The sequence below is a fragment of the Zingiber officinale genome, chromosome 5B (genome assembly GCF_018446385.1).
Source record: "Zingiber officinale cultivar Zhangliang chromosome 5B, Zo_v1.1, whole genome shotgun sequence".
NCBI lineage: Eukaryota > Viridiplantae > Streptophyta > Magnoliopsida > Zingiberales > Zingiberaceae > Zingiber > Zingiber officinale.
This window is the reverse complement of record NC_055995.1, coordinates 19,694,934-19,767,022: the sequence shown is the minus strand read 5'-3', so window position 1 is coordinate 19,767,022 and position 72,089 is coordinate 19,694,934. Positions and strand designations below refer to the sequence as shown.

The 72,089-nt window shown below is 40.0% G+C and overlaps 1 protein-coding gene and 1 long non-coding RNA gene across 4 annotated transcripts; one reads left to right on the top strand and one right to left on the bottom strand.

The window, feature by feature from the left end:
• The first annotated feature begins 18,909 nt into the window (after window positions 1-18,909).
• On the top strand, window positions 18,910-38,967 carry LOC121984209. Of its 3 annotated transcripts, none has more exons than XR_006112820.1 (5): window positions 18,910-19,118; window positions 19,507-19,634; window positions 19,699-19,825; window positions 20,396-20,456; window positions 38,685-38,967. It is a non-coding gene; the product is annotated as an uncharacterized LOC121984209 (long non-coding RNA). The 3 variants fall into 3 exon arrangements; XR_006112822.1 differs by having other exon boundaries at window positions 38,664-38,967; XR_006112821.1 differs by lacking the exon at window positions 38,685-38,967 and adding an exon at window positions 21,610-21,862.
• A 352-nt stretch (window positions 38,968-39,319) lies between these two features.
• On the bottom strand, window positions 39,320-40,218 carry LOC121984208 (NDR1/HIN1-like protein 10). Its single transcript, XM_042537033.1, has one exon. It carries the CDS (start codon window positions 40,101-40,103, stop codon window positions 39,540-39,542), a length of 564 nt encoding a protein of 187 aa, XP_042392967.1. The 5' UTR covers window positions 40,104-40,218; the 3' UTR covers window positions 39,320-39,539.
• Window positions 40,219-72,089: the final 31,871 nt, after the last annotated feature.

The window sequence follows — 72,089 nt, the reverse complement described above, 5'->3', positions numbered from 1 at the left end:
CTAGTCTTAATTTCCTAGCACATTCCCGAGCTTTTGAAAAATGTAATAGGCTTCTCCGCCTACATAAAGGAGATCTTTTAGCGCTTTCCTTTGCCTTAGATTAACAACCAATTATGTTGTAACCAAGTAATTCCTTTGTGTATTTCTTCATTTATTAGTTGCTTAACTTCATTTAAAGATTAAGGAAGAATTTTATTTTTCTATTTCAGGCAATTCACCTCCCTCTTGTCGGCCCCGCTACGCCAACAAGTGGTATCAGAGCCCAATCGCCTCAGAAGGACTAACCGCCGACTGAAGCATCAAGATCAAGACGATGGCCGGGCCAACGATCTATCCACCAAAATTCGAAGGAGAATTTTCCTCATGGAAGAAACGCATGGAGATATTCTTAAAAACTGGCTTCAAAATTCTACTAATAATTAAATATGATTTTGTAGCTCCAAAAACCCCCCAAGGAGAAAAAAAGAAGAATATCAGTGGACCAAGAAGGAGTAAGCAGACTTCGTAGCAAACAGATGAGCCGAGTTCCACCTGCTCAGCGTACTTCCATCCCAAGAAGTAAATTGAATCGGAGATTACAACTTAGCAAATGAACTTTGGGAGAAGTTCCTAGAATTGCGCGAAGGAATTTCCAAAACAAAGATTGCGAAATGAGACGTGCTCTGGAATCAACTGACAAACCTCTGGATGGAAGAAGGAGAGCAGTAGCATAACTACACAGAAGACTTAAGGAGCTAATCATCAGATTATCAAACCTCGGAGAAACGGTAATGAATCAGGACACACAAAGGTATGCATTAAATGCATTCCCAAGAACACCTGAATGGACATCTATAGTAGACTCCTACTATATATCTAAGGATCTCGAGGTAAGTACTTTAGAAAGTCTTTTCTCTACTTTCGAATTACATGAATCTCAGTGTGTAGGACAAAGAAAAGGACCGAGTCAGAACATTGCCTTGAAGGCAAGAACAAATGATTCAGACTCCGAAGAATCAATTGATGAAAATAAAGCAACCCTAATGGTAAGGAAGTTCAATAAATTTATTCGATCTAATAAATTTAAATCACAGACAAAGAGGGATTACTAAAACAAAAGGAATGTCTGATGCTATAACTGCAACGAAGAAGGGCACATCAAGGATGACTTCCCAAAATTGAAGAAGAGGAACAAGGAGAAAGATAAGTTCAAAGGATCAACATCTTCTAAACATAAGAATCTGAAGGCCACATGGGATGAATCATCATCCTTCAATTCCGAGGTCGAAGCTTTCTCCGGACTAGCTTTACTGGCCAATCACCAAGTAGAAGTTGAAACCAGCTCAGAGATGAGCATCGATAAAGGAGGAGGATCAGAAGAAGAAAGCTGCGATGAAGGGGTAACATCAGAATATGAGGTAAGTGAGGTACGTGCTCTATCTCCCAAGCAGTTCTTTCAGTTTATTAAGATTCTTTCTAAAGTTTTAGTCAAATTAGAAAAAAAAATACTGAGTTAAAATTAAATTTAGCAAAGATATGTCCTTTAGACTTGTTTAACAATTTAAAATTAGAAAATGACAAATTGAAAAGTCAAATTGAAAGTTTAAAAGAACATGCATGTTTGAAATTAACCAACTTTCAAAAATCAAAATTTAGAAATTATGATAAAATCAATTGGTACATTAGGAAATAGTAAGGACAAATTAGGAAAATTCTAAAAATTTATGTACCCCTCAAATTTTTGATTAACTTAATAGGAAGGAACCTGTATTGGGTTCCAAAATCATGTTTGAACTGAATTTTTCTTTGGGCTTTCAGAAATGGAAATTAAATGTTTAATTCTTTAAGAAGCTTTGTCTAGAAAGTGGTTGATGATCCAATAATCAAAAAAGCCTAGTGCCTCGCCACAGCCTGGAAGTTAATTACTGAATTGAATATTTAATTGACAAACTGATAAGCATGTCATATTTATGCTTTCAATATTTGTCAATTGTTTGAACATTTCAAGTAATTTATCAAAATTATAAATTTTTAACTCTTTTGTAAACTCAAACTTATTGTTGACCTTACTAAAACTCTTTAAGTACCTTAGTTTTTTTGATGTGATCAAAGGGGGAGGAATAAGTACAAGTTAGTACAAGTTTAGGGGGAGTTAGGATTTTTAAAACTTTTATCAAATTTTGAATTTTGCTAACTCTATTTTATCAGTCTGAATTTGATAAATCAATTTGAATTATATTTAATGTTGCAATTTCTTTTATTGTAACTTTATGCTTAAAATGTTGTTTTGCAATTTCTTTTATGGCAACTTTATGCTTAAAATGTTTGTTTTGCGATTTCTTTTATTGCAACTTGTTTGTTATTATCCTAACTTGAACTTGGGTTGATGCACATCAAAAAGGGGGAGATTGTTGGACCCCATGGTTATTTTGGTGTGATCAACGAAGTTCTGTTTTGTTTTGATCCCTGTGTCTAAGTGTGCAGGAGCTTAGAAGCACAGGAAGTCGAGTGGAAGACGCAGCTAGCGAGAAAGATGGGACGGGAAGGGAGCCGACGGGCTCGGTGCATTCGAGGGACGTGCATTCGAGAGACGAGGTGCTGTGGAAGAGTACACCGGTGGACGAGAAGAACGCACGCGACGTTCAAGGGACAAGAAGTTGGAGCGGAAACCTGCTCGAGGGGAAGACTAGAAATTAGGTTCGGGTGAGCCCTATTTCGATTGGTCACAATCACCTAGACGACTGAAGCAGCAGAAGAGAGAAAGAAGCTGATGAAGACTGCTAAAGGTGCCCTCAACAAGGGTTGAAGGCGCCTCCGAGGCGCGCTAGTGCCTCTGCCACATTCAGGTGGAAGGCGCCCTCCATAAGCATGAAGGACCCCCTCCATAAGCATAGAAGGCGCCCTCCATGAGTTTGGAAGGCGCCTTTGGCCAGTCAACGTAGTTGTTTGTAGTGGATAAAGCTTTATCCACTGCACCTCGCTGGAGGCGCCCTCCAAGCCCTTTGGAGGCCCTCAAGCTACGGATAAGATTTTTCATGGGCTATAAAAAGGCCCCAAGACCTAGGAAATATGTATCAACTCTAGTCTTAATTTCCTAGCACATTCCCGAGCTTTTGAAAAATGTAATAGGTTTCTCCGCCTACACAAAGGAGATCTTTTAGCACTTTCCTTTACCTTAGATTAACAACTAATTAGGTTGTAACCAAGTAATTCCTTTGTGTCTTTCTTCATTTATTAGTTGCTTAACTTCATTTATATAAGTGTGCTACTAATCTGAGTTGAAGATCGAGGAAGAGTTTTATTTTTCTATTTAGGCAATTCACCCCTCTCTTGCCGGCCCCGCTGCGCCAACACATCTCACTCGCTGCATTGCTTGACACTCGCGTCTCACTCGTTGCTCGGCTCAAGGGCTCTGCTCCCGTTCGCCTTCGATTTCATAGGCTTTATGCTTGCTCCGCTCACGGGATCTACCTTTGCTCACAGGATCCGCTTCTGTTCACCATCGACCTCTTGGCTCGACTAGCTCGGCATTCTTCCCATTGCCCGGTCGTCATTTTTCGATCACCCGATCTTGGTTATTGTCGCTCTGTCAATACTTTCTCGGTCGCGCGCTTGACACGGCTTGTCCATTGTCTTTCGACCCGCTCGACATTCTCCCTATTGCCCGGTCGGCATTTTTGGGTCGCTTGGTCACATTCTTCGATCACTCGGTCGACATTTTTCGGTCACCTGGTCGCAGTTTATTGTCGCTTGGTCAACATTTTCTCGGTCATGTGGTCCATACCATGCACCCATCGTCTTTCCACCTACTTGGCATTACCTCAGTCACCCGCTCGACATTCTTTCGGTCACTCGGTCAGCATCTTCAAAGCCACCCGATCAGTATCATCCGGCTGTCCGCTCGGTTACTCGCTTGCATCTCTCTACCCTGCATTCACTGCTCGGTCGACACCTGTTTTACCTCTTGCTTGGCATTTGCATAATCACTCGATTGCTCTTCTCAGCAATGCCTAATCGTCTTCTTGATATCGTTTGACCTCCCTTGGCATTCGACTTATCTCTTACTTGGCATACTCTTAGCACTATTCCTTACATCACTCAGCTTGATACTCCTTACATTGCTCAGCTTGGCACCCCTTTATTCGATCGATCGCCACTTAAGCATTCTCTCGGTCGCTTGCTTGGTTTTTCATTCCCTGTTCAGCTCGGCATAGCTACTTGTTCGATGTTATACGACAAGCCTAGCAATCTGAGTTTGCATTCAGGAGGGATTTGCTTTACGATAAGCTTGGTCTAGTCAGTCAGACTTACGTCTCTTTTGACTAGACTTGAAGGGGAGGCTTGTGATACGGAGCCTAAAGGCAATTAGGGGAAGGAGAGGGGTATTTTGGGAAAATTACTATTTAGGGCTGGAGGAAAAAGGGGGTGAACTGTTCATGCGGGAGGGGGTCCGTGTTTTCTCCCCGCCACCAGGGGACTTCACGAAGGACACTCTATCACACTCTACTCGTCGCCGGTGCCGGTGGTCGCTCCTCTCCTTTCCTTCTCCTCGACGTCATCCCCCCTCTCCTCCTGGTTTTCTTTGTCGCCTCACACAAGGAGCTTTACTCCGCTGCTACAGTGGGGAGGATGCCGCCTCGATCTTCACCTTCTTCCTCTTCATCGGCGAGCCACCGCCCCTCCCTCTCCTCTCTCCTTCTCCTCTTGCCAGCAGACACATCCAGCCGCCACCACGAATCGAGGAGGGGGGAGAGCTTCCTCTTCGTCTCCCGCCGCCACTGGGATGAGAGGGAGATGCACAACCGTTGCCATTTTTTCTCTCGTCACCGGCGAGCTACCTCCTTCCTCTCTCCTTCTCCCTTTGCCGGCAACGACCGCCTTCGAACTGCCTTCTTCGTTCTCTTTCGTCGCCACCACGAGGAAAGCGTGCCTCAATCGCCTCGCCGCCTCCCCTCTCGTCGGCAGCACATGTACCTGCCCATCTCCACTGCCGGACATGCCTTTGACCGTCGGCATCACTCCCAGCGAGCCATCTCGCTGCCTTCGCCATGGACACTGCCACCTCCTCACCTCTGTTGTTGGCGTTCCTGACTGTCGACGCCATCCTCCAGCGGGTGCTACCGGTTAATCTCGACTCTATCCAGTGCTAGGGGTGCTGCCTTTGCACTCTAGGTGGTCGACTTCTTGCTATAGCAGGTTGCCGTCATCCTACGGCATCCAGCAGCCAATCTGGCTCCCTACAGTTTATTATGTTTCGGCCTACGAGCCGTGGTTGTATTCTAGACCGTGTGCTTTGTGTCTAGCTTTCATGTTGTTGTTATATCCCGGTCTGCGTGTCGAAGTCATATCTTGGCCTACGCACCGATGTCCTATCCCGGCCTGCGTGCCAGTGCCTATCTCGGCCTGCGTGCTGATGTCATATCCCGACCTACGTGTCGAGGTCGCATCCAGTTTCGTGCCACCGTGTCCGGTTCCATGTTGTCAGATCTAGCTCTACATCCTGTTCAGAGTCATCTACTCTTCCGGATCACGAAACTTGAGCAGCGTCCCGACCAGCTCACCGATTCACCCGAGGGCACCCCCTAGAGCAGGGTATGTTCTCCATTCTTATCCTCTATACGTTTCATTATTTTATGTCTTAGTCTGTTACTTATATATTCGTTGGATCTGCCTCGAGCATCGGGGTACCAGGGACCGGGATAACTCGGTCGCTCGCTGCATGTAGCATTGACCAGAGGACTTTTGACGACTTGATCAACATAGAAGTCATCTCAGCGTACCCCTCCTTCGGGACATCACGATTCGGTCAACATTCCATCAATCTTATCCGACGATCTGTTTAACTCAAATTCCGAATATTATGGCAAAAGGCGAATACGCTCGCCCCCAGAGCCCCTGACAATCTGTCCCAGGACCAACACGAAGGAGGTAAATCACGGGTGGCTACTAGCCTTTGAAATAGTGACTAGCACATAAGGGAGGTATTTACCTCAGCTTTGCCGAGATTCGAACCCCAGACCTCATTATGACAACACCTTATACGCTAACCATTAGATCCATCCGAGGGGAGAACTCATATTCCGAACATGATCAATAAACAAATGTAGCTTGTAATTATTTGAAGTTAATGATTAGTAATAGTCCAACGATCGATGCTAGGATTAATGGTTGTAACAGATGAACGACTTCCTAAAAGTCATGGCCACGAGCTCCATTGATAAATCCTGACCTCATATTCCTTTTGGGCACAATAGTTAGTTTTTCCTTTATATTTTTTCCTCAACTCCATGGGTATTAAGAAGTTGAGGGATCGAGACAGATCTTTAGCTGGCTGGCACGACTCCTCTATCAGGTATGTTATGGGCTCTGCTCCCTTTTTATAGTTACAGGATCTGCTATATCTCCCTGATAAGAGAGTAAGATCTTAGTTCCTGGATAAAAAACTAGGACCCTAGATCTTTGATCATATATTAGGGGCTAGCTCCCCGATCAGACACTAGGGACACAACTTTTCAATCAGTGACTCATAGTACAGCTTCCTGATCAAGATCTAGGGACCTCACTCTTTGATTACAGGCTAGGGGTCTTACTCTCCGATCAGGAACTAGGGGCCTAGCTCCCCGATCAGATATGTTATAGGATCTGCACCCTTCACCATGGGGCTCTGCATCCTCTTATAGGCACTGTATTTTGTTACTATTATTTGCTCTGCATCCTCCACTTGTTTTGAATCCTCTTATGTCTACAGGCTCTGCTCCCTTCACCCATAGTGCTCTGCTTCCTTCTATTACTATAGACTCTACTCTCTTATATTGCCATAAGCTTCACTCCCTTGAACAGTCATGACTCAGATTATTATCTTCTCCCCTCGCTCCACGGGTATTCAGGAGTTGAGGGACCGAGACAGATCCTCAGTCGGTCGACATCACTCCGCGATCTGGTATGATAAAGGCTCTCCCCCCTCATACTTCTACGGGCTCCACTTCCATGGATTTCAAGGCTTCACCTCCCCTATTCGAGGTTGAACTATTGTCACTGGTCTCAGACCAGAGTATTTCCACCGTCTCAGACTGGACTGTCGTCATTGGTCTCGAACCAGAGTATCGCCACCGATCTCGGATCAGAGTATCGATAACGACCTCTCGGTTGGGTCCCAGACTGTCGCCCTAGTGCGAGTTATAAGTGATCATGCTCTCATGACCAATGATCTCTTGGTCGGGATTCCGGACTCTCATCCTACCTCGAGTTATAAGTGAGCATACTCTCACGCCTCCAGACTCTCGCTCCAGTGCAAGTTATAAGCGATCATACTCTCACGACCAACGACCTCCCGGTCGGCGTTCCAGACTCCCGCCCCAAGTGAGTTATAGGAGTGCACTGCCAGCGCACATCGACTAGCAGACCATATTTCCTCCCTGGTCGGGTACTCGTCTCATTCGCTGCTCTGCCCGACACTTATCAAACTCACTTTACTTGTCGCTCTGCCCGACACTCACCATTCGCATTTCGGTCATCGTTGTTGCTTGGTCGACACTCACTACTCTGCCCTGCACTTATCACACTCGCTTCACTCGTCGCTCTGCCCGACACTCACCATTCGCGTTTTGCTCATTGTTGTTGCTCGGTCGGCACTCACTACTCTACTCAGCACTTATCACACTCGCTTCACTCGTCGCTCTGTCTGACACTCACCATTCGTATTTTGCTCATCGTTGTTGCTCGGTCGACACTCACCGCTCACTCGCTGCTCTGCCCGACACTCATCTCACTCGCCGCATTGCTTGACACTTGCATCTCACTCGCTGATTGGCTCAAGGGCTCTGCTCCCGTTCGCCTTCGATTTCATAGGCTTTACGCTCGCTCCGCTCACGGGATCCGCTTCCGCTCATGGGATCCTCTTCTGTTCGCCATCTACCCCTTGGCTCGACTCGCTCGACATTCTCCTTATTACCCGGTTGACATTTTTCGATCGCCCGATTCAAGTTACTATCGCTCGATCGATATTTTCTTGGTCGCGCGCTTGACACCAGTCGCTCATCGTCTTTCTACCCACTCAACATTCTCCCTATTTCCCGGTTCGCATTTTTGGGTCGCTTAGTCGCATTCTTCGATCACCCGGTCGATATTTTTTTATCGTCCAATCGCGGTTATTGTTACTCAGTCGATATTTTCTCGGTCATGCGGTCTATACCATGTGTCCATCGTCTTTCCACCCGCTCGGCATTACCTCAGTCGCCCGCTCGACATTCTTTCGGTCACTCGGCCAACATCTTCAGAGCTGTCCGATAAGTATCATCTGGTCGTCCGCTCGGTTACTCGCTTGCATCGCTCTACCCCACATTCGCTGCTCGGTCAACACTTATTTTATCTCTTGCTTGGCATTTGCATAATCGCCCGATTGCTCTGCTCAACAACGCCTGACCGTCTTCTCGATATCATTTGGCCTCCCTCTGCATTCGACTTATCGCTTACTTGGCATACGCTTGGCACTATTCCTTACATCGCTTAGCTCGACACTCCTTACGTCGCTCAGCTTGGCACCCCTTTATTCGATCAATCGCCACTTAAGCATTCGCTCAGTCGCCTGCTCGATTTTCCATTCCTTGTTGAGCTCGGCATAGCTACTTGTTCAATGTTATAGACAAGCCTAGCAATTTGAGTTTACATTCAGGAGGGATTTACTTTATGATAGGCTTGGTCTAGTCAGTCGGACTTGCATCTCCTTCGACTAGACTTGAAGGGGAGTCTTGTGATACGGAGATGTCTTAGAGGCCCTAAAGGGAATTAGGGGAAGGAGAGGGGTATTTTGGAAAAATCACTATTTAGGGCTAGAGGAAAAAGGGGATGCACTATTCATGCGGGAGGGGGGGTCCGTGTTTTCTCCCCGCCGCCAGGGACTTCACGAAGGACACTCCATCACATTATGCTCCTCTCCTTTCCTTCTCCTCGACGACATCTCCCCCTCTCCTCTTGGTTTTGTTCGTCGCCTCACACAAGGAGCTTTGGTTCGCCACTACAGTGGGGAGGACGTCGCCTCAGTCTTCACCTGCTCCCTCTTCAACAAGGAGCCACCACCCCTCCCTCTCCTCTCTCTTTCTCCACTTGCCGGCAGACACATCCCGCCACCACCACGAATCGAGGAGAGGGGGGGGGAGGGGGGGGAGAGCTTCCTCTTCGTCTCTCGTTGGCACCGGGATGAGAGGGAGATGCACAGTCGTCGCCACTTTTTCTCTCGTCACCGGTGAGCCATCTCCTTCCTCTCTCCTTCTCCCCTCACCGACGACGACCGCCTCCAAACCGCCTTCTTCATTCTCTTTCACTGCCGCCGTGAGGAAAGCATGCCTCAACCGCCTCGCCACCTCCCCTCTCATCGGCAACACAAGTACCTGCCGGTCTCCACTGCCGGACAAGCCTTTACCGCCTACGTCACTCCCAGCGAGCCATCCCGCTGCCTCCACCATGGACACTGTCACCACCTCACCTTTGTTGTTGGCTCTCCTGACTGCCAATGCCGTCCTCCAGTGAGTTCTATCGGTCAATCTCGACTCTATCCAGCGCCAGAGGTGCTACCTTTGCACTCTGGGTCGTCGACTTCTTGCCACAGTCGGTTGTCGTCATCCTACGATATCCAGCCGTCGATCTAGCTCCCTGCAATTTATTATGTTTCGGCCTGCGAATTGCGGTTGTATTCTGGACTGTGTGCTTTGTGTCTAGCCTTCATGTTGTTGTTATAGTCGGGTCTGCGTACCAAAGTCATATCCCGGCCTACGCGCCGATGTCCTATCCCGACTTATGTGCCGATGGCATATCTCGGCCTGCGTGCCGATGTCATATCCCGGTCCGCGTGTCAATATCATATCCTGACCCGCGTGCCGAGGTCGCATCCGATTTCGTGCCACCGTGTCCGGCTCCACGTCATCAGATCCAGCTCTACATCCTGTTCAGAGTCATCTACTCTTTCGGGTTAGGAAACTCGAGCAGCGTCCCGACCAGCTCACAGATCCACTCGAGGGCGCCCCCTGGGTCAGGGTACGTTCTTCATTCTTATCCTATATGTATTTCATTATTTTATATATTATTCTATTACTTATATATTCATTGAATCTACCTTGAGCATCAGGATATCAGGACCGAGGCAACCCGGTTGCTGGCTGTAGGTAGTGTTGACTTGAAGACTTCTGACGACTTGGTTAATATAGAAGTCATCTCAACATATCCCCTCCGGGACATCACGATTCGATCAACATTTTATCTATCTCATCTGACGATCCATCTGACTCAAATTTCGGACAGGATCAACAAACAAATATGGCAGCTCATAATTATTTGAAGTTAATGATTAGTAATAGTCCAACAACTGATGCTAGGATTAATGGTTGTAACAGATGAACGGCTTCCTAAAAGTCATGGCCACGAGCTCCATTGATAACTCCTGACTTCATATTCCTTTTGATGGCTCTCTCTCACTTTCACTTTCATATTCTTCGCTCACTTCACTTACTGTCTTGAGCATTAGAGGAATTTTGTCGAACAACTTTGACAAGGACAGATCTGGGAAAAAGAAATGGATTGAGCTTAAAGGAATAGGCTAAGTAAAAGTTTTACTAAAACGAATACAAATCTTTGGGCTGGCCTAGAACCTAAGACGTCCCTTAAGAAGATCTGTCTTTGCTTCAGTATCCTTCGAATTTTACTCTAGCTTGTGTATTTAAAGTTAGGTTGTGCAATTGGACTACCCTTTCACCTCTGTAGCCACATCATTAGTAAAACTTTGCATCACTGCGAGCTCAGCATCCAGCTCGGTGGTAGATTTTCACATCCTGAGATTAGTAGCAGAGCTAAGAATTATAGGCTAAACAATTTTTTTTAAAAAAAAACCCAATAATTTGATTTGAAATTTGATTAGTAGATGATGAGGTGAATAGTTGAAAAATTAAAATAGTCTCCAGTTGGGCCCTGATAAAATCTACGGATCATTATGTATCAATCATCTTGTGTTGAAAGAACTCGTTCTTGAGTTTAGAGTAATTTCATATAGTAGCCGAGAAGAATTATCTGGTACTGAATCTACAAAATCCACTAGCAGTACTAGATATAATCTAACATGTTTGACTACTAAGAAATGCGCAGCAACTGCTCCTGTTATTTTTGCCGAGGTATTAGAATGATAATCTTCAATTACTTAAGCGATCAAAATTATTGTCTCAAAAGAGTCCTCAAAGGATTGAGGTTGATCCTTGCTTTCTTCATATTCTGATTCAGTCTTCTAATCCATGACGTATCTATTCATTAAAATAATAGATAGAAGAGTCTTTGATGTTGCGCCCACAATATGATCATTCAATACCACTTGAGCTAGCTTTTGGTCCAAAGATACTTTAGATTGAGATCTATAGAAATGACATGCTCTTTCCTCTATGCTGAAGGGTGCTTCACAGTCTTCAAAAGGTTGAGTTTTGTTGCTAGAAATATCTAATTCAGTTGCAGAATGCTCAGAATTGGAGACAACTACATTATTTATTGCACTTCTGTTCTCTGAAGCACATTAAAAAAAGTGTTTGATCTTGGTGATGCTAGGGGGCTCAGGTTCATCTTGTTGCTCTCTATGTGCGACTTTGGCATGACTTGATAAGGTATCTTCTTCATTTTCTCTTCAAAACCTTCTATATTTCGTGGTAAATTGGCATTTCAATAGTAAATGCTAGAGAAACATCAGTCAGCACTTTAGATTCAGCTTCATTGGCATTTATATCAACTTCAACATCCACATTAGATGCCTTGCTAGAAATAAAATTAGGCAATCCTTTCCCTGCATGCACAACTTTTGTCTTGGATTTCTTTTCAGAATTTTTCTTCACTTCCCGCGTTTCTACAACTTTGTTATGGACAGCTTGATCATTTTGGTCACTGAGATCTAACGAAGAAAGATTGATATCAGTCACAGGAGGTACAAAATCTGTAGATAATTGACTGTCCTCCGAACCAAGGGGTGCAATGGTTTGAGCCTGAGAAACTTGTGGTACCTCTTGTTCTTTCTCTGTCTCAAACTCTGAGTTATATTTTGGGATTCGAAACCCGATTTCTCTGACTACCCTCGAGAGTATAAGAGAAATTCAAATCGTCCACCATCTCTTGCTTTGTCTTGGTATTAGCAAGAGTAGCAGCACTATCCATCACAAATTGAGTATCTGATCAGTTTGAAGTAATTCCTTGGTCGAGGATCTGAGTGGAATGGGAATAGACAGAGGTCCAGGAGTTAATGAACTAACATCCAGGGAACTTTGTAAGTTATGTTATTATTGGGATAATACGATGCTCGTCCATTGCCTTCCTTCAACTTCACCAGGCTTCACAGTCAAATAAATCTCCGCTTGCCCTTCGTACCCATGTCTTCACTCTTCGAGATTTGAAGTCATCACATTGTGTGCCCTGCTCACATGGTCAAGATCAATTAGGGCAGAAGCCATCTCAGGCAACTCCGCATGAAGATCGATTCTCGCTGCATCCCTCTCGCTGGTGAAGAACCACTCCATTATGTGATTCAATCAACAATATTCTTTGTGATGTATTATGAAATTCGGATAGATCAACTTAAAATTTGATATCTCTATGTCAATCCTCTCGACCACATACCTTCTTATGGCGACCATGATTATGATGATCCTCCGTTAGATTTGACGCTCGACTTCTTTAATCAAATACTCTCAACTCATATTTTATAAAGAAAAAAAATAAAATAAAAAAAATATTAATAGACTCATAATCCTAAAAATTCTGAAAGAATTCAAAATTTAAAATGATAAAAATTATCAAAAAAAATACCTTAAATACTTAAAATATCAAAATTACCAATAATAATAATAGTAATATCTGGATTATTTTGCATTAACGTTGCTTAGTCATCATGATTTACCTCCCTTCCAAATACTTTGGGCAAGAGGAGTGTCTAGGGTGAACACATCACCTTTTACCAAAAAAAGTCTTTTGTTTGCCCACCCCTTGAAACGACTTAGTGGTAATGCCCCAATTGATCACCCATGTATTCAAGGTATGAGTCTCAGGATTGGAAGGAATTCACCATCGTAGTTGAAAACTAAATATGTGGGCTACTTGGCAATCAACTTACTCGTGCTTCCAAATTTACTCGATAGACAAATCAGGAAAAGGTCGGCCATAGACCTGACCACAGTTTGGAATCGACGGTTCGACGGTTCAGAACCGCCGATTCGATGGTTTCAGACAGATTAACCCTTAACCTTAACCACTCAAGATGATTACGGTTCACGGTTCGGAACCGCCGGTTCACGGTTCGTCACGGTTCAAGATTATTATGTTAAAAAATTAAAAATTAAAAATTACAAATTAGAAATTAAAATTTATTGGAAAAAGGGTTTGCATGCACTTATTTAAATTGCCTATGTATCCCTTTAGGGAAATTAAAGCCCACGTAGTTCTTTTACATTTTTATCCTTTTACATTTTCACTCACTTCCATTTCTTGTTCTTGTTGTATTTGTTCCTTTAGTATCAAAATCTTCAACTTCGTCATCTGAAAGTTACATTCCTTGGATTCTTTTCTCCGCTCTAGTCCAATCGTCCAGTAATGCTTGGGCTTCCAATGAGTTGAGAGATAAAGTTGATCGTCGTTCATCTAATATGTTGCCGCCAACACTGAACGCCTGCTCCACAGCAACAGTTGACACTGGACAAGCTAATATTTCTTTGGCGATCACGGAGAGAACGAGAAAGCTTTGAGCCTTCTGTGACCACCACTTTAAGATATCAAAATTTTCGCTATCTGTTTCATTAAAATCAAAAGAAGTCGTAAAATAATTCTCACGTTCCTGTGTGGAACTTGAGGATCCTCATGGGCGTTTTGTCCATTCTTTTAATAAGAGTTGTGCTTTTGTAAGTTTTAAATTACTACTAGTAGTTTGTTGTATTTCAGAAATATTAGTTTGTGTTCATATTTTGCATAATATCGATTATAAATATTATATAAATAAATTCTAACATTATATATAATATTAACTGAATCGGGAAGAAGAATCTTTAATTGGAATTAAAGCGTCATAATATAAAGTTAACATTTCTTGTAAAACTTCTAATTTAAATCTAGGACTTAAAGCGAATGCAATTAAATAAATTTCAAGAATTAAATAAACATATTTTTCCCATTTAGTTTTCATAGCTAAGATGCAAGGAGAGAAAGATTTATTATTAATATGTTCATTTAAAACTAATATTATATTAGAAAAATTTTCTAAAACTAATTGAGCAGTGGGGTTATAAACACCGGAAAGTCGTTCGGTTGCATCATTAAATACTTTTAAAATTTCACAAATATTACTACAAATATTCCATTGTTATGAAAATAAATATATATTAGTATTAGTATTTTGTGCAAAAAATAAACATAATAATTCTTTATATTGAAATGAATCTTATAATAATTAGTATGTTGAATTCCAACGTGTTGGTACATCGCGTGGAAATTTTTTATGTCTCATTCATTAATTTTACAAAACCTACCCCATTGTTTCATTATAGATGGATGAGACCATAAATAAGAAATTGCAATTCTAATTGGTTTAACATAACTTTCTAAAATTTTTAAATCATCTTGAACAGATAATTAAATTTAAAACATGGCATACACAACGAATATGAAAAAATAAACCACCAATAATAGGTTGACAAACAAATTTTAGATCATCTATACAAGTGGTATTGGAACTAGCATTATATAATGATATTGAAAATATTTTATGAGTTAAGCCATATTCTTTTAAAATTAAACATAATAATTGTGTGATGTTATGAGCATTATGATTCATCAAAAACTCTATAAGCTAACAATCTTTTTTGGAGGTTCCAAGAGTTATCGATTCAATGGCAAGTCACACCCATATACGAATATGTTTGCCAATGATCACTCCAAATATCGGAATATAAAGAAACTTTATTATCTAATTTACTAAATCCATCAATTAAATTCTTTTTTCCTTGTTTTACTAATTTTTTAATTGTACGAGTAAGTGTAGTCCTAGGAACACGTTTAGCACATGGATTAAAAGATTCTTTACAAAAATCTTCAAATGTGCATTTAGATCCAAAACTAAAAGAAAAATGTTCTACGAAAACAAATTTAGCTAATGATTCTCTTAATTTATTATCCGAATATAAAAATAAACCGGAATCGGTACTACCGCTAGTTGAAGAAAATATTGATAATTGTGTTTGAGAACGATCGAGCCCATATTCCGTCGGGTGCTTCGTTTCTACATGTCGTTTCAACGACCCATAGCCACCGCCGACTTGGAATTTGTAGGAAGCATTGCAGTGCTTATATTTTGCACGCATTTCTCCAGACGGAAGAGTGACATTCTCAAAATGTTTAGTGAAAATAGAAGACTTTAGAGGAGGAAGTTCCCGAACCTTAGAAGTAATTGCATCGATACTTCCTTGTGTTTCGGATGCTCGATCTCATCATCGGTGGATTGAATGTTGGGGTCCTTCTCCCGCGGATTCATTATTTGTTTTCCCTTCCGAGCTCGAGATGATGCACCTCCGTGGCCTCCTTCCATTGTAATTGAAAATTGAAAACGAAAGCATGTAGAGAATACGAAATTGAGATTAAGAGTAAGAGTAGAGAAGATGTGTGTGAAAATGATGAAATGAGCTATCTATTTATAGAGTTTTAATAGTAACGGACACTAAATCATAGCCATTGATCAAAAAACGGTCAAATAATTCTAACCGTTGAAAAAAATACTCAAAAAAACATCCCCAACGGCTATGAACTGCCAGTTAACCCGCGGTTCAAGCCGTTACAAAAAAAAAAAATTGCGGCTGAACTGGCGGGTCGAACCGCCGGTTACTCGCCGGTTCGTCGGTTTTACAGTAAATGAACCGGAACCGGCCCGGCAACTTGCCGGGCCGGTTCCGGTTTGACCCGGCCAACTGGGTCAATGGGCAGCTAACCCGTTGACCTAGTTACGGGCCCGGGCCGGGTTCAAGCCAAACCCGGCCCGAGGTCGGGTCTAGTCGGCCCTCCACAAGACTTAGTTATGTATGTTATAACGTGTGGATACTTGCGTTATTAAAAAAAAAGTCTTTTGTTTGGGTAAAAAATTAAAAGGACGCTTAAAATTATACAATACATTGATTTAAAAAAAATTACAAAGAGGTACCACTAGACTTTTTTTATTCTTAGAATATCTTTATTTTCAATGCTGGTGTAGCAACTAGAATTGACTACTACAACTTCAGCATTATTTCTTACTACTAGTGCTATCATAACAATTACGATTATCTATTATAATGTGTAACTATTGCTGTACAACTATTATTATATATTGTAATAGCTACTAAATAATTTTTATAATTTTATAATATCTGCTTACTATCTTTTACAATTGGATAATAGCTTTTTAGGTAGTTGCTATAAATATTTTAAAGTGACTTAGCTTTGGTCAACTTAAAATATTTTTTAATAAAATTTAAATAATTTTAATTAAGTTGGTAAAAATTATTTTATATAATAATTTTTATTTGATTAACTTGAAATAACTTTATAAAATTTAAATAATTTTTACTTAAAGAAATTTTATATATAGTAATTTTGATTAAAATATAATAATAAATTTTTTATAATAACACTATTGGAATAGTAGTTTGAGTATAAACGTAATTATTTAAATTATCTTTTCGACGATATACATGTTTTTAAATTTTACCAATTTATGATGCTAAAGACAACTTAGCGGTCAAAAAGTCACATGCGTTTTATGCATAGCCAATAAAACACTATGTCATCCACCTCTTCTTCATTGTGATCGGAATAGGATGATGATTTAATCGTAATTAATTAAAATATTTTTATAAATTTATTGTCCCTATTAAATTATAATTTAAGTCGAAATGAGTGATTAGAGATCACTTGAAGGTTACTCTCTGTTTAGCATTTGGTAACCTGGTCATTTGTCTATTTTCGACGACTTTCGATTGTCTGTTTTGATCCAAACTATAATATGTGAGAGACACTGAATCCAGGGAGAGATCATAACTAATTATGATTGAATCGTAGCCATGATCCGATCATAATTGTGAGTTGTCCATTCTCTGATCTATTTTTTTGGACTAGGAAATCTGGTCTCATGTTGGACCATAACTGGATTGGCACGGCCCATGACAGTTATTCTAATAGATTTTAAAATTAATAAATATAAAATATCTTACTAGATATTTAGCCTTATAATATTAATGACTATTTTGTAGGATAAAAAATATTTTTATAAGTTATCTATCTATATATTTAATAAGGGCATCGGCGATATTAAGTGATTTTGATCGAGTCTCTTGATTATATCATGTCCTCCAATATTAATTTGACACAATTTATTCTTTTTAAATACCAATAGATTTAAAAAATCTGCTTATTAAAAAAACATAACCAATTGCTATACACTATAGCAATCGATTCAAGAGAATGAACCGTATCTGAATCGATTAGTACAATGTAGTAATCGATTAAAATGCTCGATTTAAATTTAAAAAAATTATTCCTCTCAATATATTGTATCAAATTAATATTTGATGGTGATCCTGTCCGAACGCTGAATCGATGAACGCTGGGCACGTAACACTCTCCCAACCGATGACGTGGCTCTATGACTGACCGTATGGAGCTCCGGCGAACCTACAAAGAAGTCGAGCCGGGAAGGGGTTCTCGACGACGACCCTCCGACGCTCAAGTCAGGTAAGGGGAAAACAAGAAGGTAGCTCCCAGGTTCTAAGATTATATCGTGTGTACCTCCGGCGAAGTATGAGGACCCTTATATAGAGCTGTGAGGAGACTTGTGCACACATATCGAGGTGGACACGTGTTCTGTCCCTACCTCAGTATGGGTTTGTCAGAAGAACATGCCTAACACCATACTGCTACAGTCTGAGCACCTCCTTGATGGGACAGAAGAGTCTTCCATTGTACGATTCTGCGTATGGCCTGGTTGTTGAACATGCCTGTTGTCAGAGAATGTTCCTTTGTCCTTTTGTCTCTTCTTTCCCCACGCCAAGCGTCCAACCGCTCGGCAGTCCCCTCACGTCCGACCGGACGCAGTTACTAGTCCGCTCGGGATATTCCCGGTCGTGTGCTCGGTTGAGACTATTCCTTCACATTGCTGCTTTATGTCTCGGCCGAGCGGGCCACCTGCTCGGCCTAGCGACCTTATTCACCATGAGCGTCGGAACCCCGACTATGGTCGGGTTGTCTTCTGTCCGGCCTGGGAAGCTCCTGGCCGAATGTCAGGTCACCCCGCATGCTTCCGCTCGGCGAGGCATGCTTTCGTCGGTCCGGCATCCTTCCGTTCGGCCAGGCCTCCTTCGTTCGACGCGAACTTGGGGTTGACCTCCACGTGTCTTAACCTCCACATGTCTTTGACCCTCAACCCATGAGGACCCCCTGGCCTTATCTACGGATCAGATGGTATAAATATAATCAGAGAAGTTAGATGAACACATTGGACCTGGTTCTATATCATTCCGAGCTCTTTAGGTCCATTAGCCAGTTTTGATCGATTTCGGCCAAAACCGGCTGATGGACCTAGAGAATTGAGAATGATATCGAATCAAATCCTATGTATTCGTCTAATTCTCTTAATTACATTCAGGTCCTTAAACATCAGTTTGATACACTGTAAAATATCGAAAAGGACGAATAACCATAAGGAAATTTTCAAAAATTTTTAGGAATTTTCTGGGAATTTTTCGGAGCTCGTATGACGTATTTTAAGGGGATCAATTATTGGGCTATAAGATAACCTATTTGAAATTCTCAAAAATGGGAGTTGATTGAGGAATAAACTTAGGTTTTGATTTACCTAAACCTAAGTTCGTATTATAAAAACCTAATTCTCCCAATTCTTTCCTCATCTACTCACCCACGCCAACCTCCTCTCCTCCCGATCCCCATTCCTCTTCCCTTCTCCCGATTCCTCTTCCTCCGTCACTCTCCTCTACCGACACAAACAACTCACGGAGCATCCCAACGCCGCCGACCACGTCGACCACACCACGATAGCGATTCATCATCGCCGACATCCGAGTGCCACCCGAGCGCCACATGAGTGCCACCTTCAGGTACTCTTCTCCCGATCAAATTGTTGACTGTGAGAGAGATTGCTGCCGCCGCGGTTCGCCATCATCCGATCACCGCTCCTCATCCCTATTGTTGTTTTCCTCCACCGATTGGCCGAGACCATTCGGCCACCGTCCTTCCCGAGTTGTTCCTCGACGGAGGTTGATTTTCGACCAAGAGGGGAACCTATGCCTACCATCGATCCCTTGACGCTGCTCTTGGGTGCCTGTGGCTTCGACCATAGGAACCCCTTGTTCCAGCCAACGGGTGCCCTAGACCAGACCCTCGCACCCTAGATTTCCCCGATGCGCTGTGCCCTAGTTTCCTAATGCCACCATCTACCTCGGAAGCTTTCACTTCTGCCTGATCTATCCATCGTCGTCATTGCAGGTGAAGGTAATTGGGCTGTCCTCATGCACTGTCATGCTAAGAGAAAGAAGTCAGAGGTCTCCTTTGTGCATCACCCCTCTCCAGCCATCATAACCCGCTGTTAGAGAAGGAGAGCAAGCGGTTTTGGGGTAAGGATACTTAGTATCAGATTGGTAGTGATCTTTGTAGCAAGCTGATTTCCATTTTGTTTAGGGGTTGTGATTTGTTATTTGCCGATCTTTGTATCTTCGGCCAGCATTGTTCATCGACGATCCATGTCTCTGGTCATCGTGTTCCAGCAGTGAACCCTTCGATTGTGAGCTGATAACTTTGGATTTGGGTAAGTTGTAGAGTTGATTTCATTTCCTATTGAATTTGATCAGTGTGATAATTAGTGGAGATTGATTAATGAGTTAGATTAGTTATCAGATTGATAGTTAGCAATTGATCATGTGGATGAACTATGTATGTTGGGTTCATGATGCTTAATAGTTGATGTGTTGAAGTATTCTGTTGTGATATGTTGATTTAGGTAGATCTTAGATTGATTAGTGGGTTAATTGATTCATGATGATTATTTGATGATTTGGTTGATGTAGATGGTTACATGATCATTTATAGGATTATTGGATTGATATTATGATTTGTTATGATGGATTGTTCATTAAATTGATGTTGTGATTTAATTGGGTGGATTTTCATATATGGATCAGTTGATGAAAGGGTGATTAATAGAAGAGTTTATAATCGATATCAAGGATCTTTGGATTGATTATAAGATGTGGAGAGTTTTGGAAAGATTAAAGGATTCATGGATGATTCGATTAGGGTTTTCTCTAATTAGTTTGGGTTGAGATTTAGTTAGTTGTTGCATATGTAATTAGCTAAATTGTAATCATGTGATTTGTAGGACATTGATTCGAGACGAGCGTCTTGACGTGGGATCTATCTGATACGACCTTCTTTTTGAGGTGAATACCTTTGACTTATCTTTTTTGATATTGTCATTTTGATATGCGTAATAGGTTATATTTACTAGTAATGATTATGTTTATATATGCCTTGGTATGCCACTACTTGATACCCGTGTTATGCCCTTATTGCTGTCTGTTCTGCATTATTGCTTATGTTCTCTTGATTCTTGTATTGTGTACTTACGTAGTGACATACAATGCATTACCGGATACAGGTCTAGTTAGTAGATATACTTAACATGTGTACTTAGGTTTATTACCTGGCATGTGTATCTAGGTTTATTATCTAACATGTGTATATAGGTTTATTACTTAGCATGTGTACCTAGTTTTATTACTTGGCATGTGTACCTAGGTTTACTATCTGGCATGTGTACCTAGATCATTATTATGGACTCGATTTTCCTTATGGTATACATTATGAGGAGGCTGATATTTTCAGGAGTTACATGCTTTAATGTCATGCACCATTTTGCATGATTGCATGCTGAGCGATTGTCGGCTCCATTGTTGTTGAGCACATCTCCAGTTCCATGATCTACACACACAACCACTCACGGGTTAGTGGTATATCAGGTAGGGTGTGTGCAGTTTACTCTGTCAGGGCTCCGCTGGTCCGCCCATGAGTAGTGTGACTGCAGTGTCGTAGCGGGCAGGGATCCCTCCTCTTGACTATGACACAGGGAGATGAGAGCTTAGGCTCCTCTACTATGTTTGGGGTAGGAGGATAGATGTACTCCGACAACATCCTGTCCACTTGGTCACTCAGGAGTAGTGATGTCAAAGCGCATAGTTATCATAGCCTTACCCACTCAGTTTCACCATCGCATGTGAGATGGTTGATTGACGTTAGAGGTGACCATGTCATTTGCATTATATGCATGGATTGCATTTATTGCTTATGATTGCTGCATTTTTGTATGCTGTATTTTAGTGGTTGCATATGATTGACATACATATAGGAGATATGATGTATTTGGTCTGACGATCGTACACCTGTTGGTATGGTTTATACCCTTATGTTTGGATAGGAGGTCCTGGTGAGTACATGATTATTACTGATAGTTATATTTTACTATACATGTCTGCTCGATACCCACTGAGTATGTTATACACACTACCCCCTATTTCTTTTCTTGTTGTTTTCAAGTTAGCACATAGATATGTCGTGTCACTTGGAGTATCCTGTTTGCTGGTTCCACGTCACATTTGAAGACTGTTTTTAGTGTTAGCTCTCCTTTACTTGTCTTACATTTTTGTTGGACTTGGTGTTGTATAAATTTGACTATGTTCTTTTGAGTTTGCTATGCGGAGTTGTATTTGTTTTGTTGTGGTTGTGTAAGCCTAGTCGACTAGCAGTGTTTGTTGTTTTGGTTTGTATGAGCTTTCTTTCATTTTGTTTTTCCACTGTGTGTTTTTAGTACAACTGAGTGGGTTGTTTAATATATATATAACTACGTGGTTGTGATATTTTGTTCCAGCCGAGTAGGCTGAGTATATAATTGCGTGGTTGTGTATATTCCAACCGTGTGGGCTGATGTATTCTTGTGGATGTATGTATGATTTAGATTGTAATCGGTACAGGGGAGATGCTGCCGGATTTTTGTCCGGCAGGGACTCCTCTGGGGCGTGACATACACTATAGTGAGAGTAGTGATTTTTTTAAACAAGAATTAGATTTTTTAGATACATTCGTATTAAAAAAAATCACTACTCTCAATATAGTGTATCAAATATAATATGTCAAATTAATTTTTAAGGGTATAAATATAATCAGGAGAACTAGATGAATATATAAAACTAGGTTTTAAATCATTTCGAGCTCTTTAGATCCATCAGTCGATTTTGACAAGTTTTAACCAAAATCAGCTGATGGACCTAGAGAGCTCAAAATGATATAGAACCAGTTCTTATATGTTCGTCCAGTTCTCCTGATTATATCCATGCCCTCAAATATAAATTTGACACAATATATTGTGAGTAATAATTTTTAAATATGAATTAGATTTTTCGAACACATTCATATTAAAAAAATCACTGCTTTCAATATAGTGTACCAAATTGATGTTTGAAAGTATGGATATAATTAGGAGAACTAGACGAATGCATAAAATCTGGTTTCATGCCATTTCGAACTCTCTAGGTCCATTAGCCTATTTTGATTGGTTTCAGGAAAAATCGATAGATGGACTTAGAGAGTTCTGAATGACATGAAATTAGGTTCTATGTATTCATCTAGTTCTTCTGATTATATCCATGTCCTCAAATATCAATTTGACACACTATATTAAGAACAATGATTTTTTAACACAAGTGTGTTTGAAAAATCTAATTCGTGTTAAAAAATAACTACTTTCAATATAGTGTGCTAAATTGATGTTTGACAGCATTGATATAATCATAATAACTAAATGAATATATAGAATCTGATTTCATGTTATTCTGAGGTCTCCAAGTCCATCAATCGATTTTGATCGATTTTGTTCAAAACCGACTGATATGCCTAGAGATCTTGAAATGATAAAAAAAAACCATGTCCTATGTGTTTGTTTAGTTCTCTTGAATATATTTATGCCCTCAAATATCAATTTATCATAATATATTGAGAATAATAATTTTTAAATATGAAGAGGTCTTAAAAAGACTATATATTACTTCTAATAGATTGGAATAAAAAGGAGCGGTAAAAGGGTTATCAGGTGATGTAGCTCGAAGTTGGGTTCAACGTCAAGAAAGTCGACTGATGTGGCGATCAAGGTCAAGAAATGGTCAATTCTCGGGTCGTATTGATGCCTTGCCGAAATAAGTCTAGTGTCACCTCAATTTGATCAAAAGGCTAATTGGACACACTAGGCACATCGCTCAACTGGACCGAACTCTATTTTCAAGTATAATGACAGAGTGCAAGATGAACCCTCGACATAAAGTATGATCGGACATATTGTCCAAGTGGATGTCGAATCCCCAACATAAACCTGGTCGACTCAAAGGTTAGTCGAACCTTAGGGGCTTAGCTCCCCACTTCTCCAAATGCAAGGTTCTCAACTAACATTTGTCTGGCCCCAACGCCGGTCAAACTTACAGGGCCCCGCTCCTAATTTCTCATGAGCATAACTCTCATCTTACATCCATCTGACCCTAGTGTAGGTCGGACATTCGGGGCCTAGTTCCCCATATGAGCATGGCTCCTGGTCTACAGCTGATCGGCCCAGGGCCGGTTGGAGTCTCTCTAGGAGATAACATTGTTAGATAATCATAACAATATGTCAGGGAATATGTCATTACTCTGACATATGCATGCAATGAAGTCTTCCTCCTCCTATAGGAAGACTGTCGTACATATTCCACCACTTGATATACTCTGATACCAGACATTCTCTGCCGCCTCATTAATGTGGAGGTATGAGAGATGATATAAATGTTGAAACCAATAGATGAAGAAAAGAAATAGGATAAAGAATAATTCTTTGATTGATATTTACTAAAGCCAATATACATATTTATACAAGTTGTCTAAACAATAATGGAAAGATTAAATATGACATACAATTTATAAGCATAGCAATAAATATAATAGATTTGAAAGTATTATTATTTTTTTACTATCTGATTCATATCAATCTTGATTGTGATGCTGATCTTGATTGTAATGCCAAATATAATAAATCTCATTTGATTGAATTCAATTTGAGAGATTATTCTTCATTATCGTTATTACCCCCCAACAAACTCAACAGGAGTGCCTGAACATTGAGTTTGAGTGCTAACTTGGTGAAATGTTGTCTGGATAATGGTTTGGTAAATATATCAACAATTTGATCTTCATTAGAAATGTAAGAAACTAAAAGTTGTTGAGTCACCACACACTCATGAGCAAAATGAAAATCAATCTCTACATGCTTAGTACGAGCATGAAAAATAGTATTTGTCGCAAGATAAGTTACTCCAATATTATTATCACACTAGATTTTAGGAGTAGTAGTTGGGGAAAAGTGTAATTCAGAAAGAAGAGATTGTAGCCAAATAATTTCTGATGTCGCGTTAGTTATAGCTTTATATTCAACTTTAGTACTTGAGCGAGAGACTATATGTTGCTTCTTTGAAAGCCAGGAGATAAGCTTTTGCCCAAGAAATATGGCATATCCACTAGTAGAACGTTTATCTTCGAGAGTTCCAGCCTAATCTGCATCACTATAGACAATCAACTCTCGTGAGTACTGATGATATAAAAGAAGACCATGTAGAATAGTGCTTTTGAGATATCGAAGAATTCTCTTGACACCTTCCCAATGATGCTCAGTTGGAGTATGCATAAATTGACAAGCACGATTCACAACGAAAGTAATATCAGCTCGTGTAATGGTGACATGTTGCAGGGCATCAACAAATACTTCGGTAGATCTAAGGGTCAGAAATTGAAGAGGATGATGAAGGTGCAGTGAAACCACCTTCAATAATTGGTGTGGAGATAGGACGTGCACTATTCATTTTAACTCGTTGTAGAAGTCCAGTAATATATTTGCTTTGAGAAAGAAGACAACCTTCAGAATGTGAGAGATGTTGGTTAGTCCTAGGAAAACATACCGGTTCCACTGTACAAAATTTTTTGTACAAGTGTCGAACCTTTCCTTAAATAATCTATTGTGTTCTTTAGAAGTTAAATTAGGAATCGTATACGGAACTTAACATTATTGATTCCAAATTTAACTTATCTGTTCTTAATGGTTTAGATTTGAATCGCAAGCGGAACTACTAATGATTCTAAGTTATTAATTCCAAGTAGATGAGTCAACCTTCATGATGATGTGGCAAGACATCAAGGCAAACTTGATATTTCAGCAAAGCCTTTTAAGGAAAGCTAATATTTAATTTCCTTAAATAACTCTAGGTTAACCAAAAAGAACAATCGAATCACAAATTCAAAAAAGAAGAAAACACAAACTCGAAAAATAAATTCGAAAAACTAGATCTAATTGTCTCTTGTATTTAGAATTCTTACAAAGAAAATAACTAGTATGATGCGGAAGAAAACTACTAGTTATATCTTCTCTTTGTAAGCTAATGACCTCGAGATCTTCTGCCGTATTCCTCGCCTCGCCTTGGACGTCGTGTGGGCGACGATCCTCCAAGATGAACACCACCCAAAAGCTTCCTCTTCTTCTAAAATCCGGCCACCAACACCACCAAGGAGAAGAGAGCAAAAGGGAAAAGAGAGAAGAGAGGGAGGGTCGGCCACTTGATGATCTCCAAGCAAGAGAATAAGAATTGTCTCATGAAGCCCCCCTCACCCCTTCTTTTATATTACTTGCCCAAGGTAAATAAGGAAAAACTTTTTACAAAAAATAAAATCATCCAAGAGTTTTTCCTTTTTCCTTTTAATTTTTCCTTTTCTTTCCTCTTGATTGAATCAATCGTCAAAATTAATTTTTGTGATGATTTTATATTTTTAATTATGGCCGGCCACTTGCTTGGGCACCAAGCAAGGTGGCCGGCCACCTCATCAAGAGAAATAAGGAAATATATTTTTTATAAAATTTTACAAGAAAAACTCTTATAAAATTTTACAAGCTCTTTTTCCTAAAGTAGGAGTTAAAAAAGGAAAGTTTTAAAATTAAAATCATGTTTTAAAATTTAAACTTCTCTTATAAAATTTTATTTTTTAACATGATGATAGAAAATTTTAATTTTAAAACTTATCTTCCTTTTTTTTTTCTTAAACCATGAGGATGGTTAAAAAAGGAAAGTTTTAAAACTCTCTATTAAAACATGTTGCCAAATTCAAATAAGGAAATTTTTTAAAATTAAAATCTCTCTTTTAAAACTTATAGTTTTATACAAAGAGAAGATTTTAAAAATTCAAAAACAACCCTCCTTGTTTGAATATTGTTGCTGACCCCTACATGCTTGGTCACCAAGCAAAGGGCCGACCCCTATAGAAGAGGATGTGGTCGGCCCTTGCTTGATCACGAAGCAATGGACCGTCCCACTTCTTGGACACCAAGAAGAGCCTTACATTTGGATGGACTTAGGCTATAATGAGGCTACGACAAGGACCTAGAGGAGAAATTGGTTTTGACCTTCCGATGAGCTTGAGTATCTCGTGCTCGCCCCGAACACACAACTCAAGTTCATCGATAATAACTCATTCCACTAGAGAGTTATTATCGCACTACCGTACTAATCCCAAATTACATTATGAGCTCCTTCTTATCATGAGTTTGTTAGTCTCCCTGTGTTTAAGATTACGAATGTCCACTAATTAAGTTACTAACAACTCACTTAATTAATATCTAGCTCCAAGAGTAGTACCACTCAACTTCATTGTCATGTCGGACTAAGTCCACTTACAGGGTTTAACATGACAATCCTTATGAGCTCCTCTTGGGGACATTCTCAACCTAGATAACTAGGACACAGATTTCTTCTATAATCAACAACACACACTATAGGTAATATCATTTCCCAACTTATCGGGCATATTGATTTATCGAGCTAAACCTCACCCTTTGATAAGTCAAAGAAATAAATATTAAATATATGTGCTTGTTATTATTTTAGGATTAAGAGCACACACTTCCATAATAACTAAGGTCTAGTTCTTTTTCTAAGTCAGTACAAAAAGAACTTACCTAAATGGTCCTACTCAATACACTTAAAGTGTATCAGTGTAATTTATTAGTCAAGATAAACTAATACTTAATTATACTACGACTATTCTGATGGTTTATTCCTTTCCATCGTAGTCGTGAGCAACTGTTTATAATTTATAGAGAACCGACAACATGATCTTCTGAGTGTGACACCACACTTCATGTTATCTACTATATAAATTAATTGAACAATTACATTTAACAAATAAATGCAGATATTGACCAATGTGATTCTTTTATTTCAAAAATAAATGTTTACAAAAGCTAGACTTTTAGTATACACTCCAACAATCTTCCACTTATACTAAAAGACTAAGCTACCATATCTGTTGATATACATCTGATTCTCATCCCCTCCACATACCGATCAAAAGCTTTCGCCGGAAGGGCCTTTGTGAAAGGATCTGTCAGGTTATCTGCTGATGCAATCTTAGCGACAACAACTTCTCCTCGCTTGACGATGTCTCGTATCAGGTGGTACTTGCACTCTATATGTTTACTTGCTTTATGGGCTCGTGGTTCCTTCGAGTTTGCAACTGCACCGCTATTATCACAATAAATTGTGATGATCTTGGGCAAACTAGGAATCACATCTAAGTCCATTAGAAAGTTCCTGAGCCATACAGCTTCTTTGGATGCCTCAGAGGCTGCCACATACCCAGCTTCCATGGTTGAGTTCGAGACGCATTTCTGCTTAACACTCCTCCATGCAATAGCTCCACCTCCTAGAGTAAACACATAGCCTTACGTAGACTTACTGTTGTCCCTATCTGATTGGAAGTCCGAATTCGTGTAACCCACAAGGAGCAAATCGTCTGCTTGGTAAACTAGCATATAATCTCTAGTCCTTCTCAGGTACTTCAATATATGCTTTACGACAGTCCAATGTCCTTGTCTAGGGTTACTCTGATATCTGCTAACCATGCCCACGGTAAAATAGATATCAGATCTCGTACACAACATTGCATACATAAGACTTCCTACAGCCGAAGCATAAGGAACTGCCTTCATGTCCTCTATCTCCTTTGATGTCTTCGGAGGCATCTCTTTAGATAAGGCTACTCCATTTCTAAAAGGTAAAAAACCTTTCTTAGAGTTCTACATGCTAAAACGAGCAAGGACGGTATATATATATGAAGCTTGAGATAGGCACAACATTCTTTTCTTACGATCCCTTATAACTTTGAACCCAAAAATGTGTGCACATTCTCCTAAGTCCTTCATATTAAATTGTTTGGGCAACCATACCCTTACGTCCGATAATACCTTGACATTGTTGCCAATTAACAAAATATCATCTACGTATAGTACAAGAAATACCACCACGTTTTCGTTACACTTCTTATATACACAAGACTCATCCGGACACTGAATAAATCCATATGATTGGATTACTTCATTAAACCGAATGTTCCAAGATCTTGAAGCTTGCTTCAGTCCATAAATGGATCGATTGAGCTTACACACTAGATGCTCTTTGCCTTTTTCAAGAAATTCCTCTGGTTGCTTCATATGGATGTTTTCTTCAAGACTTCCATTAAGGAAAGTTGTCTTGACATCCATTTGCCAAATTTCATAATCCATATGAGCAGCAATGGACAAGAGTATCCGGATAGACTTAAGCATGGCTACCGACGAAAAAGTCTCCTCATAGTCGATTCCCTCTTTCTGAGTATACCCTTTTGCAACAAGCCTTGCTTTGAAGGTTTCTACCTTCCCATCTATCCCTCTTTTAGTATGATAGCCAGTGGGTTGAAAGTCATCCATATTTTAATTTGTGGGAGAAATTGGATTTAAAGTATATAAATTGCCAACTAATGCACCAGAATAGATAATCACCTTATTTCTCTTTATAACCACATTGTTACTAAAAGAAACTGAATATCCATCCAAATATAGTTTATAAACTGAAATTAAATTTTTTCTAAATCTAGGTACATAAAGATAATTTCTTAAAACCAAATTTCTATTCCTATCAAAAGATAAGTAAACGTCTCCCACTACAACAACCGCCACTTTAGTAGCATTGTCCATGTAGACAGTAATCTCTCCTTCAGATAGTCGTCGGGTTTCCTGGAACCCCTGCAAGGAATTGCAGACATGATCAGTGGCTCCGGTACCGGTAGATAACACACTAAACATGTTTCAACAACTAGATCATGAGATATACCTTTATTGTTCGATTCCTACGAGGACAGTCCGCCTCCAATGTCCTTACAGATGAAGCACTTGCCTTTCGGCTTCTTCATTCCAAATTTTTGTCCTCGAGGTTTATTCACTCTCTTATTTGCTTCTTTCTTCTTCTTCTTGCCTTCGGCTTAGAAGTACAACATAGTGAATCGAGAACTTTGCGAAATATACCTTCTGCTGGTTCTATCAAGTTCCGCCAACGATACTCTCTTTGTTCATGTTATAGTTCAAGCGGAACTGCTCACTTTGGGTAGCGTTTGGAGAATTATATCGACCGGGTTTCCCATCGATTTCTCCTCCAAGAACTCAGGTTTCGTTCGGATAGGCCATCATTTGAGAATATGATCCCTTACGGATGTTCCCCGGACATGGTGGCCGTCATTAACTTTCTCATTGCCTCTTGCCTAGCATCCCGGTGCTGAAAGAGTTCTTTGAGATTGTTCATTATATCATGTCGTTGGTAAATCTTGATGTTGATGTTGCAATACATTCGACATTGATGCTAAAATATAACACCGCGCCATCTCATCTGACTTTTACCCATTTCTTATGATACTCGATCTCCTCCGTAGAGTCACCGTGCATCAGGCAAGCCTCACCAAGACAAACTTATATCTTTCAAAGAAGAAACAATGTCCAGTTTCCTTTTCCAATCTATATAGTTGGGTCCAGTAAGTTTGTTCTCTTTCAGTATAATGGCTAGTGGGTTGAAAGTCATCCTAAGAATCACAAAAATAACTTTGGTTATGACTCTAAATTTAGAATAATATTGATTCCTCAAACAATACTATTTTAAATTAACCAACATCTCAAAACATCGTGAATTTTGTATGCTACGATAGTGTGGACGTATACAAATTCAACATTTGTAAAAGGAGAGTGTAACCCATTAATTTTATTATCTTGTCAACCTAACTTTTTGACAAATAAAATTAATAGTTGGTTTCCTTTGGTCACACAAATAATAGCAGTGACTCCGATGGGGAGGATACTATTAGACGTGCCTAAGTGTATACCATTACTTGACACTAAATCCATTAATAAGATTGTGCCCCTTCCGATGGGGAAGATCACACGCTCTTGATTTATTTCCTATAGTCATCCAAAATGGAAGTTTGATCTAGTGATCCGCAAACAAACTCATCCGATATGGAGGAAGACACTCAGAGCCAACACGCAAGTTTGCTTGCATCACTTACAAACCAGTAATGGAGACCGTGAAATTTATTAAAATAAATCTCTCTCCCACTTAGTTATTTAAAAATGAGGATTTTAACCTATGCTAGCATACATCACATGCACATAGACATCACAGTAAATAAAAGCAATAAATTTGGAAATTAATTTTCCAACTATTATGGCCTTTTCCTTTCACTGTCTTCAGTATGCTCCAACCCTAGTTGCTGCCATCTTTAGCCACCGCCATCGGGTCGAATCATCGCATCCATCTTGCTTCTTATTCCGCTGCACCTCTGGTGCTCCATAAGTACCACGCCTCGCAAGAATCCGATCCGCGACAAAAATAGAATTTTACATATATCGATCCTATATTCCACGAGGGAATGTACATGTAATCTAGATTGAAAATAAAATTCTAAAATCCTAGGGCTAATACAGCTCTTACTGTATTAGTTACATACAATCATGCACACACAAAATATTGCCCTTGACATGCCCAAGGGTCCACACACACAACATCAATAAGCCATAATAGTTGGAGCCTGCAACCAAAGAGTTAGCACATCCTACTATTATCCTGCCTAAATTATGTATGACATGTGCATAACCTATTTGAATTCTAAACACACAGAGGTAAACCCTAGCTCTGGTACCAATTGTTGGTTAGTCCTAGGAAAACGTACCGGTTCCACTGTACAAAAATTTTTATACAAGTGTCGAACCTTTCCTTAAATAACCTATTGTGTTCTTTAGAAGTTAAATTAGGAATCGCAGACGGAACTTAACATCATTGATTCCAAATTTAACTTATCTGTTCTTAATGATTTAGATCTGAATCGCAAGCGGAACTTAACACTATTGATTCAAATCCACCTATGTTATTAATTCCATTAAATATTAATTTTCAAAATTGGCTTCCAGGACTGCATGGTGAGGCACATGACCTTCTTGGATATGGGAGCAACCAACACCGCTTGGTCAAAGCTTTTTAAGGAAAGCTAATATTTAATTTCCTTAAATAACTCTAGGTTAACCAAAAAGAACAATCGAATCACAAATTTGAAAAAGAAGAAACACAAACTCGAAAAACTTATTCGAAAAACTAGATTCAATTGCCTCTTGTATTTAGAATTCGTACAAAGAAAATAACTAGTATGATGCAGAAGAAAATTACTAGTTATACCTTCTCTTTGTAAGCTAATGACCTCGAGATCTTCTATCGTATTTCTCGCCTCGCCTTGGACGTCGTGTGGGCAACGATCCTCTAAGATGAACACCACCCAAAAGCTTCCTCCTCTTTTTCTAAAATCTGACCACCACCACCACCAAGGAGAAGAGAGCAAAGGGAAAGGGAGAAGAGAGAGGGGCCAGCCACCAAGAGATCACCAAGCAAAAGAATAAGAGTTGTGTCTCATGAAGCCCCCTCACCCCTTCTTTTATATTACTTGCTCAAGGCAAATAAGGAAAAACTTTTTACAAAAAATAAAATCATCCAAGAGTTTTTCCTTTTCTCTTTTAATTTTTCCTTTTCTTTCCTCTTGATTGAATCAATCATCAATTTTAATTTTGTGATGATTTTAATTAATTTATAATGGTCGGCCACTTTCTTGGGCACCAAGCAAGGTGGCCGACCACCTCATCAAGAGGAATAAGGAAATATATTTTTTTTAAAAAAAAAATTTACAAGAAGTAATCCTCTTATAAAATTTACAAGCTCTCTTTCCTAAAGTAGGAGTTAAAAAAGGAAAGTTCTAAAAATTAAAACCATGTTTTAAAATTTAAAACTTCTCTTATAAAATTTCCTTTTTTAACATGATGAAGAACTCTCTCATGTCCAAACATCAACATGCAACTCAACTAGGTCAACCTTGACCTAAAGTTGCATCAAGAATCTTCCCAAGTCAAACATCAAAATACAACTCGAGTCAAGTCAACTCGAGTCGGGTCAACCAGGTCAACCTTGACCTAAGGTTGCACCAACAATCTCCCCCTTTTTGATGTTTGACAAAATCATAATCAAGTTAGGTTAACCCGATAACCTAACTTAGGTTTTCCAACCATCTTCCAATGTCCAATGTTCTTTCCTTGAACATTCTCTGGACATTCTCCCCTTAGGTTAACCCGATAACCTAACTTGGGTTCTCCAATAGTTCTCCCCCTTTTTGACACACATCAAAAAGTATTCCAATGTTCTTCCTCGAACATTCCTTGACATTCTTCCCCTAGCTTAGGTTAACCCGATAACCTAGCTTGGATTCTTCAATAATTCTCCAATGAACACTCTCTCCTTTTTGACACACATCAAAAAAATATCAGGTAGATTCTGAAGTCTTACCTTAGTCATTTAAAAAATCAATTTCAATTTTCTGATTTTTATTAAAAAAAATCGACTGACGCGTTGAGCCTGTGCATAGATACCGACCGTGATAGGGTTCTTCTTCGGAGTGGCACAGATGGTGATCTACGTGATTTACAAGAGGATGGGCTGCGGGCCGAGAGAGGCGGCGGCCGCGGCAGCTGAAGACGGAAGCGGAGAGACCTCCGCAGCTCGAGACTCAGAATTTGCAGACGCAGTGAAAGAGGACGATGCTGCCAGCGAGACCATCAGCTTCATCGTGCCGGTGGCGTCGATCCCCTTCTTGACTTCGGAGGTACGGCTACACCAGGATCGCATGCACCGATGGCGATCGATCGATCTTCTCGATCGGTTTCTGACGCGGCTTGAGTTGATTCCCCCAGATGCTCATCCTAATAAAGAAAATTCCAAAGATCGTAAAATTTTGAGGATACACTCCTCATATCATATACTATCACGGAAAAATAATTTTCTATGAAAATAACTTCCATTTTTCAATCTTGATACAAAGTTCAAAAACTTTGAAATAGTTCAAGTTTTAACTCAACTTTGTATCACAATGTTCAATGATGAATGCTATCACTAGGAAAGCTTCATCAAGGTTTTTCAAAACAATTTTGAAATGATTTCAAACCCTTTAATTTGGGACCACAATCTTAGGGCTATATGTACATGACTTGTACACAAGCTTTCCCTATGATCCCCCATATCTTGAATTAGGCTCATCTAGGTACAAGAACTATACACCTTGATCCTAACTCATGATCCTAATATCTCACACACATCTAAGGTGTATCAAACCACATTCAAGTCAATTTGATGTGAGATATGAGTTAAGGTCAACTTAGGCTAAGTTCTCATGCATTTTCTAAACTACACTTTGATCTCAATATCAAAATGTGTTTTTATCCTTAAATCAATTTCATTGATTATTAATGCAAGAGATGATGACATGACATAAATGATATCATAAGTAAAAACATGTGCCAATGTCATGATGTCATGGCATAAAGCTTGAAAACTTAAATAAAGCATGACATATAATAACCTAAGCATTATCATGACATTTCAAATGATCATAAATTAAATATGGTGTCATGACATGGCAAATGGCAAACAACCATGGTAAGTTAACACAAATAAAATACCTAGATTACCTATCTAAGCATCCTTAATCACTTAGCTAACTTAAATTCTAATCCTAGATTGCCCAAAGTGCTCCAAGAAAATGTCAAACCCCAAGTTGGCATTTCTTGATCTCTTGTTTGATTTATACCATTTAAAAATTCTACAAGAGTAGCACTTCTAAGTTAAGGCCCGGATTGCCTTGATTACCTAAGAGAATATCAAAATCCCAATTTGATATTTCTCTAGGTTTTTCAAAATTGTGTCAATTTAAAGTAAGATTAATATATTCTCACTTTGGCACAACTTACTCTTCCAAGGAGTGAATGACAAAGATTATTCCATTTCATTTTCAAAGGTTCCCAAACACCTTGAAAATGCTCCTTGAGTGTCAATTTCCTCAAAGTTGGGTTAACTACCCTTCTTATTGGAGTTGACACTCTCTAACCCATCTATGGGGTAGAGAAGATGCTCCTAGGAACCCAATACCTATTAGAGCTCATTGGGTTCACTAAATATTCACTAGGGATAACTTCCCTAGCAACCCTCCTAATGACCCTCTTAGGCTTTAAAGCCTTGGTCATTTGGGTCTCATCAAGGTCAACTATAGGGGTGACTTCCCTTGTGACCTTGGTAGTGATCTTCCTAGCCCTAGGTTTTGTTCCATAATCGAATGGAACATTATGATAGGTGGGCTTGACCACTTGGGACTTAAGTTTGTGACCCAAACCCTTTTTGTCCTTGGACATTGGTTTTTGACCCTTAAACCCTAGAGATGACTTCTCCAAGTTCTTAAGAGCATTTTCCAAAGTATCAAGTCTTGACCTCAAGACTTGATTCTCCTTCTCTAGTACCTCAATTTTTGATTTGTCATTTTTCTTTGAGGCATTCCTAGGCATGTGTCTAGTTGATTTGGGATTCCTACCTAGGTTCTCCTTAACCTTAGATGAGGTAATTCTAGGGTTGACTTTCCTAGTGTTATCCTTATCTAGGCTCACATGTTTGGCACCTAAGCATGTGTATCGATTTCTAATGTTATCATGCTTATCATTATTGACTAGTGCAATAAAATTTCTAGCATGCATCTTACTAGTATTGCACGAATGAGACTTAAATGATACCTTAGGGTTTGCCTTAGCTCCCCCTATAGAAGTGCTCGGTCTCTTGCCCTTGTGAGGTTGCCTCCCCCTCGGATAATGTCCCCTTCGCTTGCATTGGAAGCACACCACGTGCTCCTTGCCTTTGCGTATCGGAACTCCGGCTTCCTTGACCTTTGGCGCCGGTGGAGTCTTTCTTACCCTCTTTGGACACTTACTCTTGTAATGTCCATGTTCCCTACACTCAAAGCACATAATGTGTAATTTAATTGAACTTAAATTGCTTGAGTTACCTAGGGTTGAGGGTGGATGCGAGCTCTCTTCTTCATCCCTTTCGGAAGTAGAAGCTTCTTCTTCTTGCTCCGAACTTGAAGAAGAACTCTCCTCCTCTTTGTCCTTAGATGTTGAGTAACCCTCAACTTCTAATTCGCTCCCTCCATGATGTGAGCTACTTGGCTCACTAGGCTCCTCTTCATGGCTTGAAGTGGAGCTCTCCTCATGGTACTTGGCCAAGTTATCCCACAACTCCTTGGCATTGTTGTATTTATCTATCTTACACAAAATATTAGTAGGTAATGAAAATTCAATTGTTTTAGTTACCTCATTGTTGATCGTGGATTGGTGGACTTGTTCCTTCGTCCACTTGTTCTTCTCTAGAGGCTCTCCTTCTTTATCCATTGGAGGAGTAAACCCTTCTTGTACACAAAACCAGTTCCACATATTAGTCCTAAGAAAATACATCATCCTTACCTTCCAATATGTGAATTTGTCGTTGTAGAAGGGTGGAATCGTGATGTCTTCTCCGAATTGATCCATCTCTAGCTTTGCTCCCATGGGTGTTGATCCGATGAAGAGCAACCTTGCTCTGATACCACTTGTTGGGATCCTTCGTACGGCTAGAGAGGGGGTGTGAATAGCCGACCCCAAATCTCTCGCGTTTCTTCCTACAATTCGTTAGCGCAGCGGAAAATACAAAGAAACGAAAGAGAAGAAAACCAAACCTTAACACGAGGATGTAACGAGGTTCGGAGATTAGGGCTCCTACTCCTCGGCGTGTCCGTAAGGTGGACGAGTCCAGTCAATCCGTCGCCGGAGAACCGGCTAATACAATATACTCCTTGTGGGTGGAGAAACCTCGCCACAAACGTTTGCAACAGCAAAGCAAACAAAGAGTACAAGAACAAAGAGTAAGCAAGAAATACAATAAGAATACACAAGCACTCTACCAATCTTGCTTTCTCGTCGACTGGAGTCCGGATGAAGCAGCAGCTTCAAAAACTCTAACAGCAGCAGCTGTTCCAGTCGGGGAAGCTCACGCGAAGCTTTGGACGAGCTCAACAAAACTCAAGCACAACAGCACTTAGCAGCAACAGCAAGGAGGAAGAAGAGTTATTTCCAAGCCCTCGGCCCTTTATACCGCCAAGAAGAAAGAGAACTGGCGTCGTTAGAACTCGATCGATCAGACCGATCGGCCCCAGGCGCAAGAGCCCTGACACCGATCGGTCCCGGACCGATCGTGTCGCGATCATCTCGATCGGGTGCGGACCGATCGTCATTCCGATCGGTCCCCGACCGATCCCTCTCCGCTCTCATGAGAATCGCACTTGTCTCCGATCGGTCGTGCGGGCCGATCAGTATACACCGATCGGTCCTCGGACCGATCAGAGCTTTTCTTCGCTCGATCGCACGATCGATCCGTGGACCGATCGAACTCCACGATGCTCGGTGGAATCGATCGGTCACCGCACCGATCAGAAACATCGAGACACCGGATCGGCGGAGACCGATCCGAGCTGGTTTTTGCCCAAACCAAGTCCAAACCAATATCCGGTCAACCTCGACCTATTGGTTCATCATGCTTAGCATCCGTCACTCGACCGCTAAGACTCCCCACTGTCGGTCAATCGCTTCGACCTACTTGGACTTTTCCACACCGTCCGATCATCCCCGATCCATCTGGATTTTCCTATTCGTGCCAAGTATCCGTTCACCCTTGATCTACTTGGACTTTCCAACACCAGTCGATCATCCCCGATCCATCCGGATTTTCCAACACCGAAGTCCGATCATCCCGATCCATCGGATTTTCCCTTGCGGTTTCACCACGGGACTTTCCAACACCGCCAACATCCCGGTTAGGACTTTCCCGCGCAAGCTCCCCGCTGCTTGGACTTTTCCACAAGTCTCCATACTTGACTTTTCCCCAAGTCTCCATACTTGGACTTTTCCCGTGCCGGCTCCCTGATTGGACCATGCCAAGTCTCTATACTTGGACTTTTTCCCGAATCAGGTCAACCAGGTCAACCTTGACCTACGGTTGCACCTACAATCCCCCAAACATCTATTCTTGTCTCACATCAAGAATAGAACTCTCTCACGAGTGTCAAACATCAACATGCAACTCAACTAGGTCAACCTTGACCTAAAGTTGCATCAAGAATCTTCCCAAGTCAAACATCAAAATACAACTCGAGTCAAGTCAACTCGAGTCGGGTCAACCAGGTCAACCTTGACCTAAGGTTGCACCAACAAGTTTCACTGGATCGGTCTGTCGACCGATCCACTGATTCTTGTGTCTGGATCGGTTCAACGACCGATCCAATGTGCCATTGAAAGTCCTCTTTCTGACTTAATCCGGAGAACGAGCTACCGAGCCCTCTCCGATTTCATCCGGTCCAGAGAACGAGCTACCGAGCCCTCTCTGACCTAGTCCGGAGAACGAGCTACCGAGCCCTCTCCGGCGCCCGGAGAACGAGCTACCGAGCCCTCTCCGACTTCGTCCGGTCCAGAGAACGAGCTACCGAGCCCTCTCTGACCATTCCGTGCCAAGTCACCATACTTGGACTTTTCCCGTGCCAAGCTCCCTGCTTGGACTTTTCACCAGATGTCTTGACCCATCTGGATTTCCCTTGCCTGGCTTCACTCACCAGGACTTTCCCTCCCAACTGATCAACCTCGATCAGTAGTCATTCTGAGTTTAAACACTATCTGATACAAACTTAAATCAGTGTCAACATCAAAACAACAGCCAGGTCACACTGTATCAACAGAAACTCCTATAGCTATTGTAAAAAAAAATTCGGAAGAGGAAAATTAAGAGAAAGAGGAGATGACTTTTACATCATGTTGAAACTAATAGATGAAGAAAAGAAATAGGATAAAGAATAATTCTTTGTTGATTGATATTTACTAAAGTCAATAGACTTATTTATATAAGTTGTCTAAATAATAATGAAAAGATTAAATATGACATAAAATTTATAAGCATAAAAATAAATATAATAGATTTGGAAGTATTATTATTTTTTTAATATTTGATTCATATTAATCTTGATTGTGATACCGATATGATGCCAAATATAATAAATCTCAATTGATTGAAATCAATTCGAGAGATTATTTTCGATTATCGTCATTAATAAAAAGGGTTCACTCCGTTGGCCAGGTACATGCATGAATGCATATGCATCCGCACACTTGCGCATTTACACTATTATTTTATTATTCATCTTCTTTTTCATTTCGCTCGGCTATTGTTCTGACTTGAGCGTCGGAGTGTCTGCGTCAGAGACCCCTTCCTTAGTTCTCGCTCTAACGTTCCTATTAGCTCTGTCAATGGTGTGTGCAGGTCCGCAGCTCTTAGCTCCAAGATCCCTTAGTGTCGTCTCCTTCCGGCTCAGAGTCTTCTTCCAATCAACACATAAATTATCTTGATGCTACCTTTAATCAGTGCATCATCTCTTGGCTTTGAGACAGAATCATAGGGTATGTATGATTTGATCTTAGTTCAATAGGTGATTTAGATAGTTAAGAATCTTACCTCTGTAATTTTAAAATGCCTGTTCCCTCTGGTTAACCTCACATTTTGTAATCACTCATTTCCGTATTTAAAGAAATAGTCCTTTTGCCTCCACGGATGGCAGCTGATATTTAATGATTATTCACTCTGATGAATTTTAAGATTAATTTTTAACGGAGCTAAAATGTTTTATCGGATGTCTCTCCATAATTTACATATCTATATCTTATTATGGAATCGAAACCGTCAAAGAGGAAGAACCACTTTTTGCTTCAAAAGAAACCATCCTTTTCCAACAACATAGATAGCTCGTCAAAATTAGATCAAGATTTTTTTCCCCCTTGCAACAATCAAATCTGCTGGAAGTGCGAAAAAAAAAAATGTACGCAGTCGACTCAAGTCATTCAAATGAAGATGAGGCATCACAAAAATAAATAACAAAATTATAAACAAAGACGACCGGAGAAACTCAAGTCAATAATAATTCATAAACAGACAGATGCAGAAGCCAGCTCAGTACCAGCTCACACAAACGTAGAAAAATCGCCAATTAACATCGATCAAATCAAACAAAGATGGCATCTCGACGCCGGCAGACTCGTCCAACTTCGAATTGCATATTTCGATTTTAGTCAAAGAAATCTAATCGATAGATGGATAGACGGCGGAGCTCCGCCGCCGGGATCAGCGATCGCAGTTCCAAGTCCCATTAGTCACCGGCACGCCGCCACTAATCCCTACCTTGCAATCGAACTTGGGGTGGAAGTGCCCGATTTTGACGAACCAAAGCTTCATCCGCAAGCTGCTCTCCACCCTCACCTCGAAATTGAAGGTGCCCTCCGCCCTCTCCGCCCGGAAGGCCTCGGCCACGCCCGCCGCGCTGCCGCTGAACTTCCCTTCGAGCTCGGCGGTGTTCTTGTGGGGCTGGTAGAAGACCGGGAGCGGCGCCGACTGGATCTGCTTGCCGCCGTAGAAGAGAGCGGCGTCGAGGGCGTCGTAGTAGAGACTGACCCGCTTGTTGGGGTTGCGGAGGGCGACGGCGACGGTGAGGTTGAAGCGAAGGGTGGAATTATCGGCGGTGAGGTTGAAGTCGGATAGCTGGATCTGGTGGATGGAGGCGCGGGGGAGGCGGGGGCGGAAGATGAGCCACCAGAAGAAGAGAGCCAAGCCGGCCGTGATGACGATCTTGAGGAGCGAACAGAGGAGCTGGCAGCAGCAGCAGCCATCAGAGCTTTCCGATCGCAACATGGAACGACGGCGTCAAGGAATCGCCGGCGGCGAATTAATGGCGTGGAAGGTAAAAGTAAGAAGATACCTGGCGTCAGAATGGTGGAGATCATATATAATAATAATAAGGATAACCTTGAATTTATTTCAATAAATTTATAATATCTAACATCATAATCAACATTAATAATAATATTTCTAAATTTATTATACATATTACTATCATTATTAATAAATTCTTCTGCTGCCAACCCTTTTGCTTCTCTTTCCTCTTCCTTAATCTTTGTTTTTTTTGTCTCCGTGGTTTTTCTCCACTGCCACCGGACAAATTATTTTTTACTTTAGATGTCAAATACTCGACGACATCAAAGAGGCCAAAAGCAAAGTTCAGACCGATGTCAGATTTGTCACATCGTTGGTCATACTAGAAATATATGCCCTAAAAGACTTAATTGGTGTCGGATAAAATGTCAAATTTGTCTTGGAATTAGATATTTTGGTATTCAATGTCCTAGTTCATTTGACTCAAATTTCATTGGTGATCCTACAGCCTCAAGACAACCATCTATCTCACAAGTATATCCTAAAGTCCTTTCGTCTATACCTACTTGCGGTAAAACCCCAAAGTTTTTATCTACTGATTGGTATATTGACACTGGAGCAACTCATCATGTCACATCAGATTATAATATCCTTACAGACGTAATGTCATATTATGGCTCAGATACAGTGCAAGTCGGCGATGGTTCAGGTTTACAAATTGCTAATCCTGGAAACACATATGTTCATTTATCTAATCAAATTTTTCACATGTGCAATGTCTTTCATGTTCCATCTATCACTAAAAATTTACTTTCTACACGTCAATTTTGTCTTGATAATAATGTCATTTTTGAGTTTCATCATAATCATTATCTTATAAAGGATAGAGGAACAAATGCTATTGTGTTTTATGGGAGAATAAAAAATGACCTTTATTGTCTTCAGAGTTCTTCAATCAAAACTTTTATTGGTGAACGCACAAATAAACCAGCTTGACATGCTCGACTTGGTCATCCTTCCCTTCGTATTGTTCATTCAATCATCAATAGGTATGGTTTACCTACTTCTATTACCTCCTCTCCATCTCATTCATGTAGGGCCTACATGGAATCTAAAAGTCATAAGCTACCTTTCTCTTCATCTGACATGTTTCTAATTTTTCACTTGAAATAATCCATTCTGATGTTTGGGGCCCTGCACCTATTTTGTCTAATCAAGGTTTCCAATATTATGTTACATTCATTGATTATTTTAGTAAATATACTTGACTCTATCCTATGAGAAGGAAATCTGATTTATTTGATATATTCTATAATTTTCAAATTCAAGTTGAACGATCTTTTAATCGTAAAATACTCTCTTTCCATTCTAATTAGGGAGGTGAATATCAAGCTCTCCATCGTCATCTTGTCTCTTGTGGAATTGTTCATCAAATTTTTTGTCCTCACACTCTAGAACAAAATGGCTCTGCTAAGAAAAAACATAGATATATAGTTAAAACTGCCTTAGCTCTTCTTCATCATGCATTAATTCCATGCAAATTTTGGAATGAAGTTGTTAGCACTGTAGTATATCTCATAAATCGACTTCCTCCTCTATTGCTCAATCATAAATGTCCTTTTGAAAAATTTTATAATCAAACCCCTGATTACACTTTCCTTCGAATTTTTGGTTGCGTATGTTATCCATGGTTACACCCCTATTCTAAACACAAACTTGACTCTCGTTGACTCTCGTTCACTACAATATGTTTTTCTTGGTTATAACAATTTGCACCATGGTTATCGTTGCTTGCATATACCAACAGGACGAATTTATATTTCTCGACATGTTACTTTTAATGAGTCTCTATTCCCTTTTTCGGTAGCTTCTTCAATCTCTCCTCTAGATACAAGTGGCACATTCTTAATGCCACCAAATATTATCAGAAGTGATGGCATCCTAGGTCCTGCTCTGGAGCTCTCTAATAACTCTCCTATACCATCAGAATCACCTCAGGTTGCTGCTCCAATCTTAGAAGCCTCGTCGATCGAAGATAATATGCTCTCTGGTCCTGGATCCTCGGATAATGCAAGTCCGTCATCTACATCACCATGTCAGCCTACTTCCTCGTCGTCATCAACAAGTGATTCAAATGATAATGCTCCTCGTCGCATGCTTCCCATTAGTGATATTTATGAGCGTTGCCCACCAAATGCAACTCGATATCCCATTCCACGAGTTCTAGTGGTCTCTTTAAAATCTATTGAACCAACCTGTTTTACACAAGCAAACAAGGATCCAAACTGGCATAGTGCAATGGCTACAGAATTTGATGCACTTCTTCGCAATGGAAGATGGACTCTAGTTCCGCGCACTCCCTCAATGAATGTTGTGGGCTCTAAATGGGTATTTTGTCTTAAGCATCAAGCTGATGGTTCTCTTGAAAGATACAAAGCTCGACTTGTAGCTAAAGAATTTAGTCAACAATCAGGTATCGACTTTAATGACACTTTTAGCCCAGTCATAAAAATTACATTTGTCAGACTATTATTATCAATAGCTGTTAGTTCTAATTAGCTTGTACGACAATTGGACATTTTAAATGCATTTCTCCATGGTCATCTTGAGGAAACTGTATTTATGGAGCAACCACTTGGGTTCATTCATCCATAATTTTTAACTCAGGTTTGCCAACTCAAGAAATCCTTATATGATCTTCGACAAGCTCCTCATGCATGGTTTCATCGACTATCTAATTGGTTACAAGCTCAAGAATTTTCAGGATAAAAAACTGACTCGTTTCTATTTCACAAATATAATGATGGATATATGATATTTTTTCTTATTTATGTGAATGTCATTCTGATAACCGGCAATGATCACAAGGGTATCACAACTTTATTAAGTCTTCTCAATTAAGAATTTCCTACTCGAGATTTGGGTATTGATCATTTTTTTCTTGGTTTTGAGCTTATTCCATATGAGTATAGATATCTTCTCTCTCAGAGCAAATATATTATTGGACTTCTTCAAAAAGCCAAAATGGATGAAGCACGTCCGGTCTCTACACCAATTGCTATAAACAACTCTCCAACTTCATCCTCTCCTGCTCTATCTGATCCACAGATTTATCGAAGTATTGTTAGGGCCTTACAATATGTCACTATCACACATCCTGATATTACTTTTGTTGTAAATCGTGCTTGTCAATTCATGCATGCTGCAACTGAACAAAATTAGGATAATGTAAAAAGAATACTTCACTATCTCAAAGTTACTATTCTACATGGTCTTCTTTTATATCGTCAATCGTCTCGAGATTTACATGCATATAGTGATGCAGATTAGGCAAGTTCTCCTGAAGATAGACGCTCTACTAGTGGATATGCAATATTTCTTGGACGAAATCTTATCTCATGGAATTCGAAAAAGCAACCTACGGTATCTCGTTCAAGCACTGAGGCAGAATATAAAGCTATAGCAAATACAACGTCAGAAATTATTTAGCTTCAATCACTTCTCTCTGAACTTCATCTTGCATCAAATATTGCACCAAAAATTTGGTGCGACAATATTAGAGAAACATATCTTACAGCAAATCCAATCTTTCATGCTCGTATAAAACACGTGGAAATTGATTTTCATTTTATTCATGAACGTGTGGCAACTCAACAGTTATCCGTCTCTTATATTTCTGCTGAAGATCAAATCGCTGACATCTTTACTAAGCCACTATCCAGACAACGTTTCAATAAGTTAGCAAGCAAACTCAATGTCAGAGATCTCCCGTTGAGTTTGTTGAGGGGTAAAGAGATAAAACAGAATTATCAAAATTGACCGGATCAAATTACCAAATCAAATCATATTAGTATTTGGATTATTCTAATAATTTTGTTATAATTATTCTCATAATTATTCTTAGAATAATTTTGTTATTTATTAATTAGTTAATTGACCAAGTACTTTTTGAACATTATATATTGTATTGTCCTTAGGACAAATATCAATGAACAATAAATTTTATTGCTCTCATATTATTTCTTGCTCTCTCCATATTCTTCTTCTTACAAATATTTCTAGGCCCTTTCGCTTCAACAATAATATCCATCCAAAAATATTAGTCTTGCTCTATGTTTTATTTCTCGTGCCTCAATTTCTGTAATTTTATCATGGCAATCATCCTTCCCTTCTTCCTCAATTACAGCCGCCCGGCCACAGCAGCTTGGTTTTTTCCCCCTTCTGTGCAACCTTCTTTAAATTCCCACTCTCCATGCCGATCCTCACCATCCTTCTTCTAATGCCCTTGAAGCTAACAAACACTCCGATCAATTCATGTTTTCTTTTTCTTTGCCTTTCGTCTTTGATTGGTTGTTGATGCGATAGTATGGTCTGTACAACAGGCGGATTTTCACGGGTCCAGACCAAAAAAATAATATTATGAAGACCTTTTATTTTTCCTTAAGCCAACCCTTAGCTGATTGCTCATTTTCTTCTTCCCCTCTTCGTAACAAGCTCGCGCCGAACAACCACAACCACGACCACACATGATGTGTCCACGTAGAAACTATAGAGGAACATGAGTTGGGAGAAAAACATCATGTGCGACCATGCCTTTAGCTCTTCGACACATGCACAATCATCGTAGGTGTAGGATCATAGCGCACGTGAGAGGGGAGGGGATAAATCACATGGTTTTAAAAACTTAACCTTTTTTCCAATTTTGAAAACTAGTACACAATGGAAATAATGTAAAACAGAAATCGAAAAAATAAGTACACAATAACTCGAGGAATTACTTGGTTTGGAGCCTTCGGTGACTCCTACTCCAAAATCCATGATCCCTCGGACTGTATAGATGGGTAATCCACTATAACTCTCTTTCAGAACTTTCGGAAGAGGGAATGGAGTACAATAGTATAATAAGGACAAGTGTAACAAACTACACTTTCCTTTATGCAGTAATTAAGTAAAAAAAGAAATTCCATTACCCAACATTCTAAAGAAGATCGGATCAAGCTTGGTGTTGGACAGCTTCTCAGCAGTAGTCGGGCATAGTAGCTTTGTAGCAAAGTAGAAGGACAAAGTCAGAGCAGTTGGAAACTCAAAGGGTCATGTATTGAACTTGTAAGTGAGTTGTATAGAATGCTTGGCCGAACCCTTCTTTTATAGGTTGTTTAGGGCGCCTCCAAGTGCAAAATCAATCTAGCTCTAAAGCCTTGGTCACGATAAGTTCCGCTTCCTTCAGTTTTTATCCTTTGGTGGATGCCTTCAAAGTTCTTCCAAGGCGCCTACAATGCCAAGCTTAAGGCACCTCCGCGCCCTTATGCATGGAGTCTTCAACCAACATCTGAGGCACCTTCACTCTCACAGGAGGCGTCGTTGTGCCATTGTCCAGGGCGCCTCCAATCGACCAAGAGGCGCCTTAAGCACTATTCACCAAGGCTGATTTTGATTCCTTTTGTCCTGCAAAGTGTGTTAGTCTAAAAAATAAAGTATACTCTACAAAATAAAGTTAGCACAATAATAAAATAAGAGTTTATTAATTAGATTTTGTCTGTCCAAGACTAGGATCTAGTTAAAGTCTCAGTTTAGGGATACAAGATAGACCTAAACTGGACCCACGCCTAAAGTCCCTAATTGGGACTCGCCCTCACTGGAACACTCTCCTCCAGCGACTTACCTTACTTACCATGCAGAGTCTCTTGACTTCCTTACGGTTCACCAGGTCTTCCTGTCAGTTGTCAGCGTAGGGGTATGCCCGATGCGGGTGCGTGCTAAAACACATTTCGTAAACATGCACAGAGGAAAATAAAATAATAATAATAATTCCTAATTATTACTTCACACACACCACATGCATACAAGGATACAACATGTCAAACATGATCTCATAATTAAAATTTTATAGGAAGTAAATTTACGCTAAGTATACCTTACAGATGACCTATAATGAGAAGGATATTAACCGTAGCAACGTTGTTGAACCTCGCCTCTATTCGTATCCACATCGAGGCCCTCAAGATAACTCCTTAAGTACAAGTCTCTCCTTCAAAAGTTACTAGCCACGAGTGAAGATGAGGGATCAAGAGGAAGAAAAAGAGAAGCACACAAGGGAGAGATTTTCTCCCTTGTGGTGGTCATGGCAACAAGAGGGAAAGCGCTCTTGTTGGCAGTAGGAGAGAGAGGAGAGGGAGAGGAAGATTGGGTTTCCAAAAGTCAATCAACCAAATAATGAAACTTGTATCTAATTCTCTCCCAATTACATCTATGTATAATCCTCTTTAATGAGTTAGATTAGAAAACCCAAATCCAACCCATTATTCCTTAACAAAAAATTAACCCATTAACCCATTGTTTGGTTCACAACTAAATAAAGTTGGTTCATGACTAATTCATGATTAAACCAAATATGATTCAACCCTACTATAAGAGATGTAGCCCATTCGTGCACTTCTATCATGACAAATATTTCCATATTTGCCTTATGTATGGTCCAACCAAATATTTATCTCTTGATCTAAGAATCATATTTTTTAACTTATTTTATGTCTTTTAGAAACTCATTAGTGCATGTGACCCAATAGGTTTCTGGTTTATCTTGTCGTCTATAATTAACTACTTAATTATAGAACGATCATGAGTGACACCTAGTGGTACATCATGATCCCCAATTAGCCAAAAAATCATAGTTAACCTTAGAACTAATTCTAAACCCTTCAGCAACTACAGTGAGTCATGCCTTATTCCTTTCACTTGTCTTATACCCACTTGATTCAGGACATGGTTTATGTGTCTGCCCCACTAGATTAACTGCGTCACACCTAGCCCAAGTAATACTTTCTCGTTCTACGGATTCCAATTACTCGTATATGTGTACAAGAGTCTCATACTCTTAACATATGATGCTTTGGCCAAAGACTTTGAGCAATAATCCTAATGAATGGCCATAGGGTATACGTCTCCTCGTAAGGAGCGATGAATCCTCTGTGGGCTATCTAAATATCTTCAGACATTTCGACTTATACCTAATCATCTTAGGTCCACACCTCAATGAGGTAGTTGCTTAAGATGTCAAAGTATAAGTCTCTATAACCAAGAAGACTTGTATACCTCAAGTCGAAGGAAACTTACACTCGAGCTACAGTAAGAGCTTCATAGACATATCCATATATATAGATAACCATATGAAGTTTTACAATAAGTCACTCTAATGAACTAATTACCATAACTAACATCCACGTTTAACTCTCGACATCCCAATATCTCCAGCCAGTAAGAAAATAGTTGCTTAGTGAACCAAAGAGTATAACCCGTGCTAGTCTTACAGAATTGATGATGTCCGAATACATTAATTTGACGATTAGGGAAATTCTAATACGTTCATAATTGCACATGTAGAGATAATCACTAGTTGTGATCTAATCATTGTTAGAGTGTATACTAAAAGTCTAGCTTTTTATAAATATTTATTTTGAAATAAGAATCACATTGGTCAAATATCTATATTTATGCTAAGTGTAGTTGTCCATTTAATTTATATTATAGATAACATGGTGTGAGGAGACACACAGAAGTTCATGTTATCAGTTCCTTCTAAATTATAAATAGTAGCTCAAAACCAAGATGGAATGGGACAAACCATTGGAGTGGTTGTAGTGTAATTTGGTATTAGTTTATCTTGACTATAAAATTACACTAGTACACTATGAGTGTATTGAGCAAGACCATTTGAGGTAGTTTCTTTTTATACTGACTATATAAAAGAACAAAACCTCTATTATTATGGAAGTGCATACTCTTAATCATGATATAATAACAAGCACGTATATTTAATATTTATTTCTTTAATTTATCAAAGGGTGTGATTTAGTTCGTTAAATCAATAGGCCCGATAAGTTGAAAAATGATATTATTTATATGGTGTGTTGTTGATTATAGAATGAAACTGTGTCCTAGTAATCTAGGTTGATGATGTCCCCTTGAGGAGCTCATAAGGATTGTCATGTAAATACTGCAGGTGAACTTAGTCCAACATGACAATGAGGTTGAGTGGTACTACTCTTGGAGCTAGATATTAATTAAGTGAGCTGTCAATAACTCATTTAATTAGTGGGCATTCAATATCTTAAACACAGGGAGACTAACACACTCATGATAAGAATGAGCCCATATTGTAATATGGGATTGGTGCAATAGTGCAATAATAACTCTTTAGTGGTATGAGTTATTATTGATGAACTTGAGTTGGGTGTTCGGGGCGAACACGGGAAGCTCAAGCTCATCGGGAGACTAAAACCAATTCCTCCTCTTGGTCCCTATTGTAGCATCTTATTTATAATGTCTTATATCCACCTAAAGCCCAACTTCTTACCCATCTTGAAGTGGTCGGCTAAGCCTAGCTTGGAGACCAAACTAGGGCCAGCCAAACCAAACCAAACCAAGATGGGAGGTATGTTGTGGCCGACCTAGCTTGGAACCCAAGCAAGGGTGGCCGGCCACATTGAAATTAAGAGGGAGTTTTAAATTTTGAAATCTTTCTTATTGTGGAAGCCATGATTTTAAAATAAAATTTTAAAATTTAAAATCTTTCCTTTTATAGCTTTCTATAAAGGATTAAGAGAAAGGTTTTTAATCTTTCCTTATTTGTAGTTTAAAAGGAAGAGATTTTAATTTTTGATAAAACTTTCCTTTTTGTAATCATCCACATGTTTTAAAAGAGATATTTAAATTTCTAAAATTTTCCTTTTATAACCAACCATGAAGGGATTTAAAAGAGAAATTTTTATTTTAAAATTTTTCTTACCGGAAACAAATAAGAAAGTTTTAATTTCATGTTTGAACTTTCCTTGTTTGGATCAATAGGGGTGGCCGGCCATGACAAAAAGAAAAGGAAGTTTAAATTTTTTGTTTTAAAACTTTCCTTTTAAGTCATAGGCAAGGAAAATAAGGAAGTTTTAATTATGTTTAAAATTTTCCTTATTTGACAAGACCAAGGATATAAAAGAGAGGGAGGGTGTGCCTCATGAAAATAGTAGACATCTTCTATTCCTCCTCTCTTATTCCTTGTGGTCGACCCTTCTTATTCTCCTTCTCTTCTTCTTTGGTGGCCGGCGACATCAATCTCTTAGGGGGTGTTTGGTTGATGGGTTTGGGAATGAGAGAATGGAATGATAGTAAAAGATAGTGTTTGGATTGTGGGTTTGGGAATGACATTTTGGGAATGATTACTAGATTTATGGGAATCAACCAAACTCATATAATTTGATGGGTTTCATTTCCATTCCTATTCCCATTCCATCCTACTATCAAACTCATACCCATAGTCATTCCCTGTTGGAGTGTATACTAAAAGCCTAGCTTTTGTAAACATTTAATTTTGAAATAAAAGAATCACATTGGTCAATATCTACATTTATTTATTAAATGTAATTGTTCAATTAATTTATATAGTAGACAACATGGTGTGTGGTGTCACACACAGAAGATCATGTTGACGGTTCTTTATAAATTATAAACAGTTGCTCACGACTAAGATGGAAAGGAACAAACCATCGGATTAGTCGTAGTGTAATTAAGTATTAGTTTATCTTGATTAATAAATTACACTGATACACTCTAAGTGTATTGAGCAGGACCATTTAGGTAAGTTCTTTTTGTACTGACTTAATAAAAGAACTAAACCTTAGTTATTATGGAAGTGTGTGCTCTTAATCTTAATATAATAACAAGTACATATATTTAATATTTATTTCTTTGACTTATCAAAGGGTGAGGTTTAGCTCGATAAATCAATATGTCCGATAAGTTGGAAAATGATATTACTTATAGTGTGTGTTGTTGATTATAGAAGGAATCTGTATCCTAGTTATTTAGGTTGAAAATGTCCCCAAGAGGAGCTCATAAGGATTGCCATGTTAAACCCTGCAGGTGGACTTAGTCCGACATGATAATGAAGTTGAGTGGTACTACTCTTGGAGCTAGATATTAATTAACTGAGTTGTCAGTAACTTACTTAATTAGTGGACATTTGTTATCTTAAACACAGGGAGACTAACACACTCATGATAAGAAGGAGCCCATAATATAATTTGGGATTGGTGCGGTAGTGCGATAATAACTCTCTAGTGGAATGAGTTTTTATCGATAAACTTGAGTTGTATGTTCGGGGCGAGCATGGGATACTCAAGCTCATCAGAAGGCCAAAACCAATTTTTCCTCTAGGTCCCTGTCGTAGCCTCATTAAAGCCTCAAGTACATCCAAAGAAAGGTCCATCTTGGTGTCCAAGAAGGGGGCCGGCCCAATGCTTGGTGACCAAGCAAGGGCCAGCCACATCCTCTTTATAGGGGCCGGCCATATTGCTTGGTGACCAAGCATGTAGGGGTCGGCCAAGATTAATTCAAATAGGAGGGGTGTTTTGAATTTTTAAAATCTTCTCTTTGAAGAAAACTACAAGTTTTAAAAGAGAGATTTTAAAAACTTTCCTTATTTGAATTATGTCACATGTTTTAAAAGAGAATTTAAAAGTTTTTAAAACTTTCCTTTTTTAACCATCCTCATGGTTTAAGAAAAAAAGGAAGGTAAGTTTTAAAATTTAAATTTTCTATCATCATGTTAAAAAAGGAAATTTTATAAGAGAAGTTTTAAATTTTAAAATATGGTTTTAATTTTTAGAACTTTCCTTTTTTAACTCCTACTTTAGGAAAGGGAGCTTGTAAATTTTATAAGAGGATTTCTTCTTGTAATTTTTTTTTTAAAAAATATATATTTCCTTATTCTTGATGTGGTGGCCGGCCACCTTGCTTAGAGCCCAAGCAAGGGGCCGGCCAATTATAAAAAAATATCATTATCTAATTGATTTGGTGATTGATTCAATCAAGAGGAAAGCAAAGGAAAATTAAAAGGGAAAAGGAAAAGCTAGAGGAATATTTTAATTTTTGTAAAAATTCTTCCCTTATTTGCCTTGGGCAACTAATATAAAAGAAGGGGTGAGGAGGCTTCTGAGATACAATTCTTATTCTCTTGCTTAGAGAACCTCAAGTGGCCGACCCTCCCTCTCCCTTCTTTTTTCCCTTTTGCTCTCTTCTCCTTGGTGGTGGTGGCGGCCGGATTTTAGAAGAAGAGGAAGAAGCTTTTGGGTGATGATCATCTTGGAGGTTCGTCACCCACACGACGTCCAAGGCGAGGCAAGGAATACAGCAGAAGATCTTGAGGTCATTAGCTTACAAAGAGAAGGTATAACTGTTGGAACCCCAAGGTTGTTTTGGTGTGATCAATAAGTTAAGTTAGGTCCTGCGTTGTTTCTAACCTTATGTCTAAGTGTGCAGGAGCTTAGGAGCACAGGTAGTCGAGCGGAAGACGCAGCTAACGAGAAGGACGGCACGCTGTGCGTCCGAGGGACGAGGCGCTGCGGAAGAGTACACCGGCGGACGAGAAGGAAGCGCACGGTGGTTCCGAGGGACGAAAGCCGGAGCGGAAGATTGCTCGGGGAGCAAGAGACGCAGCTAGCGAGAAGGTCGACGACCAAGGGACGAAGACTGCGGATGAGTACGCTGGCGGACGAGAAGGAAACACGCGGCAATTCCGAGGGATGAGAAGCCGGAGGGAAGCACGCTCGAGAAGACCGGAAGTTGGGTTCGGGTGAGCCCTTTTTCGGATTGCCGAGATCACCCAAGCGAGCAGATCCAGAGCAGAAGAACCGGACCGAGGCGGGACTGAACCAGAGAAGAGGTCCCGCACGAAAAAGTCAACGTCTGTTGACTTTGGGCTCCGGGGCGCCTGAGCCCTCCGGGGCACCCGGACCTTGAATATTGACCAGATCGAGCTTTGACTCGATCTGAACATTGAGGGATAAAATTTATCCCACCCAGGGCGCCCGGAACCCTTCCAGGCGCCTCAACCAAGGCTATAAATATAACCTTGGTCCAGAAGCTTGAAATTCAACTGAGAACTCAAGCTTTCTTTCTACACTTGTATGCTTTTCTGTTTTAAGCTTCTGTTGTGCGCTTCATTGCTATAAAAGGCTTCTCCGCCTGAAGAAAATACTAGTGCTACATTTTCTTGGATTAACAACCTCCCCGGTTGTAACCAAGTAAATCTCGGTGTGCCTTTTACTTTTCTGCTTTTATTTATTTCTCTTATTTTATGCAAGTGTCAGTCTAAGAGTTCGAGAAGGGCTGGTTTGTTTTTGAGTTTTACAGGCTATCCAACCCCCCCCCCCCCCCCCCATTCTCAGAAGCAGAAGCAGGAGGAGCTGAAATAATAGAAGAAGAAGGGATAAGTAGACCGGGTCTCATCATCCTAAGAGCAGGATTAGAGATAATATGGGTTGGAGTTATCGGTGCCTTACCTCTCTCGAGAGAAATAGGCGCCGGGACAAGAGGAGCTTGCACAAAAGTGCCAACGAAATCACTAAAGGGAGAAGCCTCAGTAAGATTTGGCTTTTTAACCAAGGTAACAAAAGGCTCTTCTTCTTCCTCTTCCATGAGTGTGACAGCCTCTGCCCGTCGTTCTTCTTCAGACAGTAAACCCAAGGTATAAAAATTAGGATTCGATCGGCAGTCGCGTAACCATTCTTCTCCAAGATTATTTACAAAAGACTTGGTAATGGCAGGATTCTTGTACATGAAGGCTGGAAGAAGAACATCAGCTGAAATACAGAAATTGAATACCGTTATAAAAGAGATGTATTAATCAGTAAACATGGATTGAGATGTTTTTACATACCAAATGATCCATCCAAAGGGGTGTCAATCTTGCCTATTCCGAAAGGAAACATTAAACCCTCCACAATTAGATGCGGCAAGCTGAATTTTGCTCCCCTCAGTTTAGGTAGAGCAGAAGCAACAGAGGGATCGTCAAGAAGATCATGGGTGCTAGGAAGTGGAGGTAAGTCATGTATCCATTGAATAGGAAACGAAGGGGGAGAAGGGAGATGCATATAGAAAAATTTATGATACCATTCCCCTTGAGGAGGAATGCGGTTGAACAAAATAGCCTTGGGACGAGATTGGAATTTAAAAACACCAACATCCACTTGACGAGGAATGAAGAAGTGGTGAAAAAGACGTGGAGACAAGGGGAAATCTAACAGTTTAGATACCCCAATAAAACCCATGAGAATGGAAAAGGATTGGGGGACAAACTGGTTGAGTGGGATATTAAAATAACGGTTGACATTACAGAAAAAAGTGTGAAGAGGAAAGCAAAAACCTTGTAAGACTTGGTCTCGGAAGATAGATATACACCCTAAGAGAGGAAGATGCGAACCCTCATGAGGAGCAGGACAGATTATATAAGATGGAAAACCATAGGTTGCCTGCAAGTCCACTTCTTCTGTATCTATAAGATTGGAAACACACAAAAGAAATCATGCGGGAGGAGAAGCCGCCATAGAGCGACGATAAAATGAAAGAGGGATCAAGGAAGAGGCCGAGAGATGGAGGAAGGCGGAAGAAAACTTCGTAAACCCTTGTTTTTCTTCTGGCCTTGTGCTAAAACCCTCAAACAGAAACAGCAGAAAGAAGAAGAAAAGGAAAAGGTACTCAGAACCCCAATCATCATAAATGAGGAATAACATTAAAAGGATAAAATCAAAAGAAAGAAGTAAAGTTGGATGATCTTCCTCGAAAAGTGTGTAAAATTTCCTCGAAAATAATTCTTGGGAAAACTCGACAGATATTAAGTTCAGATTATTAGCGTAATAAAATGAGGAAGGAATTAAGCGCAAGGTATTAGTTAACAGATAGAACTCGGTCGAAGACTACGGAGTGAGATTCATAGATATGAATCGGGCGGATCTGATAGATCGACCGAGATAAAGAGCACCCCGGAATATCGACCAAAAGCTTATCATAATGAGTTGAATAATATACACCATGATAAAACCATATGAGGCTCGATTAATACGTAAAAATAACATATACATAAGGGTAAGCCGATCAAGTAAAATAAATTGATCAATATTAGGGACATCATGATAGAACTGTGTCAAATCGGGCGAGACGTAACTAAACTATGAAATATCGGGCGATATTTACCAATCTTGATATATACTGACCAATCATCAAGAAACGATCTGCGGGGAAAGGTTGTATAGTGACAAACCAAGCAACATTGGACATATTCATACAAAACAGATAACTATCCAGGGTAAGCCGATCGAGTAAAATAAATCGACCAATATTAGGAGCATCATGACAGAACTGTGTCAAATCGGGCGAGACATGTCACGCCTCGGAGGAGTCCCTGTCCGAAGAAATTTCGGCAGCATCTCCCCTGTACAGCGAACAATCTGAAACTTTCTACAACTCATACCTCAGCCACATGCAGCTGGAATAATAACATAAATAAAATATAACACACAGACATTCCACGTAGTTTAATAGATAACAAAATGAAACAGAAATAGGACTCAAAAACAACCCTACTCAACTACACTCGTAAAGCTCAAATCCGATGAACTCACATCTTCTGCCATCCAGGCAGGCATGTAGTAGAATAAATCCAAATCATACCAAAAATCCATCAAACGATAAGAATCCATACAATATCCATAAGTAAAACAATACAAGACTAAAAACAAAATCTGATAGAGAAACTAAGATAAAATAACAACTCAAGACCAGCAGAGGACTAGCACTACGTGCAGATGGGGACTAGCGACTGGAACTGCTCCGGACAGCCTCAACCTGAAAATATAACAATGGAGGCGGGGTGAGTCCAACACTCAGCAGGTACAACTGATATGCAAAGTAAGGAAATAACACCTAGCACTAATCACACGTACAGTCTCCTGATGTAATAAAGGTGAATACAAACTGAAGTAAATAGGAGAATACTGTACTAACCAAGATCTGGGTATAAGGACAAACAGTCCGAGTGATATGAAAATCCTGTATGCATGTCAAACATAGGTATCTAAACAATATGCAGCATATAAATGCAGCAAACACAAACACAAGCAATAAATGCATCATGCATATGATGCCAATGTCATGGCCACCCCTGATGCCAGTCAGCCAACTTACAACAAATGTGGGACCGAGTGGGTAGGGCTGTGACGACCGTGCACTCTGCATCACTACCCCTGATGAGTGACCGAGTGGACGGGATGCTGTCGGAGTACACACATACTCCTACCCCAAATCATAAATGGGGGAGCGCAATGCTCTCATCTCCCGGTACACTATGACGGGGAGGGATCTCTAACGTGCTACACGCTGCGTCACACTACCCCTGAGCGGACCAATGGAGCACCGGAAGAGCAAACTGACGTGCTACCACGCTGCATCACGCTACCCATGAGCATCACAATGGAGCACCGAACAGTAATGAAACTGGCGATGTGCTCGACAATAATGGAGCAATCTATCACACAACATGCAATCATGCGAATGGTGCATGTCACTAAGCATGGTAATATACTAAACCAATCTATGGACATATAACGATGTGCACCATAGTGAACAAATCATATCAAAGTACATTGATCAAATAAGGTATCAAACCTAGGTCCTGAACATGGTGAAACATGGTTATATCACTACCCCTATGAGCATGTGTAATCAGGTACATAACAACATGAAATGCAAAACAAACAATCAATCAAGCAGGTAACAGGTAATCGGGTAGTGATTAACCGAAACAAATGAGAAACATAATTAATGCAACTTGTTAATTTCATTACTATGCATATCAAAGACAATAAGTCAAAAGTACCCGCCTCCAATAAGAAAGGTCCAAACTGATAGTCAAGATAAGCGTCTCGCGTCAAAGTCCTGTGTCACAAATAGAAATATATTTTATTTAGCTACAACTCTTCCAAATAGCTAAATAAAATCTCTAATTCTAAATTAGGACAAAACCCTAATCATATGTCCATCATTCTTCCCACAAGAATTAATCTACACATGATCATCTATCTAAAATAATTGAATCAAAATCATGACCTATTGCATATATCAAATGCTCTACACCTTACCTTACTTCTCAGCTGCTCCTGTTACACCACAGGCAAGGAAAGTTACTGCTGGACGAAGTAACTGTTGCTGGAAACAAGGTATACCACAGCAAAACCTCCTTGCTGAAATCTTCCCCACAGTGCACAACACTTGACTGGAATCCCCCTTACTGCTCCAATTAAGAACAGAAGATACAGATTCATCAAGGCAACATCAAGAAAACCTAATTGAGAAACTTACTGGTAGCACTAACCTTGACACCTTCTCCTTAAAAAACCTAATATGCCATATAACTGAAACTAAGCAAAGATTAATCCCTCCACAACAAAAACTAAAAATGAGATCATGACCTACCGCTATTCCAAATCAGTGAGAGGAAGAACTCAGCATCTGGAAACTAGGGCACAGATCAAACTCGGCCGGCAAGGTGGCGTTGGGCACTGGGGTTCGGCACAGAGAAGGGAAGGGGAATCGGGAAACAGAGGAGGGAAGACCGGCACTGCTCGTCGTCGGCTCTGTGAGTTGCGGCCGGCGGTGGATCTAGGGCACGGCTGGCACAAGCGTCGTCAGCGCTTGGGAGAAGAGAAGAAGAAGTGGCGGCGGCGCTGCTCCGAGCGAGAAGAAGGCGACCAGGAGTTAGGGCATAATGAGGTCTGTCGGGGAAAGAAAAGAAGAAGGGAAGAAGGGAGGAGGAGAACCGCCGAGCGGTTAGGGCACAGTCGCGACGGGGAAGGAAAAAGGGGCGCACGGGTTTTTGGTGAGGAAGAGGAATGAAGGAAATGGAGGAGGAAAATAAGAAAAAGAATAAAAGAAAAAGGAAGAAAATCAAACATTTCCTATTTAAAATAGGGTACCAAAAACAGGCTTCCCCGGAGCCTCATTTTTATCCCCGTTAACTTATCCGTACGAGCTCCGAAAAATTCCCGAAAAATTTCCAAAAATTCTGAAAATTTCCCTTATTAATATTCGCCTATTTTCGATATTTTACAAGATATAACTAAGCTATGAAATATCGGGCGATATTTATCAATCTTGATATATACCGACCGATCATCAAGAAACGATCTGTGGGGAAAGGTTGTGTGATGACAAACCAAACAGCATTGGATATATTTACATAAAACAGATAGTTATCATGAGAAAGAATAAGATTAACGACCAAAAGGGAATAATCAGAGTCACATGAGTTTATCGGATTATCATTACAGAGCCTCGATCCCCCTCTTTACGATAACTTGAATTTAAGTTAGAGTCAGCTTAGGGTACAGATAAGGAGGTTTGTCCTCAATAAGTCTGTGACGGTTCAGGAAATTAGGAGGAGGGACACGAGCTAACTAGCCCTCCTCTTCTAATTGTCGAATTGCTCCTTTTGCTCCTGCAGTAAAGGCGGATAGGATGGACCTCACAATCGGTCTGTTGAATTCAGTAGATTCAATCATAGCGGTGGCCCGTTCCTTGTAACGAACATCCTCGTTCCCCTTGTAGACCACCAACGCCATCTGAGAGGTCTTTAATTCATCTTCTTTGGCAGAAACCTCAGCTTTAGCTGAATCGAGGAAGGTGTTCAGAGATGCTACCTCATCTTCTTTCAGTCGCAGGGCTTTGAGCTTCTCAGTCAATTCTGCTTCATAATTATCTTTTAGCTCGCCAAGTTTTGAAGTCAGCTCTTGGTTGAGGTCCGTAGCCAATTTAAATTGTGCTTCAAGACTTTCAATCTGAGCCTCAAGTTGTTTCTTGACGGCAGCGGAAAACTCGTCAGAAGATAACTCAGTAACTTGTTGTCGCAGCCTATCATTCTCAGATTTCAACTTCTTGTTCTCGGTGTGTAAGTTATACATCAGTCGGGAAAACCCCATATTTTCTATCCATCGCTGGGAGTATAACAAAAAACCATAAGATAATAGTTGTGAAATAAAAAGCGGGCGTTGGTAAGCACACCTTATTCTCCTTATGGGAGAAGCGATCAATTGCCTCAGGAATAGAGAGCTCTTCAAAAAGGGGACGAACTTCATCCCAAGCGCTAGCAAAGGAACCTCCCAATAATATGGGGAGAACAGGGATAGCGGAGGAACTAGCCGAGAAGGAAGAAGTAGGAAGAGATGGGGGAGCAAAGACTAAGTAAGAAGAAGACGAGGAAGGTAAAGATCCAGAAGTTGGAATAGATAGAGGAAAAGTAAAAGAGACATCACTAGAGGCGCTGGCATTGGAGAAAGGCGAGGCAGGAAAATTAAGAGAAGGGTAGAGCTCCGCCAGCGTCGGCTCGTCAGAAGGAAGGTCAGCCGAAGCAAAACCTTCTAAAACTAGCTCGTCAGCAGGGAGAATGAGCCTCCTTTTTTAAGGAGGAGCCCTGGTTAGTTTACGTCCTGGACGCTTGCCCATGGAAATTTCAGTTATCAATTTACTGGGGCTATCAGGAGATGTGAGTTCAATAACAGGGAGAGTAGCAGATGAGGAAACAGCAGGAACCGCTAGTGAAGTGACAGCAGGTAAGGAAATAGCAAGGATTTCTGTAGAATGACCTTCAGGAGCATCAAGAGCTTCAAGAACCCCCGAAGAGCTGGGTACTTCAGCTAAAGGGGCTGGCTCTTCGATTGAAGGGGAGTAATAGCAGCCATAAGTTCGGCTTCCTTGGCGCGAAGTATGTCCTCTTCCACACGTAGTTCCTCATCAATCAGAGCATCATAAAAGCTCTCCACTGCATAGAAAAAGAAAAATAGTTTAGGCAGTTAAAAGCAAGAATAGAGGAACAAGGTGTTACCTAAAGCAATTGGAGTATCAGGTTTGACGGGGCTTAAACCAAATAGGTACAGAAGATCGACCCTCAACCATTTAAGGATAGAAAGTCGGTGGCCTAATAATTTCTCACAATAAATAGGAAAAGAGGGAAGAAGATGAAACTCTTTAACGTCGGGCAAAGGAGGCAAGAAGGATTTCCAGGCATGAGACCAAGGAATGGGTCCTGGAAACTTCAAGAAGAAAAAACGAGATTTCCAAGCTTTGAGAGACGAAGGCATATCCCCAAAAAGGACCATTTTAGTTCGGGACTGGAATAAAAAAACGCCAGGTTCCGAGCACTTGGGATAAGAAAACATGAAGAAATTTTGAGGAGTAGGAGGAATATCCCGCAAGCGAAATAGCATGTAAGTACCACATAGATACCGAAAGGCATTGGGGGCAAATTGCTGTAGAGGAATATCAAAATATTGGCTTATTTCGATTAAGAAAGGGGGGGATAGGAAACCTTAAACCCCCTATCAACTGATCCTTGAAGAAGGTTACACAATTAACAGGGGGACGATGAGGTCGATCATCCGGTTTTGGGATTATGATGCTGTATTCCCAGGGAATTTCATACTGACGACGGATGGATAACCTAGCATTTTTATCAAAGGAAGAAGATATATGGACATACCAAGGAGCAATTGCTTCCTCAGCTATGGACAAAAGTATAGGCTAGTGAAGCAACAGATTACTTACTGAAGACAAGAAAAGGGATTGTCGAGAAACGGTGAGCCCGGGGTTTGGTTGAAGGCAACAACAAGAAAAGAACTCTAGAGGAGAAAAAAGAAGGGACAAAGTTTAAAAGGAGACGAAGGGTTTAGGGTTTGAAAAGCACACAACTGTCGTCAGATCAAAACACTTGTATCTCAGCAGACACTGAGGATCGCAATAGAAAGGCAAAAGACCCACGTGACGTGGCGGTCAGAAAAAGTATGTGTCATACCATCATAAAAACATTCATATCGGATGTGATAGGTCGGATCACGCTGGGGTTGGTAGCGTCTCGGGGTACGCTTCTAACATTCTCTCACCCGAAGAAGAGCCAATCACTAGCTAGGAAGCTTCGAAAGAAGACGTGAATAACTGGGTATAATAAAATAAAAAGGACTGAACTTTTGACTAAACTCAGGCTAAAGACAAAAACATTTAAGGATGGAGGTCTAGGGGAAGAAAAAATTTTAAATTAATATCCTTGTAAAATACAAACTAGTATTGATCAAAGCAATTTTATACTGGCTGGTATAACTTTGATTTCAATCCACGAGACAGTATTGGATGGTACAACATTTGTTATAATATAGAAGTGTTCCAACAGTTAAGATAGCCTTAGCTATGATAAATGACACCTGGGACACACGAAGGAGGGACCAATGCAACATCACATTTAATCCTATAAATTACAGAAGGATTCAATAGAACCACTTAATTCAATACAAAAGTTTGTTTTTACACTTAGAATTTGATCAAGTACACAACATTACATTCTCCCTCAGAATAGTACACCTCAGATAGATAACAAAAATTACAAACATAAGTTCTTAGAACGCTCAGAAAATTTCAAGCCCACTAGATTCAAACTTACCATGGAGCAGAGATGGAAATAGCTTACTTCACCCAGGCTTGCCAAGGCGCATAAGTGGCAACATTCTGCCCGGGACGAAGAAAGCAACAAAGTAGAAAGACTCCAGGGCAAGGAGACGGGGAAAAATCTATTCATTACATGATGGAAAAGTAAATGTAATAACCACTTCCCCTCTCAAGCCCTAGAGCTCAGCAAGTGGAGCAACCAAGCTCAGCCCAAGGGTAACATGTGTTGTGCCCTTCACACAACACCCATGGGTCATTTGGATGCCCCTCTATGAGTAGCAAAAATCTCTCTGAAGTTTCTTGAGTCCTTCAGAGCATCGGCATCTTTGGATGAAAAATCTGAATTGTGAAGCTTCCTCTCTTAAGACAATCCCTTGAACCCCAGAGGTAGCCGGAGCAAAAATCCCAATAAACTCATATATAGATCTCATCTTGTCCGACAAAAGTTGCCCCCAAAGAGGAGGATCTGAGACCATAGCCTTAGTAATAAAAGGTGGCAAGGAAGGAAAAGAACTGAGATGGGTGGTGGATGAAGAGAAGGTTGTAGCCCTATTTAAAGGAGAAAAAGGCTCACAGGACCGCTATACTTGATTTAGTGAGACAGTTGTACACAAAATCTGTGAGGTCATTTCAATATCTGGAGCAGAGTCACGGGTAGGAAAAGACAAAACCAGACTCATGTCTAGTCAGTCGTCTACACCTCCTTCGACTACACTTGAAGGGAAGGCTAGTGATATGGGTAAGGTTTTGTGGGTCCCTGATAAGGAAAGAAAAGGGGGTAAGGAAACCAAGAAGATAGGCCAATATCGACCGGGATATAGCGGAGTTAAGTTTATATCGGCCGGGATATACCTCCCAGGAGGAGTTAGGTTTATCTCGGCCGGGACATACCTCCCAGGGGGAGTTAGGCTAATATCGGCCGAGACAGGCCTCCCAGGAGGAGTTAGAGTTATATTGGCCGAAATATACTTCCCAAGAGTAAGATTCGCATTAATTGACATATACCTCAAAGGAGGTAGGCTAATATCGGCCGAGACATGCCTCCCAGGAGGAATTAGAGTTATATTGGCCGAAACATACTTCCCAAGAGTAAGATTCGCATTAATTGACATATACCTCAAAGGAGGTAGGGTAATATCGGATGGGATATACCTCCCAAGGGGTGTTAGGTTTATCTCGGCCGGGACATACCTCCCAGGGGGAGTTAGGCTAATATCGGCTGGGACATACCTCCCAGGGGGAGTTAGGCTAATATCGGCCGGGACATACCTCGAAGGGGGAGTTAGGTTTATATCGGCCGGGACATACCTCCCAGGCAGAGTTAGGTTAATATCGACCGGGACATATCTCCCAGGCGGAGTTAGGTTTATATCGGCCGGGACATACCTCCCAGGCAGAGTTAGGTTAATATCGGCCGGGAAATACCTCCCAGGCGGAGTTAGGCTAATATCGGCCGAGACATACCTCTCAGGGGGAGTTAGGTTTATATTGACAGAAACATACTCCCGAGAGAAAGATTCGCATTAATTAACATATACCTCAAAGGAGGTAGGTTAATATCGGCCGGGACATACCTCCCAGGCGGAGTTAGGTTTATATCGGCTGGGACATACCTCCCAGGCAGAGTTATGTTAATATCGGCCGGGACATACCTCCCAGGAGGAGTTAGGCTAATATCATCGAGACATATCTCTCAGGGGGAGTTAGGTTTATATTGACAGAAACATATTTTCTGAGAGAAAGATTCGCATTAATTAACATATACCTCAAAGGAGGTAGGTTAATTTCGGCCGGGACATACCTCCCAGGCGGAGTTAGGTTTATATCGACCTGGACATACCTCCCAGGGGGAGTTAGGCTAATATCAGCCGGGATATACCTCCAATCGGAGTTAGATTTACATCGATCGAAATATACTTCCCAGGAGAAAGGTTCGTATTAATTGGTATATACCTCAAAGGAGAAATAACATAAATACTTTAAAGAAACTCGTGAAGTAGGATAGGGGTAAATATTTCAAATAAGATAATTAATAGATATCTGCAATACATGACTCTATAACAGGTGTTATATATTTTTTGGCGAGAAAGGCGTTTTTAATTATTTTACAGGTGCTAAACGATAAAGAAGGTACATCTGGGGTACAGAAAAGATTCCTTAAAAATCATTTACCGCAAGTACACAGCTGATGTCATCTCATAAGAAACTTGAACAAACTGGGGTCCACTTCATGACTACGGAGGTTATATGAAGTGGTATAAAAGGGGGAATCCTCTCCGTTGGGTAGGTAAGTTCACATCATTGTGCACATTCATAACCCTAGTGTTTAACTACTGTTCATCTTCTTCTTCCTCTTTCTTCCACACTGAGAGAGATCACTGACTTGAGCGTCGGAGGGCCTAGCCAGGGATTCCCACCCCGGTCTTAGGTCACTGACGATAGTGTTGGTTGGTCTCTGGTGCGCAGGAAGTCTTGTAAGCTTCGGATATGAGTTTCTTCTCTTCAGATTTGGCTTTCTTCTTCGTCATCGGGTCTTCGTACGAGGAAAACCTCCGGTGACTCTACTTTTTTCCGATCCGCTTTGGGTTTCTCTGATTGGTATTCGGCAGACATTATTCTTCATCAGCACGGTGGGTTTCTTTCTTCTGGATCTCCGTCGTGTCCAGCTTCTCAGACAGGATCATATGCAATGCTGTGTACGAGACCTGATATCTGTTTTGTCGTGGGCATGGTTAGCAGATATCAGAGTAACCCTGGACAAGGACATTGGACTGTTGTAAACCATATATTGAAGTACCTGAGAAGGACTAAAGATTAAATGCTAGTCTACCAAGCAGACGATTTGCTCCCTGTGGGTTACACAAATTCGGACTTCCAATCAGATAGGGACAATAGTAAGTCTACGTCAGGCTATGTGTTTACTCTAGGAGGTGGAGCCATTGCATGGAGGAGTGTTAAGCAAAAATGCGTCTCGGACTCAACCATGGAAGCTGAGTATGTTGCAGTTTCTAATGCAGTAAAAGAAGCTGTATGACTCAGGAACTTTCTAATGGACTTAGATGTGATTCCTGATTTGCCTAAGATCATCACAATTTATTGTGATAATAGCGGTGCAGTTGCAAACTCGAAGGAACCACGAGCCCATAAGGCAAGTAAACATATAGAGCACAAGTACCACCTGATACGAGACATCGTCAAGCGAGGAGAAGTTGTCGTCACCAAGATTGCATCAGCAGATAACCTGGCAGATCCTTTCACTAAGGCCCTTTCGGAGAAAGCTTTTGATCAGCATGTGGAGGGGATGAGAATTAGATGTATGGCAACAGATATGAAAGCTTAATCTTTTAGTATAAGTGGAAGATTGTTGGAGTGTATACTAAAAGTCTAGCTTTTGTAAACATTTAATTTTAAAATAAAAGAATCACATTGGTCAATATCTATATTTATTTGTTAAATGTAATTATTCAATTAATTTATATAATAGACAACATGGTGTGTGGTGTCACACACAGAAGATCATGTTGACGGTTCTTTATAAATTATAAACAGTTGCTCACGACTAAGATGGAAAGGAACAAACCATCGGAATAGTCGTAGTGTAATTAAGTATTAGTTTATCTTGATTAATAAATTACACTAATACACTCTAAGTGTATTGAGTAGGACCATTTAGGTAAGTTCTTTTTGTACTGACTTAATAAAAGAACTAAACCTTAGTTATTATGGAAGTGTGTGCTCTTAATCCTAATATAATAACAAGCACATATATTTAATATTTATTTCTTTGACTTATCAAAGGGTGAGGTTTAGCTCGATAAATCAATATGCCCGATAAGTTGGAAAAATGATATTACTTATAGTGTGTGTTGTTGATTATAGAAGGAATCTGTGTCCTAGTTATTTAGGTTGAAAATGTTCCCGAAAAGAAAAAGCTAGAGGAAGATTTTAATTTTTGTAAAAATTCTTCCCTTATTTGCCTTGGGCAACTAATATAAAAGAAGGGGTGAGGAGGTTTCATGAGATACAATTCTTATTCTCTTGCTTGGAGAACTTCAAGTGGTCGGCCCTCCCTCTCCCTTCTTTTTTCCCTTTTGCTCTCTTCTCCTTGGTGGTGGTGGTGGCCGGATTTTAGAAGAAGAGGAAGAAGCTTTTGGGTGGTGATCATCTTGGAGGTTCGTCGCCCACACGACGTCCAAGGCGAGGTGAGGAATACAGCAGAAGATCTTGAGGTCATTAGCTTACAAAGAGAAGATATAACTAGTAGTTTTCTTCCGCATCATACTAGTTATTTTCTTTGTAAGAATTCTAAATACAAGAGGCAATTAGATCTAGTTTATCAAATTTATTTTTCAAGTTTGTGTTTTCTTCTTTTTTGAATTTGTGATTCGATTGTTCTTTTTGGTTAACCTAGAGTTATTTAAGGAAATTAAATATTAGCTTTCCTTAAAAGGCTTTGTCTAGGCGGTGGTGGTTGCTCTCATATCCAAGAAGGTCATGTGCCTCGCCATGCAGTCCTGGAAGCCCATTTTGGAAATTAATATTTAATGGAATTAATAACATAGGTGGATTTGAATCAATAGTGTTAAGTTCCGCTTGCGATTCAAATCTAAACCATTAAGAACAAATAAGTTAAATTTGGAATCAATGATGTTAAGTTCCGTCTGCGATTCCTAATTTAACTTCTAAAGAACACAATAGGTTATTTAAGGAAAGGTTCGACACTTGTACAAAAAATTTTGTACAGTGGAACCGGTACGTTTTCCTAGGACTAACCAACATTCCCATCATTTAATCAAACACCCCGTTAGAGTTCCTTTGGTGGCCGGATTTTGCTTGAAGAAGGAGAGGAGAAAGGAGGCATTGTTTCCTAGCATCCCATGGAGATTGGTTGGTGGTCGAAATTCATCATTCTTTAGAGGTTGTTGGTGGTCGAAACTTGGAAGCAAGAAGAGAAGGCTTGGGTGGATTTCATCTTGGTAGATCGTCGCCCACATGACGTCCAAGAGAAGGAGAGGAATACAATTGAAGATCAAGAGGTCTATAAGCTACAAAAGGTATAACTAGTTTTCGTTTCTGCATCATGACTAGTTCATCCTTTTGTATAGATCTTGGAAAACCAAACACGAGAAGTTAACGGTTTTAGGTTATCATTTTTGTTGTCGATTTAATTGTTCGATTTCATGTTTTGATATTGTGTTTCTATTGAGGTCTCTATAGTTAAACCTAGTTTACTCTAAGAAGTTAAATATCTAATTTCTTTGAAAGACTTTGTCTAGAAAGTGGTGGATGATTCCATACCCAAGAAGGCCTTGTGCCTCGCCATGTTTAACCTGGAAGTCGATCTTTGAAATAGATATTTGATAACTTCTGTAATATGGTTTAACTTAGGAAGATCACATCGGTTAAACTTGGAGTAAAAATGTTAAGTATTGTTTCCAATCCAAGTTTAAATTCTGAAGGACAATTTGGATTAATAATGTTAAACATCCTTTGCAATCTAAATTTAACTTCAGTAGAGCACATGGGTAGCTAGGATAGTTCTATGCTTGTACAAATTTTTGTACAGGAGAACTAGGACGGTATTCCGAGTAGCAACCAACAATCATAATTTCTCTCATGCTATGAATTGTATTGCGGATATTCAATAAATGAGTTTAAGACAATCAAACATATAATATGCACTCAAATAGTGAATCTATATATAGTAAAAACCATAAGGCGATTGTCTTAGGACATCCCTTAAAATCTAATAGTTAGGTCCACAGACCCAACTGGATTTTGGTCAACTGTCAGGTCCCACGGACTCAGCTGAACTTTCTACCAAATATCGGGTCACTCCTTGACCTATTTGGACTTCTACACAGGCTATCAGGTCCTCTAAACCAGCTAAATTTTGGCATGGTGTCAGATCAGTTAAGTCCTGCATATTTGGTAGAAAGGTTAGATCACAACACATCTAACTTTAATCCACTTGTCATTCATTAAAACTTAGATTTGATCATTGGTACCAACTATACTAACAATATTTTCCTTTTTGATGCAATGACAACCTGCGTTAAAGTTAAAAAAAAAATGCAAACATAGCAATAAAAATGATTTAAGAGAAATTTAACTGATTTTGATTTTCTATTTTATTCTCTTGATCATTTTAGGGTTAAGTTTTATTAGATTTTTTTAGTTTTTTCTTACTTAAACCCTTACCCTTCCCCTTCCCCTTTGACATTCATCAAAAAATATGCAATTGAGTAAGAGTAAGTATGAAATAGGTAAATAATCAAATAAGCAACTCAAATAAATATTTGAATAAAATTGTGCATAAAATTTCAGGTGTATATCAGGGAGGATAGTTTTAAAATAAGTAAAACCTAGCCAAATAATTAAAGACAATTATTTTCAAGTTAATTTTCAAAGCAAGTTTTTGAAAGTTAATTTGTCAATCAAGGTTTGAAAATCCATTTTCCAAAACAGATATTCGAAAAGTATAAAACCATGTTTTACAAAACAAAAATAATTTCAAGGCAATTTTCAAACAAGTATTTTTTTCAAAATATTTTTTAAAATTTTATAAGAATTTTGCAGAATATTTTTAAAGAAATCAAGCAAAATGGGGTTTGAAATATTTTCAAAATATTTTTCAAACAAAGGTTAATAAAGTTAAAAATTGTGAAAAAATATTTTGCAAGGGTTGTTCAAAGCAATTTTTAAAGAAAAGTTTTGAATACATTTTTCAAATATGTTCAAGCATTTTTTCCAGTTATTTTTAAAGTGTTTTCAAAACAATTTAAAAACATTTCAAAATTATTTTACAAAGTATTTTCAAATATAAATTTTTAAAGCTAGTCATTTTTCAAAAAATTGCAAGTATTTTGTAAAACACTTTTCAACACAAACTCAAGGAAATTAAGCAAATTAGTGTTGGCAGTATTTTCAAAATATTTTTTAAAACAAAGTTTTAACAGACTTTTAAACATTGAGAGAAAGTATTTTGCAAGGTTTTTCAAAGCAAGCAATTTGTAAGGTAAGTTTTGAATAAACGTTTCTAATTATTTAATTCAAGTTGTTTTTAAAACATAAATTTTCAAATATTCTTTTTGAAATATTGCAAGAATTTTACAAAATATTTTTAAGTTATACATGTCCTCCCCCTTAATCTGATATTACTTTTAAAAATAATATTCATTTAAAAAATAATTCTTAAATGTCTAACCTTTAGTTACTAACTATCTACCAGATTATAGTAACGTTCACTTTGTTAGTTAAGTTAACTATGTTAGTCTAGATAGTTCTTTATTAAAATGGACTACTTAACTTGATCAATAAATATTTGATATTTAATGCTTACACTTATTTGGATGTACTAATATAAGCATCTTTAGTTCAGGGAAAATCTTGAGCATCTCACACCATTATATGATTTTGAATACATAAGCAAGGTAATCTAGTGAGCTTGTGAGACGCTAGATTTCAACAACTATAGGTACATGATTTCTAGGGGAAGTCATAGGATAAGCCCATAAAAATTTTGAAAAACTAGAAAACTGGAGATTTTGAGAAAATAAGATAAGGATTTTTCCTAGAATTTGAAAATTGCTTGAAAAGGAAATTAAGTGAGAGATTAAGTCCTAATCTATCATGAAACAAAATCATTAGATTATTAAGGAAATCTATCCATCAGGCAAAATATGATCAATAAGTAGGTCGATCATGTTGGTGCGATAAGCATCCGACGATCGAACCTAAGTTTTGATAATGATAAAGAGTTCAAAGTTAAGATCATTTGTGATCTAATATGTTTGAATGAGTTTGCAGAAAAGCCCTAAGTGTACTTAGACAAAAGTCCTAGCTGCGGTTAGGCAGGTGGAAAACCCTAGGGGGTGGTAACCCTAGGTCCTAGGGGGTGGTAACCCTAGGTGGAAAGTCTTGACGGGTCGAGGGCTCCGGGCAAAAGTCCTAGGGGGTGGTAACCCTAGGTGGAAAGTCCTGGTGTCGCTAACTAGGTGAAAGACTGGGCGGGTCATGGAGTAGACATCCAGCAAAACGTCTTGGAGCCTCCGGCGCTCAGCAAATGTAACGCCCGAAAATTCTCAAACTTGCATTAGAATTATTCTATGATTTTTAGATATTTTTCCGGAATTTTCCGAGTAGCGGAAGTAGCAAAAATAATTAGAGGAATAAAAAGGCTTAAGCGGGAATCGAACCCGGGACCTCTCGGGTCCGCTAAACCTTTAGTTAGCCTTGGTAACCGGTGAACCCAGCAGGCCCGTGCTGAAAGAAAGAGGAACCAATTATATTTATATTAGAGTTGGGTTCAATAATCCACTTAATATAAATTAAAAACTTAAGTTGGTTTGGGTTATTCTTATTTGGTTCGGCAACTCCTCCCTCTCCAAACCCTCACCGACGCCACCTCTCCCTCCCCTTCCTTCTCTCGGCGCCAACACCCAAGCACGCCTAGGGTTTCATCCTTAGGGCTAAAGGAGTGCCTTCCGGTGACATCTCGGACACAAGGACGTTCCCCTTCGCGAGTAGAGCACGTGGACGCGAGCGAATCGTCGAGAAGTCATCTCCACCGGAATTTCTAGCGATTAGATTTGTAAGAAATCTAGCACACAAGGTAAGAAACCCCTCACCTGCAGTATAATAGCTTTCGTTTGAGTTTGTATGCTTTAGTTAGGATGTATGCGGCTTTTTATCGATATCTAGGGTGTATTTAACTCTCTTTGCAGATTAGGGACTTAGTTGAGCACCTTTAGATGGGCCGGGCAAGTCTTCCCTCTTCAGATAGGAGGTTAGATGTTGTCGGGTGCCTAGAGGTGCTCTCCCTAATAAGGAAAAGAGTTAGGGCATCCCAGGTGTTCGATAAAATAGCTAGTTTAGTAAAAATGCACCATAGGCATTTTAACAGCTTAGTTAGATACTTTAGAGGTATCTATTCAGTATTCTCAGTTTATTACAGCTTATATGGATCAGACATCCAATGGGTGGGCTCCCACAGTCGCCTCTAGGTTTAGATAACCTAGCTCTAGGTTCAGATAACCTAGAAACAATAGAATAAGCAGGTATTAGCTATTTTAGTATTTTATTTTCAGTGGCACTGTATTGGATCAGATATCCATTGGGTTGGACTCCCATAGTCGTCTCTAGGTTTAGATAACCTAGTTAACCCTACTAAATTCGGGACTTGCAAACCCGGGTCTAGTTAGGGATGCGCGCACAGCAAGTACAGTTGCCGGGCCCAAACAGCATGATTATGTATTTTCACTTATTATGAATTAGTTTTCAAAACTCAAAATTAGTTATGTTAGTTGGGTTTTAATTTGGTATCAGTTTAGCTTCAGTTTAGCTTATTATATGTTCATCCAGTTTTTCTATGATTGGGTATGATAGCTCTATGTTCAGTTCATGTACACATGCTTTAGATGTTAGTATGCCATGACTAGCTTTGATTGCTATGTATTGTATGATAGTATGCCATGTTTTAGTTCAGTCGGCACATATTTCAAACAGCATGTTTTAAAAGCATAGTGCATCGGATGCATGTTTTTGTGAGGTAGATGGTTTCTTACTAAGCTTTAAGCTTACAGATTCTACTTTTCCTTATACTGCATATAAAGGTAAAGGAAAGATGGACTAACAGAGGAAGCTGGAGGGCAATGCAAAGATGGTGTGTGTGGCAGGAACTGGAATCAAAGATCTTTAGGGGACTTAAACATTCTAGCTTAGAAATATGAACTTTTAGTATTTTGCTTTTTATGCATTTTAAGTTGTTCAATGCTAGAAATTAAAGAACCATGCACTATAACAAGTTAGATTGCTAGTCTTATGTTATTAGAATTTTTATTATGCATTAGATAGTTGTAGTGTGAGGTTTTGGCACGAACCAGTGCTGAAATCAGAGTTTCAGTGCGAAATCAGACACCCCAATCGATCGGTGGATCGATTGGGGGGTCCCAATCGATCAGCTGATCGATCGGGCAACTTGCTCCGCGAACAGTAGCCGATCGATCCAGCAATTTCTGTCGCGAACAGAAGGTTCAGGGATCGATCACTGGATCGATTGGTCAGTCTGGATCGATCAGCCGATCGATCCAGAATATCGTCCCGAGCATAGTAGCGTGCTGGATCGATCACTGGATCGATCCAACCTATGTCCCGCGTACAGTAGCCGGCTGAATCGATCCCTGGATCGATCCGACGTTCCAATCGATCAACGGATCGATTGGGAGGTCTGATAACAGCTGGAGAACGTTTATTTCAGCTCATTGACCATAGGAGATGTAGTATATGTTAGGTATACTTTAGATTACATCCTTCAGTACATGTAGAACCAAGAATAGTTATCAGTTAGCAACTAAAATTTAAATTAGATCAATTTTCCGCATAGTTAGCTCAGCATAACTGTAGCGATCGACCTTACAGCCTAGTAGTAGAAGGCGGGTCGTTAGCGTGCTGGATCGATCACTGGATCGATCCAACCTATGTCCCACGTACAGTAGCCGGCTGAATCGATCCCTGGATCGATCCGATGTTCCAATCGATCAACGGATCGATTGGGAGGTCTGATAACAGCTGGAGAACGTTTATTTCAGCTCCTTGACCATAGGGGATGTAGTATATATTAGGTATACTTTAGATTACATCCTTCAGTACATGTAGAACCAAGAATAGTTATTAGTTAGCAACTAAAATTTAAATTAGATCAGTTTTCCGCACAGTTAGCTCAGCATAACTGTAGCGATCGGCCTTACAGCCTAGTAGTAGAAGGCGGGTCGTTACAGAGTGGTATCAGAGCAGTGTTCCATACTTCCTACACACACATCAGCATTGAACCGACAGCTTCCAAGTAAGGATACCTCTACTTTATTTATGCTCCTTGTTTTGTTATTACAGTTCATGTTTATACGCCTACTGCTTGTTAGTATGTGATAGTTTTAAACGTGATATCAATAGTTATATAACTGTAATTACCTTAGTTATGTTATGTTCTCTATGTCTTTAGAAATGGCACGAGGATGCCCAGCTAGAAGGGCACTAGCTACTGAGCCCCAGCAAGAGGCAGGCAGTTCAGTGTCTCCTCTAGACCTTACAGCATTAGTGGCTCAGTTACAGCAGCAGCTAGCTGAACAGCAACAGGAAATAGCCAATCAGCAGAAACCGAATTTGACGACTCCGGTAGTCTTAGAGGTTCCACCAGCTCAGCCTACAGCACCAGCAGCTGAGCCAAGAAAGGAAGCCTATCTGATCCAGTGGCAGCGGGTCAAGCCAGAGAACTTCTCAGGCACTAGTGAACCATGGGATGCACAAGCCTGGTTAAAAACACTGGAGAGCACGATGGAGCTTCTGGACTGGCCAGAACACTAGAAGGTGAAGTGTGCCTCCTTCTGCATGACAGGAGACGCACGCATGTGGTGGGAAAGAATCAGAACGAAGCGCCCAGTGAACCAGATGTTGTGGGCGGACTTCGAGAAGGAGTTCTTTGAGGAATTCTTTCACATACGGGTTACAAACCGCCACTACGACGAGTTCACTGAGTTTCGCCAGGGCAACCTTTCAGTTGAGGAAGCCGTGAAGAAATTCAACAGGTTGGCTCGTCTATGCCCAGAGCTAGTTAGCACAGAGAAGGAACGAATCCGGTTGATGCTCAAGATGCTGAGG

Coding starts and splice junctions, on each gene's coding strand:
- LOC121984208 (XM_042537033.1), bottom strand. CDS start 40,103: ATGTTGCGATCGGAAAGCTCTGATGGCTGCTGCTGCTGCCAGCTCCTC.